This window comes from Cryptomeria japonica, chromosome 5 (genome assembly GCF_030272615.1).
Source record: "Cryptomeria japonica chromosome 5, Sugi_1.0, whole genome shotgun sequence".
NCBI classification, from domain to species: domain Eukaryota; kingdom Viridiplantae; phylum Streptophyta; class Pinopsida; order Cupressales; family Cupressaceae; genus Cryptomeria; species Cryptomeria japonica.
This window is the reverse complement of record NC_081409.1, coordinates 799813374-799885462: the sequence shown is the minus strand read 5'-3', so window position 1 is coordinate 799885462 and position 72089 is coordinate 799813374. Positions and strand designations below refer to the sequence as shown.

General features: G+C 37.8%; 1 protein-coding gene across 1 annotated transcript; it reads left to right on the top strand.

Annotated features, from left to right (window-relative positions):
- Positions 1-55091: 55091 nt before the first annotated feature.
- LOC131075591 (lecithin-cholesterol acyltransferase-like 1) lies at positions 55092-60272 on the top strand. The gene is made up of 2 exons (XM_058012445.2): positions 55092-55697; positions 58903-60272. Exons 1-2 carry the CDS (start codon positions 55213-55215, stop codon positions 59798-59800), a joined length of 1383 nt encoding a protein of 460 aa, XP_057868428.2. The 5' UTR covers positions 55092-55212; the 3' UTR covers positions 59801-60272.
- The last annotated feature ends 11817 nt before the right edge of the window (positions 60273-72089 follow it).

Below are 72089 nucleotides of genomic sequence, written 5' to 3'. Positions count from 1 at the left end.
GTGTTTTTTAGGTGTTTTTCTTTCCAAAGCCCGAAGTCGGCTCAATTTGTACTTGGTCTTGACTAAAATGAAAACACTTCAAACACTTTGTATCCCTAAGGTCAAATGACCAGTTGTGATAAATTCATCCCACATCTTGATATTTCTTCAACTTTGGTACTACATACCTTATGAATCCCGCCGTGGCAGGTAAGGATGTGATTTACTAATTCTTGCACGAGTATAACAAATAGATGATCCCTATGATGGGGGAGTCACCACTTTCATCAAGCCACAAGTGACTTTTCAAAAAGCTATGTTTCTACTCAAGGAAATATGTATGGTGAGTATCTTGGGAGCAAAACCATCTATGCTTTTGCACTGAATTATATCACAAATATCCTCAATCAATAGAACGGGTGGGCTACTACTTAAAGGTGTTTAGTCATTTTCAATGTCCTTGGACATAAGTTCATTCTGCAGTGACTCACTTAAGAGCCTTGTAACTTGTGGTGGGGCCCATTTGTCCTTTCGACAAGTTACACTATAGGAACAACTATACTTAAGGCTACAACTTTCGCTCTCACCTGATTTCTATAGCGGCTCGAAGGATTTACCGCGCGAGGTCGTTCCCAAGAGTGATGTGTCTCTTGGCAGACGTCTCTTAAAAAGATAAAAATTTGAGTGTTACTAACACTTTTCTCTTGCACCTAGGACCACGAAAGCCAAGGGAGAGGATAGTGTGTGTTAGAAGTAGGACCACTCGACCAACTTTTTGCACAAGTGTGCCAATCACGAAAAAACACTGGTTCTTTTTAACTTGTCATTGCAATGATTTTTTTATCTAATTTGGAGATGTTGCTCCAACAACCATGATGTTCTTTTTAACCTCAAAGGCAATATGTTTAAGTAACTAGGAAAATGAAATCCTAGTCAAGTTAATAAAAAACACGTTTGCTTGAAGTAAATAACTTTTGCAAAATTGAGACAAGTTGATTGTGAATTTTATTTGCACCAAAATTTTGAAGTGTGGATTGTAAATTTTAGTTTGATGCAAGAAAAAAAAATTTCTTGTCTTGTTTTAAGCACCAAATAAAATGAACCTAACTTGCAAGGAAGTAAATTTGTGGTGTTCAATTTTTAGAGCACCAAATGCAAATGATCCTAATCTTGCAAGAAAACAAACTTGTTTTGTTCAATTTTTAGAGCACCAAAATGGATTTTTTTTTAACTTTTAGCAACAAAAGGGTTAGTTTCGAACACCTGCACAAGAAACGAACAATTAGCAAAAACCGAATTTATGTTGGGCTTCTACAAGCCTAACAAATTTTAAAATTTTGGTTACAGAGTCTTTTTTTACAAAGTTCTGTTACAATAGCGCCACTCTGTGTTTGAATAGAAGCGCTATTTAACACAAACGCGCTAATACAAACACAACAGTGCTAAAAATAAAATTCTGACAACAAATGCAACAGCGCTAAAACAAGCACAAAAGCACTCAAATAAGCACAAAATTGCTAAAATAAGCACAATAGCGCCAAACTTGAGACAATAGCGCTATTGTAAAGACAATAGCGCTAGAATAACAAGTTGCAATAGCGTTACAACGCGATCAAAAGTGCTAAAGTGCTACCTGTGTGTCAAGTTCAATATTCAAACATGTTTGTTAGTTTTTTTAAAAGATTGTTTTGGGTGCTTAGATTCACGTCAGGTTCACCAAATGATGCTTTGCAAAATACCCAAAGGTTAGACTGGAACCTGCAGTCGTATAACACACAAAAACACACAAGAAATCGTTAGTGTTATTCTACCAAAAACTAATCTAAGCAGACATATCAAAAGAGATACTAAGATCATGCTAACATATTTAACAAATGACACAAATATAAGAAGACATCTCCAAATGGCTCTTAACATGTTCTTAGCTCTTTCTCCTTTGTTCCTCTCCTCTCCAAGTTCCAAAATAGTGTAGCTCTCAGCAGCTTTTTGCACTATGGATGCTTATGGAGATTCAAGATTGTGGATGATCTCAAGCTTATGCTATGCAAGTGTAAAACAAACTAATTAAACATATTATGACAAAAGAACTAAGATTTATTTTAGTCCAAGATAACAATATATTACTGATTTATGCTAAATGCTCTCTAAAATTCATTGTAGATTAAATGCATACAAGTTTTTCAGGATTATGGTTAAGAATACTAAATGCTCGAGGATTTGAAAATGAGGAATGTGAGGTCTGTTTATAGGTAAAATGGAGCAATGGATGGTTGAGATTGAGTAATCTCAACAAGGGTCAGGATTGAATGATTTAAGATCCATGTGAGGGCTTTCAACCAAATCCCTGGTTGACAAGTGTCAATGTGAGATAGGTTGAGAGGAGAGGGAATAAGCATTAAATGCTTGACATGACCTGAGAGTTAACTTGGGGGTTAGGGTCAAGGTTGGGTTGAGTGAATAAATTCTTTATTCAAAGAATAAAGTTTTTATCCAATGGATAAACTCTTGTGCAAAGGCAAAAGGGATAACCATTGTCAAAGCAATAAATGCTTGAGGAGACACATGGTTACAAGTTGAAATAACCATAAATGGTTATGTAAGAGCCATAAATGGTCATGTAAGAGCCATTAGTGGTTTTGGAAGACTTTGGAGATTAAATTGTTGAACACACAAAGCATTAAATGCTTTTCAAAGACTTTGGAGTCTTTGAGAAGTGACTTAAGGTTGCTTAGGAATGTGACAATAATTAGAGGATGGATTAGGCTAATTAGGAAGGGGTTAGAAGAATCTAGAATGGGTTTAGGTTTGCAAGTAGATTTGGTGGGTGAGGGAAAATAGGATTTTTAATTAAATTAAAATACATTTATATCAATAAATGTGTGCAAGTTGCATTTGTAGGAAAATGCAAGTGGGGGGATAAATGATTTAAACAAATGTTTGATTTAATTTATTTAAAAGAGGAATATGGGATTAAATGAAATAAATATGATTTATTCATTGAATTGATTTGTGAATTTGGTATAATGAATTAATTAAAATAAAATAAATAATTTATTTAATTAATAGGAGAATATTTGTAGATGAATTAATTAAATGTTAATTGAATTAACTGATGGCTAGTGGATTTTTAATCAAATTAATATGAAATATTCATTTAATTAAATTGGATAGTTTTATGTGACTACATTTGCCCCTCTTTGAGACGGTGCGGTTTGTCGCATCGTTTCAAAGAAAGAAAAATAGGTGTGAAGAAATGCCCCATAAAATATAGATTTAATGGGTGGTATGCCCCCTCGAGAGATGGGCCAATTTTTTTTCAAAAAATCGAGCGATCTCTCGAAAAAGAATGAAAATTGGCTGGGTGATAGAAGAGAAGAAGTTAGCAATATTGGTGAAAGAATGAGAGAAAATTGGAGGTAAAATAGAGAAATAGGAGGCTCGGGAAATTCACGGGGACCACAACGGTGAACGAGGGAAAGTTACAGTGACGACGAAGGGTTTATATGGGGAGAAAGGGGTGAAAACATGATCATTTGTTACCGCGACCGGTGTGAATTTAGAGCTCTGATAGTGATATTTTGGATGAGTGAGCAGCAGTCAAGATGGCGGTACCTATTGTAGAGCACTGTTTCGAGCGAGTTCGACGATTCCAGTGGCCAAACGACTATAGACTAGTGGTACGCAAATTTGAAAATTTGAATTTTATGCATTTTTGTCATGTTTTTTGCTGAGTCCAAGTTGAGTCAGGAGGTTGAAACTATGTTTTGGCGCTTTTGTCCAATTAACTAGTACTTTTGTGTCACAATGATGCTATTGTGTTGTTGTTTGAGCGCGTTTGTCAAGATGAGCGCTTTTGTATGCATGTTTAAGTGCTATTGTTTGTTTAGCACTATTGAAGGTTCAATTGAGCGGTTTTGTCTTTAAGCAGCGCTATTGCATATGTCTTGTAGCGCTTTTGCAATTTGAACACTTTTGTAGGGTTGATTAAGCGCTTTTGTTAGGGGTTTAGTGCTATTGTGAGGGGTTTAGCACTATTGTTGGCAAGATAGCGATTTTGTTTAGGAAAATAGATGCCCCAGTTTGTGTGAACAAAAATCTCCCGATGCCAATGATGGATGAAAAAGGGATGTAAAGTGAGAGTTGTTTTTGTTAGAATATTTAATCTTTACTTAGCTTAGGTTTATTTTTATTTAGTTTAGGATATTCCTTTGGAATTCCTACATGTAATTTGTCCTCTAGTACATGTGTGAGGACAAGTCATTTCTTTTATTTTCCTTTATTAAGGAATATTAGATTTCCTCCATAAGAGGATGTGGACACATGGCACACACATTTTATGAATGGTGGCATTCATAGATTTGGGAGTTACTTTGTAACTCCTCTCCTCATCTCTATTTAAGAGATGCCTCCTCTCTCATTTCTTCTTAATGACAATATTGTAAAGAGCTTCTTGCTCTCTCTCTCTCTCTCTCTCTCTTTCATTTTTAGGCATTGCCTCATTCATAATATCACAAGGGGTTTTTCTTTGCTTTTCCCCTTTCAAAAGTTCTTGTGCCTCCTTCACATTTGGGTGATGCTCCAAGTTTATTGCTTTTCTCTTGGTAACAATTACTTCATCATAAACTTTCTTGGATTAATTTTCCTTTCCTTGCTCTTTTATTTCCTTTCAATTTTGAACCATAGCAGCCTTGATGAGACTTAGGTCATTAGGATAAATGCCTGTTGAAGTCTAGGTGTGCCATGATTGCTTACCTGTTGAGACCCGAAGATACTTGATCAAAGTATCTGTTGATAGTTTAGGTTTAAACTTAAGAAAGTTTGAAAACAAAACAACTGATGATGATTGATTGATGCCCATGTGTAGGAGGATTTACGCGTGTTACAGTTACGCGAGAGACATCCAGTGACACAGGGGTTACGGGATCGGCTGACAGAGGCCAAGATTGACTGCATTGCAGCAACTGGGCTGTATGATGTGATGCATATGCCCGTGATTCAGATGAATCACGGTTTGATTACAGCCTTGGCAGAATGCTGGCACAGTGAGACGTGCACATTTCACCTAGCACAGGGGGAGATGATGGTGACATTGGAGGATGTGTGGCGCATCCTGCATATTCCCATTCGGGGTGAGCTAGTTACATATGATAGATAATGGGGGACTCTAGCGGTGCAATGATTCTTCGATGAGGACGTGTTCATTGATGACGGCTCCATAGCTTGGGAGGACATCACGACGTTGTCTGAGTCATTGCCTACAGTTTTGTCTAGGATCGTGGGAGGGCTACTGTGTCCGGATAGATGCTCGCATGGTCTGGCCATTGGATGGGGATAGGTTATAGAGCAGATAATGACAGAGGGGATCTGATTTGCTTGGGGACCGTGCGTGTTAGCGCACATGTATCAGGAGCTGCATGAGGTAGCGTACCATGGGAGAGGCTCTTTGGCAGTGGGAGTGACGTTGCTACACATTTGGGCATGGGAGCACTTATTGGTGACTCGACCAATGAGTCTGAGATTTCAGGCAGATGATCAGCCCTATATGTTCATGTACAACGACATGATGAGTCAGCCCCACTTGGGGAAGTTAGAGTGGTGGCAGCGGGCGCTAGATGATCTTGATGTGGTGATCTGGAGACCTTATCTAGAGTGTGAGCCTTGGGAGGATGATGCGGAGGCCTTGCCGTATGTATTCATGACCCGATTCCTCATTGGGCGGACATCCTACGATGTAGAGAGACAAGTGCTAGGCAGGGTTCTGAGGTAGTTTGGACGACAACAGGGATTACTGAGGGGATCAGGAGAGTATGCCAGAGTGGTCCGAGAGAGATATGCATGGGGGCTAGTACTTCCATATGATCAGGCATTGGCAGAGTTCCAGATGCTTCAGGTAAGGCCATGGGATATACGGCCGAGGGTGGTGGATGTTGGGGTGTTAGATGAGTATACACAGTATAGGGTGGCTCATCTGATACTTCAGATATCAGATCCAACAGAGCCTATTCCTGATTTTGAGGAGGAGAGGGGACAAAGACAGAGGAGGGGAGGAGGTCGAGGACCGATGATAGGTGGACGAGGGAGGGGGGATGGTGGTGACGGAGGAGGAGGAGATGGTGGAGGTGGTGGCTTAGGTGGTCGGGTACAGCAGAGAGGGAGAGGCAGATTGCCACTGTGGATATCACAGGGGCCGTTGGTGCCGGGAGGAGTCAGATTAGGTGGCTGAGGTATGGAGAGGGAGATACCAATGGACAGAGGGGAGGGAGCCACCAGAGAGGCACCTATGGAGACAGGGGAGGGAGCGACAGGGGGTGGTGATCCTTGGGAGCATATGCTAGCACATTTGCATACTCGACTGACAGCAGCTGAGACACGGGTGGAGGATCTGGAGGTGGAGGTTGCAGCGAGAGATGTGCAACTATTTGCACGAGAGTCAAAGCTGACTGTAGTGCTGCGGGAGAGAGATCAGGCTGTTGACAGGGTGGTCTAGTTGCAGGAGAGAGTGAGGGTTCTGGAGGGAGTACAAGGATAGGGGCCGTTTGTGGAGGCATTGGCGAGGGAGGTATAGAGAGTAGGTGGAGAGGTTGATTATTGGCGGGGTCTATATGAGCAGGTGGTGCCAGCTAGTCAGTGAGCACTGAGCTATTCACAGATGCGACAGGCCATATCAGAGCGATCTCAGAGGATGCAAAGTAGTGGGGGTGTGGTGGGTCCTCTACAGAGAGATAGGTCAGGTGGTGCAGGAGCTAGTGGGGGTTTGATGGGGCCTCCACAGAGAGATAGATCAGATGGTGTGAGGACTAGTAGTGGAGCAGGTGGTGATGGTGGTGCAACATCTGGTCAGAGTGGCATCTGAGAGAGCATTTTGCATGCATGTATGTTATCATTGTTATTTTGGACTATGTCTTGGATGGCTCTCGGTAGCCAATTTTTGTAGACTTCATTGTACTCTGATACATGAGATGATATATATGAAGAGATCCCATATTTTGATGATATGCATTTGATATGTATGGATGTTATGCAGGATGGTGATTTTATGAGTTTATGTTTAGATGGATACGTGTATATGTATGCATTTATGAGATGATTCCTATATGCATGTTTTATGATGATTTATGATGTTGGATACTGACATATGAATGCAGGTTTATACATGTGTGCATGTTTTGTTTGATGTATTGCTTTATGTATGTAATGCCATGATGATGATGTATGTTTATGATGATATGGACAAGATCTTGTGCTTCATGTTTGATATAATGATGAGATAATGATGTGCAATGATGTTAATGCAATGTTTTGAAGGAATGATTCTATGTATGTAGATGCATCTAGATGGTGTTTTGGATGAATGAAATATGGATAAACAAATGTAAAGTACAAATGTTTATATGATGGTGTCTAAATGAATGCATACGTATAATGTAAATATAAAATGGTATGAACCAATGTTTGAGACAAATGGTTTTATGATTCTAAATGCCTAAATATGATTAAGTAAAATGATAATGTGATAATAATGCAACTTATGGTTAATAACTGCACCTTAATGCAATTTAAAAAGGGATAATGAATGCAATGTTTAAATGAATCCTAAAATGAGCCTAATAAGACACTTAATAAGGGATGAATGAATACAATTTTTAACTAATGAATAGATAAATGAATGTATGCAACGATAAAAGGATAATAAAGGATGATAATATGATAATGGACAACTGACACTAAATGAATGCATAGTGAATGGCTAATACAATCAAGGATAATTGGTTTATATGAATGAATCTTAAACATTATGCAATGATGAGATGATATAAGAAGACTAATGTTTAATAAATAAATGATAATGAACTATATGCATTTTTAAACAACTAAAATGATATGAAATGTTCTTAATGCAACTAAATGTAATGATGATGATATGATTATGATGAATGCAAGGTATTTGAGACTTTGCATGATGCATTGATGATGTATCAGAGTACTCGATCGCGATTGTATCCAAGACAAGCTCAATTGTCACATAACTGCTCATTTTAACTTTGTTTACATTTGCATACAAATCATACATATGAATGAGTGAATGAGTGAATGGATGGGCGATATGCAACGAAATGAAACATATAAACAGATGAGATGAAATGACGATTCATAGTGCTTTATTTTTCATCATCAAGCTTTAAAATGTTGTAAGAAAATACAAACATCTTGACATAATGATTCAAGATGACCAGAGTATTTCTTACATGGATTTGATATAGAAAGTTAATACAAACAACTTGATATAATGGGTCAAGTTGACCAAAGTATTGCTTGCGGAACAGACAAGGATCATCTTCATTCATGCATGACTTGGATCGTCCTCCTTGATCTTGGGCTGGTCATATCCTGAGACAAGTGAATACCTTAATAAGAGACAAAAACCTTTATCCAAATTGGATGAGGAGGAACCAAAGAAGGAGCATTGTTCTTGTAAGCAAACAGTATGTACATAAAGAATAAAGAATATGGATCCTTGGTAATGGTTCATGCTCATATGGTCGAGGTATACATTGTATTCAGCAAGCCGTAGTGATCTATGATTGCATTTTGCATAAAATCATGTAGCTTAGTGAAATTCCAACGTAGACACCATTAGTACATGCCCCAGAACTTCATCGGAATAATGCACCGAAGATACACAAACAATGCTGTAGGAACCTGATACATATAAACGAATGAATTACTCACAAATCAACCAAGTATTTGATAGCTTAACACATAATTTTCTCGTCAAAGAAAACGTCATTTTGTCTTTGTTTTGGTAAGGAAGGATGCATCCTTGTTGAAGACAGTTTTTTGTGTTTGATGTTGATTGTTTGGTTGATGTGATCAGTGGTCATCGTTTGATTATTTCACACTCTTTTGTTTGGTATCTGTTTTGAAAAAAACGTATGTATAGTGTGTTGCCATGTTTTTGTTTGTCTTGATGTTTTATCATGTTTTTGGATTTTGTGATTGTTTTCAAATGTTTTTGGTATTTTGGAGAGACAGTTTTGAGTGTTTTTGGATTTTGTGAGATGGTTTTGAATGAAGAACTAATGAATCACAAGTAATGCAGAATCCACTTCCATCAAAAGGTTAAGGGAATTGCCCCCAGTTTAGACATGACTATGAAAAAGCGGGACGCAAGATGCATGAAGTACTATCTCATGATTGCAGATCAATAATAAGCCATGGTTTGGGCGGATGGATGTGTGTATGTAGTGAATGTGATCGCAACAAGCCTGAAAGACAATGGAGCCATAGCCTTTATGAGTGGCGCCTGTTTGCCAGGTTTTCACCGTCACACTTACCCAAGGTGCCACCAGAGTGGTTGTTCACCGTTTGGATGCATGATTTTTCTTTACTCTTTTGATGTTTTTTTGTATTTTCTTTAGGACATTTTTCTGGATGTTTTTGGTATTTTTGCCAGTATATACGGGATCTTAACACTCTGTGCAACTTATGTATAAAACCTTTTGAGGTGCCTGCTGTTGATTGGATCTGCTGGCGGTTCTCCTTCTGAAGTAGCCAACTGATATGCCCCGGACCCAAATACAGCAGTGATAATATATGGACCCAGCCAATTTGATTCAAACTTTCTTTGATGTTATCGGTTGGGTTTGTTATGAGGATTTTCTCGAAGAACAAGATCACCTACCTTGAATGTACGAGGTCTAACTCGATGATTATAGCTTCTGCTCATGCGCTGCTGATAGGCCTTGAGGTGATTGTATGCAGCTTGTTGCTTCTCATAAAGTAGATCTATGTCCTGAAGACGGGATACTCTGTATGCTTCATCATCGATGAGATTGTGCAAGGAAACCCGTAGTGATGGTATCTCGACCTCAATAGGTAAAATAGCTTCTGCACCATAGACCAATGAGTAGGGAGTTGTGCCTGTAGGGGTTTGAATGCTAGTTCGATATGCCCATAGTGCTAGATTCAATTGAATGTGCCAATCATGATCGACATCATTGACTATCTTCTTTAGGATCCTGAATATGTTCTTGTTTGATGCTTCGACCTGACCATTGCCTTGTGGGTAATAGGGAGTGGAAAAGCGGCGTTGGATGTGAAATTTCTCACAGAGTTCACAGACATCCTGATTTTTGAAAGGAAGACCGTTATCTATGATGATGGACATGGGCACACCATACCGACAGATGATGTAATTAAGGGTGAATGAGGCGATCTATTTGGTGGTAACTTGGGTAAGTGGAACAACTTCAATCCACTTTGTGAAATATTCGGTGGCGGTAATAATGAATTTGTGACCATTGGATGAAGATGGATGGATTTTACCCACAAGGTCAAGACCCCATTGATAAAAGGGCCATGGTGTTGTGATTGGTTGCAATTCCTATGCTGGTGCATGTATTAGGTCTCCATGAACTTGGGATTTCTTGCACTTCCTGACAAAGTAGTAGAAGTCTTTTTCCATGGATGGTCAATAGTATCCAGTGCGTAGGAGTTTCTTGGCTAGTGACGGACCGCTTGCATGAGTTCCACAAATTCCTTCATGTACCTCTTCCAAGGCCTTTGTTATCTCATCTTGTTCTACACATCGAAGGAGAGTACCATCAAGACTGCATCGGTATAGGGTTTCGGCAATAATGGTATATCGAGCAGTTTGGTGAATAAAGGTTTTACGTTGGTTATTCGATTGGTTAGGAGGAAGGGTGTGATCGCGGAGATAGGTGTAGAACTCACCGTACCATGGGGATTTAGAACCGATTAGGCGATATATCATCTCAGATTCAGAGATATCATAAGCGGGAATCCAAAGTTGTTCGACCAAGAACTCGTAGCGTGTTGAATTCTGTGGAAGATCTAAGAGAGATGCAATGGTAGCCATAGCGTTAGCAGCTCAATTATGATCTCGGGGTATCTGCTCAAAGGTGATAGTAGTAAATGATGCCTTTAATTTTTCCACCATTTGCTTGTATGGCATGAGTTTATCATCCTTGGTCTGATATTCATCTGTTGCTTGTCGAATGACCAGTTGGGAGTCGCCATATACTTGTAGTTCTTGTAATTTCCATTGTATGGCTAGCCTGAGTCCTATGATCAAGGCCTCATACTCTGTTGTGTTGTTTGTGCATGGAAATGTGAGCTTGTAAGACTTCAGGATGCTGTCACCTTGAGGTGTGATAAACAGAATGCCTGCCCTCGAGCCATGCCTAGTGTACGAACCATCAAAGTATAGTTTCCATGGTTGTGCTGTTGTGATCATGAATATCTCTTCATCTGGAAAATTGGAAAGGAGAGGATGATCACCTATGAGTGGCGCATCAACCAACTGATCTGCAATAACTTGACCTTTGATAGCTTTATGGTCCATATATTCAATGTCAAATTCACTGAGAATCATTACCCATTTGGCCAAGTGGCCTGTCAATGCTGCTTTACTGAGTAAGTACTTTAGTGGATCAATCTTTGCAACGAGCTGTACCTTGTGTGTCAAAAGATAGTGCCTTAGTTTAGTTGCTGCCAAGATTACTACTAGGCAAGCTCGCTCAATAGGGGTGTAATTGAGTTCATAGCCAACCAGTGTGCGAGAGATATAGTAAACAACACACTCTTTCCCTTCTGCATTATGTTGTGCCAATAATACACCTAATGCTGTACTTGTTGCTGATATATAGAGTAATAAAGGTCTACTTGGATCTAGTGGGATCAACAATGGTGTATTCATGAGATAATCTTTAAGCATCTGGAATGCTTGCTAGCATCTGGTATCCCACTGAAAGCGGATGTTTTTGTGTAGCAGATGTGTAAAGGGGTGACACTTATCTGCCAGTTGTGCAATGAATCTTCAGATGGATTGTAGCCATCCTTGTAATGTCCTTAGCTGACTGATGTTCTTTGGAGGTGGCATGTCTATGATTTCTTTGACCTTTGCTGGGTCGACCTCAATACCTTTGCTTGAGACAATGTATCCTAGAAGCTTCCCTGAGGTTACTCCAAAGACACATTTTTTTGGGTTGAGTCGAACATGATATTGTTCCAGTCTATCAAAGATTTTATCTAATATGTCGAGATGACCTTCTCTGGTGAGTGATTTTTCTAGTAAGTCATCAACATAATCTTCCATCATAGTATGCATCATGTCATGGAAGATGGTGGTCATTGCTCGTTGATAGGTCGCTCCTGCATTCTTTAAACCAAAAGGCATTACATTCCAGTAGTATGTGCCCCATGGACATGTGAAGGCTGTCTTATGTTGATCTTCTGGTGCTATCTTTATTTGATTGTATCCTGAAAAGCCATCCATGAGTGAAAGCATGGCATGTCCTGCTGTTAGGTCCACTATGATGTCGATGTTTGGTAGGGGGAAGTCATCCTTAGGACATGCCTTATTCAAATCTCTAAAGTCAGTACAAATATGGATGCCCCCATTTGGTTTTCCGACAGGCACAATATTGGATATCCAATCTGCATAATCAATTGGTCTAATGAAACCAACATCTAAGAGTTTCTTGAGTTCTGTTTTGACTAGTACTGCAATCTGAGGATGCATCTTGCGAAGCTTCTGCTTGACAGGCTTGGCTCCTTCTGCTATTGTGAAGTGATGCATGACTAAATTAGGATCAAGCCCAAGCATGTCTGCATATGACCATGCAAAGTTGATCTGACGCTTTTGGAAGAACTCTACAAACTTAGGCTGTTCCTTTGGAGTTAGAAGAGATGCCAGATGTATGTGGTGAGGAGTTTCAGGAGTCCCCACGTTGTATTCTTTTGTTTTCTCGATGAAAATCATTGATCATTCCCATTGTGTGCTATAGGGAAGGATGCCAAACCTTTCATCCTCAGGCGCCTTAGAGAGGTTTTCACCGTTGGATACGCTCTTTCTTTTTTACTTTTGTTGAATCAAATAGTGCCACGGTGTGGTTTTCACTGGAAGATCCATGTTTTATTGTTATATTTTTGCAGCTGAAAGGTTTGGTATCCGCCCCAAAGTATGCTGTGCTATTAAGTTCTATGGCGAATCTAGCTTTGTGATCCCCGCTTGGCATGTTATCCCGTAGTTCCAAAAAGTCAATGAGTGCCTCATCATTTTGGAAATGGTCAAGATATGGGGGATTAGGTGGGTTCCATTCGATGAGTTCAGGATGGATAATGGGCATTACCTCATCAATTAGGTTAAGTTTGTTAGATGTGTCAGTGAGGGTTAAGACGTTGTGGTGAAGGTCATTGATGGTACTCTCCCTGTCAGAATCAGGCGTAGGATGTGACATAGGGTCTGTGGAAGAAGTTTCCAGCTTAGGAACCCAAGAGGTCTTTATCTGTGCTTCTCCGTAAATAGGGATGTCTTTGTGAGGTGGAGGTAATGATGTGTCTTCCTCATCTGAAGTATTAAGTTGGATGGAATCAAATTCCCATTCATGTGAGTCAGTCTTTGAATCACTTTCTAGCATCTGATTACTATACCATACTGGGATGTCCTTTGTGTTAAACACTGCAGGTGTGATCGGTTGATGTACCTTTGTAGATGAAATGATCAGTGCTGCAAGAAGGATGATGGGGATCAATGAATCCGATACGGGGAGTATCGGAAGTGTTGACTCTATTACTTCTGCAGGAACTGCTAATGTTGTAGATGTTGCTGCGGGTTCTGATATAGTTGCTGCTGCTAATGGTGCTATTGATATTATTTCGGCTGCTGATGGGATCACTGGTTTGATTGGTGGGATGATTGGTATTTTAAGCCTCTTTGGGGGAGTTGCGATGGTGTTTGATGTTGCTTTTATGATAAAAGGGGTCCTCTTTGCAATAGGCTGATATAGTGGTTTGCTGGGTTTTCCTTTGAATCTGAGCTTAGGAAGGATCTCCTTTTGAAAGCCTATGCTTGTATTATCTTTGGGCTTTAATTCTAGCAACAGTGGTTCATGTCTTCCTTGTTTACAAGGTCCCAAAGCACTCTGACCATCGTAACCCATTCTTTGCATAATGAGGAGGCCTTTGCCATACTGATCCATGGGAAGTGTAGCTTGTGGTATATTGGTGGTAATGGGATCTTTATAGATCCATTCCGCTAAGTCCTCATCTCTGGTTTCTTCTTCTTGACTCTTCCCAAGGATGAAAGGCGTCAAAGTACATGCTGGCATAATCAGTGGTGTTTGAAGTAACTGCTGAGGTTTTCCATGTGTTCTAGGAGAAGTGGGCATTTATCCCACACGAAAGAGTTGACTCAAATTGTATTCCCTAGGACCTTCCTTTGCTATTTTCATTTTGAGCTTTTCTTGCTTAGGTATAGTGGTGTTTGAACTGGCAAGAGAGGCTGGACTTATGTATGATGTGGATGAGATGGATTCTCTATTGTTGGGAATGGTAATTTCTAGTTGATGACTGATATTATGACAATATGCAAAGGGGTTTGCATCGCCCAGGATTGTGATCTCTACACCGTTATGTGGGAACTTGATACATTGATGGTAAGTGGATGGAACGGCTTGCATGGCGTGTATCCAAGGTCTTCCTAATAAGAGATTATATGGCAGAGGAAGGTCCAGAACTTGACATATGATGTGCTTCACCACAGGTCCCACTTGGATTGGTAGTACCACAGCTCCTTTGGATGAACGCTCTGCATCATCATAGGCTTTGATTGTGATCTTCTTATGGGGATCCACTGATTCTATGGCATATCCCAACGCTATGACCAACTGCAGTGTACAAATATTCAGGCCTGCTCCATTATCGATCAAGACTCGCTTGATCCTATGCTGGTTGATAAATCCTTCAATGTGTAGCGAAGCATTATGAGGTTGCTGGAAGGAAGAGTTGTCACTTTCAACAAAAGTGAGACAAGGTGATGATCTTAGATTTCCAATCATGGCTTGGAACTGATCTGTATTTAAGTTAGCTGGGACTGATGCCTCTTGGAGATCTTGATCCAAGATTGTTTTATGAGACAGAGATAGACACAGTAGCTCTAAGATAGATATCTGTGCGGGCGTTTTGTCTAACTGTTCCACAAGGTTATACTGCTTTGGGATAGATGGGGTGCCTTGTGGAGCTGCCTTTATAGTAATCTTGCTGCGACGTGTAACAACATTGCAAGTGGATCTAGGATTTTTGATGGTTATAGTTGCAATTTGTTCACTGGCATCGTAGAGGTGATTTACAGTATAATTATACTCGACTTGCATATAATCAGTGGTATCAGTGCCTCTCCTAGAAGTGGAAGGACCCCTTTGATCTGGTGATGGAAGTGGATTTTTGAACATAAGATGATCATTGTTTGTTGTCTTTGGGTCATGTCCTTCGATTTCGATTTCACCTTGGTCAATAAGATCCTGAATAAGATCTTTCAATCTATGACAATTTCTTGTCTTGTGTCCTCTCCCTTGATGGAAATCACAATGTTCAGTATCCCTCCACCATGCAAGTTTGACTTGAGGTTCATAGTTTGATGTTTTGGGTAGAGTTACTAGATTTTGAGAAACCAGTTGTCGTAATACTGTTTCGATGGGTTCCCCTAAGGGAGTGTATGTTCACTTTTGTTTTTGTTGATGAGGTATGGGTTCATCATGAGATGTAATGCGGCCTTGATTTGGAGGAGCAACTGCGTTAGTTTGAGGTGGGGGATTCTGTCTTGCAAATCGAACTACATGTTGCACACTTTTGATAGTTCTTGCATCCACAACCCCATCGTTGACAACATTTTTGTTTTTGTTCCAGAAGCTTGGTTTGTCACTATTGAAGCGTGGGCGAGGACCATCCTTTGGTTCATTATAGATTTTGATAAGTCCTTTCTTGATGAGAGCCCGCTCACATTTTAAACCTTTTGTGATCATGTCATTAAAAGAGTCCGTGTCTTTGACATCTAGGTGAAATTTCATTTCTTCGTTTAAGTTGGAAATAAATATTTCTACTAGTTCTTGTTCAGGCAACTGAAGGGAACGTCTGTTAGACATTTGACGCCATCATTGCAGGAATACTGAGAATAGTTCACCTGGTTTTTGTTTAGTGTTACATAGATCAGCCATGGTGATATCACGTTCAATGTAATGAGAGTAATGTGCCAAGAACTTCTGAACTAGCTCTTCAAAGGTCCTAATGCCACCTCGTAGTCGGGAAAACCATGATGTGGTTGTTCCTCCCAAGCTTTGGGGAAAAAGGCGCATGAGGTACGTATCTTTGTATGCCACTTTGAGGCAAGCTGAGTGGAATCCCCTGACATGATCGCGAGGATCTCCCTTTCCTCAATTACTACTTATCAGGTTGCAATTAGTTTTATATTCAAAGTCATACTATACATTCTAGTCAGTTAGTACTACCAAATCATGCAGTTGGTATACACACAGAGAAGTCGGTATGCACAGTCTAGTCGGTTACAGAAGAAAGCAGTTACAGAACATAGTATACACTGAGCTGTCTACTAAGTATCTTTTTGAGACTACAGAGCAGTAAAGATGACACATCGAGTTGATATTCACCGAGTGAAATGTGTTACCAGATACATTGAACCTGGACATGCATATGAAAACGTGTTACAAGATCGACGCACATCTAACCGTTATTACATTGGAAATTGCACCAGAAGATTTTGTATGATTACAAGGACAATCTAACCAATGAAATATTTTGTTTAGTTATTCATTCGAGGAATCTTGTTTGTAAGATCGAAGCAATGAATTGGATCACTGTTTTAAGAGATCTATTTATACAACATGAGTTAAGAGCAAGGTGTGTGCATGTATGTGTGAAGGAAGACTATTACAGAGACACAGAGGTCACTGAGAAGGTTTTCAGAGAACAGTCAAAGAACATAGTAAACAGAAGGGTTTACCGAGTTACTATATGGGTTACTAAGGTTTGCTATAAGCAAGGTAATCTTATTCTGAGCACATAGAATCTGCTATAACATTTCAGATGTAAAGTTGCAGATATTTGTAATGATTTTATTGTAATATTGTGAAGTTGAAAGAGAAACCTTTAACAGGGTAAAAGAATCTAACCAAGTCTATAAATTGTAAAGCCTCTAACATTCAAAATAAATGTTGTAAAATACTTTAGCAAGGTAGATCTAACAGATCTTGTTACTCCTAATAGGGTAAGCTATCAGAAATAGCTAAATGTAGCTCTATCCGAGCATTCTTTATTATTGCAGTAGTGAAGTTGTGGGTGCCATCCCCACCGCAGTTTTTCTCTCTAACCAAGAGTTTCTGCGTAACCAAAATATATGTGTTATGGAGTGAATCATGTATGATTGTTACCTATTTCTTTTAACTTTATTTTATGTTATTGCACTATTCAGTTTATGCATAACAGTAAAGTTATTATTCAAGAAATTTTTTTAAGTACTGATTCACCCCTCCCCTCTCAGTACATTAGCTTTCCATATTGGGCCTAATAATTGGTATCAGAGCTTCAATCTTGGAAAAGGGTTTAACTACCTAAAGAGAAAGATCTTATCAATGGAAGGCTATAAACAATCTCGGAGGATTGTGTATCTACAAGAAGAGCTGGATCATGCAAATCAAGTGATTGCAGACATGCAAAGGCAAATGCAAAAATCTCTGAAAGTAAGAAGAAGATTATCTGATGACTTGCAGGATTCTCAAGAGTTAGTGGAACAAATTGAGACATCATCTGAGAACAGTATATCTGAAGAAACTGAAGAAATGATTGGAGTATTGAAAGAAAAGAACAAAGCATTAGCTGATCAACTAAAAGCAATGAAAAGAGAACATGAACATTTTAGTACACAGATGAGTGAAAATCTAGATGCATTAAGGTCAGTTGAGGATAAAACAAGAGATCTACAAAGAGAGAAACAACAACTTGAAGTCTTGGTATCTGATAAGAATGATGAAATCATAAGGTTGATTGGGATTCAACAAAATATGACAGATCAACTAGGCTATGCACATCATGAAGCAATTCTAAAAAATGATGAGAATCAAGCATTGAAACTTGAAGTATCAAGATTGATCAATGAACTTGAAACATAGAAGAAATCCAAAGAAACATTGAAGAAGAGTTATGAAGCATCAAAGATGTTGGATGAGCAACTGAATACAAGAAGACCCAACAAAGATGCAGGACTCGGTTACAAAGGAAAAGACTCTACCGAGAAAGGAATTCATACTACTGAGAGAGGAGAATCATCAAAGCAAGTTGGAAACAGGAATAAAATCAAAAGGAAGAAGCCTATTTGCTACTACTGTGGAAATCAAGGTCATACTGCCAACATATGCTAGATTAGAAAAGGTAAGCAACCAAATATCACTAAGTCAAATGAGTATTGTTACAATTGCAATAAATATGGTCACACATTTAATCAATGTAGGACAAAGTCTGTTAACAACTATCATAAGGCAAAATTCAAAGGGTTTTGTAAAAACTGCAATAGATATGGACATAGTACCGAGAAGTGTTGGTTTAAGCAAAAGAATCACATGTGGTCTGCACACCGAGCAAACACTAGAGGTTACCAAACTCACACAAATCCTTACTGACAATATGCAGTAGTACCATGGGATTACAATACAAGGATATGGTGTGAATGTTGTGGAAGATATGGACATATAAGTGCCAACTATTTTATAAGGTTTGGAATGAACAACCGAAGATCATGGAGAAATCCTGGTATGGCATGTTTTCATTGTCACAAAGTTGGACATTTAGCTGGAGATTGCAGAGATCAACCTAGAGGAGACACTGAAGAGATAAAAGAAAAATTCAAGATGATTTGGAAAAAGAAGGAAATCATGTTAGATGAAGAAAGCACCTTACCTACCGAGTTAGGTGCACCTATTCCAAATTAATCAGAAAAGGTATGAAGGGACTGCATTTTCTGAAGGTTAAAATCATAACAGTTCCTATTCTATTATATACTAAATTCAAAATATGCATAGTTAAGATGCATTAGTAAGTTTGAAATTCTATCAAAAGTACTTTACAAAAAACCTATCAAGTCGGTAAACAAGGAAATTTGGTTACTCAGTTAAAACGAAAGAAAAGAGAGTAAATCGGTTAAAGGTAAACCGAGTGCAATTAATGTTTTGACCTAACCCGCATGGAGCTCGATAAGGTATTTTGTGTACTTAAAGGTATTTTCGCGGTCATTTTCATTCACCAAAGTTTTCAAGAGAGCAGAGCAGAGCGAATCAAGGCAATCAAAACTTCATTCAAAGCGAATCCAAGTGGGTTAAGTTTGTTTTAAGCAGAGTTCATGATGATTTTATGTGGCTAGAGGAGCAACCATTCAAAATCACTAAGGAAATCATTCATGTGATCACCAAATATCCTATCTATGACCATGCACGAGTACAAAAAATGATATCACAGAAGGAGTTAATCAGTTTAACTGGAGTAGAATCTGATTATCGAGGACTGAAACTGAATAATGTCACTAATGCAGAACTTAAATTTGCAATTAGAGTAATTGGTTACTGTTTCTTCCAATCAGCAAGGGAAAACAGTGTACCATGTGCCGCAGTTGACTTAGCCTACAAAATAGTGAAAAAGGGAATGAAAGTAGATTTATGTGAAGTGTTATTGAAGAACTTGTTTGAGAACTTGAACACAATAAGGAAGCCGAAAAAGAACAACTCGACAAACACACTGAAGTTTGGATCACTTCTTGTATGCATGTTTTTCTACTTTGAGAAGTTCTTTCCCTCAGTCGGTAAAGTAGTTTGGGAGCTACACCGACCTATCACCCATCAAATTAATGACTTTATCAAGAAATTGGGAGATAATTTTAATGACATCATGGATGACTACTTCAACAAATTTCAAGAAAAGATGCACAATAGGTACCGGATTCCACCACACCTGGTAGAGAAATATAAGGATGATATATGCTTTGAGGTAGACACTGATTACTGCTATGTGAATGCTGTAGAACCTAGGACTCAATCTTTGCCACCAATGGGTTACAAGATTGACTATGATATCACACAACAACAAATTGATGCATATCTTACACTGCCGAGGCATGCTATTGAACTAAGATATGGAACTTATGAAGAAGTTAAGGAAAAGGTGAAAATGAGCATTGTAGTACCTAAAGCTACAAGAAAGGCTACAAAGATGATAAAGGTTTTATCTGAGAAATTTGGAGAAGAATCCTCCTCTACACCTGTCAAAGGCAATCTTGCCATTACCAAAGAGGAATCAGAAGCTCAAGAGGTAGCAATAACATTGAGTACCGAGTTGCCTAAAGGAAAAGTTTTGAAAAGAAAGAAACTGGACACTACAAAGGCCCTACCGACTCCACCAACAAAGAGACCCAACACTAGAGCATCAGCTGCATCACTGAGTAAGAAACAAAAGAGTGTTACTATTCCCAAGGTAACCAAAACCTACAAGAAATCTACTCGAAGACTCATTTTGGCAAAAGAGTCTAGTGATACAGAATTTGATGATGCAAACAAATTCCAAATTGTAAAAAGCAAGAAGGTAAATATTCATAGTGTTGAAAATTTTTGTGCCAATCTTAAAGAATATGGTGGATTTGTAGGCTTTAGATATGTTAAGTATGAGACTAGGAATAATGATGAGAAATGACAAATTGAAGAAGCTGTCATTTGCACACTTCTAAAGTTTCGGCTAGCTCCATTAGAACTAGTAAAGTCACTTCCAAGTGAACTATACTTACATATTGATAACAGTTGGAAATATGCAATGGACTCAGAGAAACAAATTAGAGAAAGAATTCTAGTCCATCTATTTCCTGATATGTTTGTAGCAGAAATAAAGGAGCATTTGACAACCTACAATTCTAAATTTCTTGTCAAACAAAGAGCCTTGAAATTGATGAATGGGCTATACATTGATGTAGAAAATGAGACAAAAGCCAAATGGCAGGAAATCTTCAAACTAAAAGATGTCGGTAAATAATTTCAAGTTGAAATTGTTGATGTCACCGAGCAAGATCCTGATGTCACTGAGCAAGGTCCTGATGCTACCAAGCAAGACCCGACTGACACTATTCAAATTGATGAAGATGTCATGGATGCAGAAGCACCAGAGCAGGAAATGATAGAAGGCACTACCTATGCAAAACTTGTATCTAGTGAATCTATGATAGTACAAGTTCAGCCTTATTCGCCGGTCAAGCCACCTATCTCTACCGAAGCTCCTAAAGATACAACACAAGGCACCGAAGGTCACAAGTTTGAAGCAGCAGAAGGTACAACTAAAGATCAGACCTCTCAAGCATTGTCAAGCACTGAAAATGTTACAGCTAAGACCCCCAGTACCGAGACACCCAAGGACACCACAACGACTATAGGAATAGACCAAAGTGTTGCCTCTATCGAGCAACCTACTGAGGGTCAGCAAGCCTCACAAGCAATTGTCTTGGTACAACCAACCAAAGGTAAAGAGAAGAAAGTGAAAAAGCATAGTTTTAAAGTTGATTTAACTAAACCAATAGTGTTGCCTATTTCAAAATTAAAGGGGCAAGCACTTATTGATTTCGGTGAACTATGCAAAGCAAAGGCCGAACAAGAAAAACAAATGGCCATTCTGTAGCGTCGTAAATTGTACGCACTTGCTAAAGTGGTACAATTTCACACCTAGTTTAGCACCCGCCTTGGCGCATTTTGCATTTTGCATTGCATTTCCCCTTTAGCACTTAATTAATTAAATTAATTAGGTCTAAGGTTCTATTTTATCATCTCCCATATCATAAAGTTGGGCCCTTTTCATTAAAGTGTGCCCCTTTCATTTTATTCCTCTAATACATCATTTAATCAAAAACCCTAATTAGGTCCTATTTTGAACTTGGGGGCTTGATTTCGGGGGTCAAAACATCTCGAAATCAGCTGTAACTTCGGGATTCTCTCTAAAATCATCATATCTGACGGCCCTGAAAATTTGGTGAAAAGTTGTCGGGACCATGGTGCCCGACGTGCACATGGTCCTGGACATTTTTCCCGAAATTTTAGGAGCGCGATCCAATCATAAAATAAAGCTTAACCCCAAGAAATTGGCAGGATATTCAATCTCTAGGTCGGCCAAAAGTTGAAATTAAGACCTAGGGTTTCATATATAAAAGCTCTCTTTCTTCATTTGAAAGGATCTGAGATTTTTTGGTTTCAGGGACCTTCTATGCAACGAAAGAGAAGATCTTTGAAGACTCCAACAACATTCAACATCCATCCATCAAGCATCTATCAATTTCATTCATCCATTTAGGGCTTTGAAGGCATTGAAGAACAATAAGGGATCATCGACTGAAGATTGGCTTGTACCCCTCCCTTGGGGTTGGGTATGATTTCATGTTGTTTTCATGTCTTTGCATAAGCTTCATCATATCATTTGTATTCATGCTTTAGATCACTTTGCATCTTGATTTGGAGCATTTACATTATCATTTACAAACAATTAGGGTTTACTTTCTAGGTTGCTCTAGTTTGCTTACTTGCATTTTAGGATCTTGCACACACACAAGGTCTGCACACACTACTTTTACAATACAACTTGGCTATTCGTGGAGGTGGAAGCCACCAAAATGGGGGTTTGACTAAGGCAAAACCCTATATAGCCGCCCAACACACCTTTTCAGATATAAGTGCAGATTTCGGGATTCGGACGACGCCACAAGTTGCAGATCCGACGGAAGCGGACTGAGACAGAACAACACACCAAATTGCAGAGCAAAAGACCAGGACAGGGGCGTGGGGTGCCCTGGTCCTACCAGGATAGGGGCGCTGGGCGCCCTGGTCCTTCTGTCAGACAGCAAGTTTCAACATTTTTGACAGCTTTTCAGGTTGCAAAACAACAGTTTCAGGGGCAGAATCAGGACAGTGGCACCCGCGCCCCCGTCCTGAACATTTTCACTCAGAATTTAACTCTGGGTATGCATTTGCATTCTTGTCTTGTCCTTGTGTTTACAGCTTTCCATTGTTTAAGCTCAATCCTGCAATCTTGTTATTAGTTCGTACTTGCACTTTGGGGTTAGGAATTGAACTTGCATCATTTTATCTTTCAATTACAACAAAGGAATAGAAATCCTAATAGGTAGCCCGTGGCTCTCTCTTCCACAAAAAGAAGTAGCCAATTGTGTGATACCTCTAGGCTCTTTCGTATTCCACAAGTGTGTGGTTGAAAGTGAGATTAGGGCCTGTTTGCTTAGTGACACTTTTTCTCCTACACATTTTGGTGAACCCGACGTGAACTCCAATCTTCTCCAATTCTGATTTATGTTTTCAAATTTGAGTGTTTATGCTATTTCTAATTCAAATTTGTACTTACAAGTTTTAATTTCTTGCAAGATTCAAAAATTTAGAGGAAATTTTTGCTAAAACCCTAATTTTGTTGAACTTGTGGATAGCTTAATTGGGATCACTAATTTCAAATCTGATTTAGGAACTCATTTGAATCATAAATTTCATTTTCTAAATCTACATTCTAAGTGCTTGCATTGGTTAAAATTAAACATTTCCTTCTATTTTGCATGTGTTATCATTTGAAAGAGAAAAATTGTTGTCATGATGCATTCATTTCATAGATGTGATAATGGGTTAGCTTCCCTTGTTTCAATTTTTCCTTCTCCTAAAGAACCTCCCCCCATCTATAACAACATTTTAGTGCCTAAAAGAGTTTCTACCAATCCCTTTGAGACTCTCCCATTCTCTAAGGATGAAGACTTTAAGAGTGATCTTGACAATTCTTCTAAAATGTGCCCTTCCTATTTAGCTATCCTAGAGGAAGAGAATGATATCATAAGCACCTTTCTTAATGTTAATTCACCTTCCCTACATGATGCCTCTCTAAGTGAAAAGGCATTGATGGACATTGACTTATTTTCTCCTAAAGTTGGTCTTTCCAATGGGGGCATGTTAGTACAACAAGAGGTTATGAACACTTCTTTCAAAGATCTCCTTCCTAAGCATGAATCTTTGGAGAAATATGTTCATGTTCCTCCTAAAAAACACTCCCTTCATGAGGATCCTTTTGTGCAAGAAGATGACATTATCCCTACATTTCCTAGTGATGACATTTCCTTTTCCAACAAAATTCCTACTAGAGATGATGAATTAATGATAAATGCTTACCCTTCTCCTAAAGTTTGTCTTACCCATAAGCATCCCTTAGAGAAAGAAGATGAAATAAAAAGCAATTTCCTTAATTATCTCTCCCCTAAAGATCATATTGAACATATTTTGAGGAAAGAGGATGAGTTTAACACATCTATTGATGCTCTCCCTCCTAAGGATGAGGAATTAATAAACAATGTTATCTCCTCTCCCAAAATTGACAATATTTCAAACATTCCTTTCAACCACCTCACTATTTGGGATGAACCATTAGGAGAAGGTGTAGATTATTCTCTACCTCATGAGAGAACCCTAGCCAAAGGGGATGAAATCAAGATTGAAAACTCCCTTGATAGTTTCTCACCTTCCTTGAATCTCAATTGTTCTCCCTCTAAAAATAAAGCGTCTCCCTCTCATCAACTTGGTTCTACTCAGAAGGATACCCTAGTTCAAAGCAAGATCGTTAACATCTCTTTCAAAGATCTCCCTCTCAAAAGTGAGACTTTAGAGAGTAATGTTGATCCTTCTCCTAGAGAGTGTATTCCCCATGTAGATCCTTTGATGATAGAGGATGATATGACTTTTCCTAGTATTACTCTTCCTACTAGAACATCAATGCCTACCCCTTGTCTCTCTCCTAAAATTGATTTAATCCGTGATAAGATTTTAGTGCAAGAGAAGACTGTCAATAATTCTTCTAACACCTTTGTTCATTCCTCTAAACCATCCTCAATCAATTTGATACATGTGAATGAAACACCTAACAAACCTCTCTTCACTGTCCAAGGTGCTTGTCCTTCTCAAAATTCTCAACCTTTAAATAAGCCTATCTTAGTGGTTCAAGGCGGTTATGCTAATGATTCTTTTTACACTCCTAAGAAACCTATTATTACTGTGCAAGGAGGTTATTCTACTAAGAGCCCTTATGAGTATGCTAAGCAACTGACTAGAGAGAGTTATAATGCAGTTGCTCATACCTATAACACAAGAAACAATAGGCAACCTAATCCTCCTCCAGTTATCCCAACTTCACTTCCTCCTTCCCAACCTATTCTTCCTCAAGCTCCGCATATTTCACAAGTTCTTGGTAAGGAATATGATCTCATAGAACAACTTAAAACTACTCTTGCTAAGATATCCCTTTGGGATTTGATCCAAACTTCTTGCGCTCATCATGGAATGTTACAAGATGCCTTGAAAGATTTGAATGTTCCTCCACCTAATACACCTAGTAATATAGTGTCTTTGGTTAACTCTGTGATGAATCCTAAAGCTCAAATTGTGTTTACTCAAGATGAGTTGCCTACTAGTGAAATTCAACATCAATATGATCCCTTGATGATTGTGGTTATCGTAAATGACACTGCTATAAGACGAACACTGGTAGATAATGGTTCTGGCCTTAATGTGTGTAGCATTAATCTATTGCATAAGATGAATGTGGATACATCCCTTATTGAGCCTGACTCTCGTCCCATTCGAGGCTTTGATAATGTGGCTAAGTCTTCATTAGGTATTATCACCTTACCCATCATAGTGGGACCTATTACTTTGCCTACTCCTATCCATGTTATGTTGGGAAATCTAACATACAACTTGTTATTAGGGAGACCTTGAATTCACAGTATGCAAGCTGTCCCCTCTACATTGCATAGACAAGTTAAATTTATTTATAATAATAAGACATATACCTTGATAGGTGATACTAATTTTCAAGCTTGTTTGCAAACATCTACTTCCAAAGGGAGTTCTTCTAAGCCTTCCTCTTCTAGTGATGACTTGTTAAACAAGATACCTATGGATGAATCATCACCCTCTGATAATCAAAATTCTTTGGATGAGTTTGAAGTTCCTGAAGAAGATTCTTCTCAACTTGAATCTACACATGAAAAGGCTTTTGATCCTGAGAAGGTTCTCTCAGAAGACGATTGGGGATCTCTTGATTTTAATCCCACCTTTGTAGGTGAGTATAGGGTTCCTCCTAGAGAGCTTAAAGTTAAAAAGAAGGAAGAAACTAGAGATCAATTAGTCTTACCTGAACCTATGAGCAATAATTTTGTGGCCGCTTCTCAAACTTCTTCTCCTCACACCTCTAATTCTGAAGAATTTGATTCTTTGTCTTATGAAAAACATCCTTCTCTTTCTGAAATGGCTAATCGTTATGGTCGTGGTTTTCATATTTTGGCTAAGAGTGGCTATAGTGGAAATGGTTGTGGCGCAAATGAACAAGGAATTAAAGTTCCTTTAGAACATAACATGCATGAATATTCATTTGGACTTGGATATAATCTTTCTAAGCCCACCAAAGCATCTAAAAGACCATCTCTCAGTGTGAATGCTATATTTAGTAGTAATGATGATCTCACTTCAACTAAATCATCTTCTACTTCTATCAACTCTCATTCCCCTCATAAGGAAATCTTGGCGATGAACAAATCTCTTTATGACTCCCCTCAAATTTCTAAACCCACTTATGAATCTTTATCTCCTATTCATCATAAAGTCCTTTCCTCTAGGGATAAGGCTCTAATAAATTACACTCATCTCTCTTCTAAGATTTCTTGTGACTTTCCTTCTTCAAATTTTATTATTTTATACATGTTTTTGATCTCACTTATATTTGAGCATTTAGCATGTCATATTCAAATACCTCATTTAGTCTATCATGTCTTTAAATAACATTAACGGCTATTATGTTGCTCATCATTATGTGACATTGGTAGCTCATTTACTGGGGGCTCATTGTCATTCATGATGGTACAATTTCAAGTGCAATCATATTTTTGGAAGCAACATAATAGCCTAATTTTCTATGTTATCTCTTGTTCCTATGGGGACAAGAGTGATTTCATACATCTCTTCTTTTTATGGTTAAAATTTCCCTTTGGGGTAATAGTGTGGAAATATTGATCATCTTTTCTTTAGAATCCTCTTTTCCTAGATATGGGAGAAGATGTGTATTCTCTTTCTTATCCTACCCACTTCTTGTGAGGAGCATTTTACATACACTAATGTCTTGCTTGCATGAACTCATGTGAGTATGCAGTATATTTTTCTTATGTCTAAATCTCTCCCTAGAAGATTGTGTAAGTCCTTCTCATTGTCCTTATCCTTGGGAGGCAATGATCTTTCCTTATTTTTATCTAAGGATCCACTTTTTCCTATTTCATGGATGGTGTGAACTTTATTACTTGATGTTATTCCTTGTATGCATTTGTTGTTGTTTGTTCAAGGATTCTCTCTTACAAGAGGTGTAAGTCCTTGACTACAACCTCTTTTGCACTTGGTAAAATACATCCATAATGAATTCACTCTCCCAATTGGGTTAAAAAGAGCGTCATCCTTCATTAAGATTCACTTTCACCTCACAAAAGATGTTATGTTTGTCTAAGACAATTTCTCTCAGGGATAGGTGTCTTTTGTACAAAGATCTCTTCTCCTCTAAGGATCTCCTTTACACATACTACAAGATATCCCTTTTTCAACTATCTTATCCATGCTTAAAGAGTGCAAAACTCTCTTCCTTGGATCTATGACATTGTTGCATTTTTGGGGTATCTTCTTTTGTGATGAAGGTAGGTATCCTTGTTCTACTTTACTTATGACATAAACATTACACCTTTTGAGCAATGAGTCATTCTCGGAACCAGAGCACAGACTCTTAGAGCGAGATGTCTCCATTTTTCTTTTATGCAAGGTGACCATTCTTGGAACCAGAGCATAGACTCTTAGAGCGAGATGTCACGCTTTTGTACTATACATATACAGGTTGTAGCATACTCGGGCATAGACTCCTATGAGGTGCTTCTAACCTCACTTACACACACATGCACGAGGTTGAGTGGAACTAGCGGCATAAGGCTAGACTTTCTCACTCTCCTCCCTTACATGGATCACCTAGATAGACTCTAGGGGCTAGTTTTCCATGTCCTTTGTCCCATGGATCACCTAGACAAGATCTAGGGGCGAGAAGTCCATGTTTTCTCTCTCACTATTCTTCTCATGGATCACCAATGTGTGTATTCATGCTTTTTTCCTTTCTTTTCTTTTCTTTGCATTTTGTTTCCATTTACATCCTTCATCTTGTGTTAGAGAACTCTCAAATCCTCACACTCTTTGTTGTGTTGGAATTGAGATTTAGTCCTCTTTCTTACCAAATGATTCTCCATTAGTTTTTGATCTCATATCAAATCTTCTTGTGAGCATTTGTCATCAATATTCTTTAACAATTCGAAGTGGTAAACATGATACCCTGTTTCAACTCACTAAAATTAGCAAGCCGAAACAGGGGGGCATATAGCTACCCTCGAATTTTCATCACCTTCCTTAGTAAGCATTAGGTGATTTTGTGATCTAACGTGTGTTTTGTAGGGTGCGGTTCCTAACTGTGTATTGCAGATACCGCTGGGGGCTTCGTTCGACAGACTTATGGATATATCCTTTTTCAAATAATGTTTACTTTTCTGTACTTTAGCTTGCATATGCACGTAGTGTTCATATGACCGCTAAAGTGGGGGCTAAATGTAGCGTCATAAATTGTACGCACTTGCTAAAGTGGTACAATTTCACACCTAGTTTAGCACCCGCCTTGGCGCATTTTGCATTTTGCATTGCATTTCCCCTTTAGCACTTATTTAATTAAATTAATTAGGTCTAAGGTTCTATTTTATCATCTCCCATATCATAAAGTTGGGCCCTTTTCATTAAAGTGTGCCCCTTTCATTTTATTCCTCTAATACATCATTTAATCAAAAACCCTAATTAGGTCCTATTTTGAACTTGGGGGCTTGATTTCGGGGGTCAAAACATCTTGAAATCAGCTGTAACTTTGGGATTCTCTCTAAAATCATCATATCCGACGGCCCTGAAAATTTGGTGAAAAGTTGTCTGGACCATGGCGCCCGGCGTGCACATGGTCCCGGACATTTTTCCCGAAATTTTAGGAGCGCGATCCAATCATAAAATAAAGCTTAACCCCAAGAAATTGGCGGGATATTCAATCTCTAGGTCGGCCAAAAGTTGAAATTAAGACCTAGGGTTTCATATATAAAAGCTCTCTTTCTTCATTTGAAAGGATCCGAGATTTTTTGGTTTCAGGGACCTTCTATGCAGCGAAAGAGCAGATCTTTGAAGACTCCAACAACATTCAACATCCATCCATCAAGCATCTATCAATTTCATTCATCCATTTAGGGCTTTGAAGGCATTGAAGAACAATAAGGGATCACCGACTGAAGATTGGCTTATACCCCTCCCTTGGGGTTGGGTATAATTTCATGTTGTTTTCATGTCTTTGCATAAGCTTCATCATATCATTTGTATTCATGCTTTAGATCACTTTGCATCTTGATTTGAAGCATTTACATTATCATTTACAAGCAATTAGGGTTTACTTTCTAGGTTGCTCTAGTTTGCTTACTTGCATTTTAGGATCTTGCACACACACAAGGTCTGCACACACTACTTTTACAATACAACTTGGCTATTCATGGAGGTGGAAACCACCAAAGCGGGGGTTTGACTAAGGCAAAACCTTATATAGCCGCCCAACACACCTTTTCAGATATAAGTGCAGATTTCGAGATTCGGACGACACTGCAAGTTGCAGATTCGACGGAAGCGGACCGAGACAGAACAACACACCAAATTGCAGAGAAAAAGACCAGGAAAGGGGCGTGGGGTGCCCTGGTCCTGCCAGGACAGGGGCGCTAGGCACCCTGGTCCCTGGGATAGGGGTGCTGGGTGCCCTGGTCCTTCTGTCAGACAACAAGTTTCAGCATTTTTGACAGCTTTTCAGGTTGCAAAACAACAGTTTCAGGGGCAGAATCAGGACAGTGGCACCCGCACCCCCGTCCCGAACATTTTCACTCAGATTTTAACTCTAGGTATGCATTTGCATTCTTGTCTTGTCCTTGTGTTTACAGCTTTCCATTGTTTAAGTTCAATTCTGCAATCTTGTTATTAGTTTGTACTTGCACTTTGGGGTTAGGAATTGAACTTGCATCATTTTATCTTTCAATTACAACAAAGGAATAGAAATCCTAATAGGTAGCCCGTGGCTCTCTCTTCCACAAAAAGAAGTAGCCAATTGTGTGATACCTCTAGGCTCTTTCGTATTCCACAAGTGTGTGGTTGAAAGTGAGATTAGGGCCTGTTTGCTTAGTGTCACTTTTTCTCCTACACACATTCAAAAGAAGAATAAAGTACTACAGAAGGTGAAGATACTGCTAACAAAAATGCCACCATCAGCTACAGTGTCAACCGATGCAGCCATCCACATTCAACTAGATGAACTCCTTAATCAAATAGAAACATTTGGAGTCGATGCATCTGAGTACTTGAGCAAGCTAAAAGATAAAGAGCTTACTGCAAAAATGATAAAAGAGGTACAAAAAGCTCTAGCTATAGGAAAAGTCAAGCTTGTCAAATTCATTGCGAAGTTGTCCCCTCAACTCAAGCATATTCTTTATTTATTTCAGAAACTTTGTACATTTTCCTTATTCATTAAAGATATCAAGAATAAAACTGATGCAATTGAGAAAGAGATCACCGATCTCTCAACTAAGTTGACCACAAAGCCTAATTCAGTTAAGAACTTTTATACCAAGCTTCAACAGCTCATGGCTCAATAGTTAGAGCTCAGAAATGAAGAGCATAAGATCAGGATGGATATAATGACCCTCCAGACATTATTCCTTCCTCATCTCTCATCAGTTCAAGAACAGATCAACCGAGCTACATGCCTATCAACTACACAAAAGGGAAGCACTCTTGATGGCTTAATATCACTATTGGCTGATATTCAAGCATAAAATTCTTTAATGGAAAGTGTAAAGGATGCACTCTGAGTCGCACTCACCGATGCCCGAAAGAAATATAAATCTATTTTTGATCAGTTACTGCCCTCAGATGGAAATTAAGTTTTTGATGTTTGTCAAAAAAGGGGAGTAATACTACATAAGGGGAGTAATATACTATATTTAGGGAGTGACACAGTTTTGAGTATTGTATAAAGGGGAGTATACCGAGCAGAGTATACATAGTATGTAGAGCAAGCAGAGAGCACACAAGCATAGAACCGAGCATGCAAAATCAAAGTTATGTACAGGATAATGATAAGGGGAGTATATCTGATTATACTATTTCATTGACTAATGTATATTTTGTCATTTATAGTCATTTTGCAAAGTATATAGATTTTTGAGTTATAACTTTGAAAGTAGTTTTTGTCAAACATCTCAACTAATGTCAAAAGGGGAGATTGTTACTACTTATCAAGTTGCCATTAGTTTTATATTCAAAGTCATACTATACATTCTAGTCGGTTAGTACTACCGAATCATGCAATTGGTATACACACAGAGAAGTCGGTATGCATAGTCTAGTCGGTTACAGAAGAAAGCAGTTACAGAACACAGTATACACCGAGCTGTCTATCGAGTATCTTTTTGAGACTACTGAGCAATAAAGATGACACACCGAGTTGATATTCACCAAGTGGAACATGTTACTAGATACATTGAACCTGGACATGCATATGAAAACGTGTTACAAGATCGAGGCACATCTAATCGTTATTACATTGGAAATTGCACCAGAAGATTGTGTATGATTACAAGGACAATCTAACCAATGAAATATTTTGTTTAGTTATTCATTCGAGGAATCTTGTTTGTAAGATCGAAGCAATGAATTGGATCACCATTTTAAGAGATCTATTTATACAGCATGAGTTAAGAGCAAGGTGTGTGCATGTATGTATGAAGGAAGACTGTTACAGAGACATAGAGATCACCGAGAAGGTTTTCAGAGAATAGTCAAAGAACAGAGTAAACAGAAGGGTTTACCGAGTTACTATATGGGTTACTGAGGTATGCTATAAGCAAGGTAATCTTATTTTGAGCACATAGAATCTGCTATAACATTTCAGATGTAAAGTTGCAAATATTTGTAATGATTTTATTATAATATTGTGAAGTTGAAAGAGAAACCTTTAACAGGGTAAAAGACTCTAACCAAGTCTATAAATTGTAAAGCCTCTAACATTAAGAATAAATGTTGTAAAATCCTTTAGCAAGGTAAATCTAACAGATCTTGTTACTCCTAATAGGGTAAGCTATCAGAAATAGCTAAATGTAGCTCTAACCGAGCATTCTTTATTATTGCAGTAGTGAAGTTGTGGGTGCCATCTCCATCGCAGTTTTTCTCTCTAACCAAGAGTTTTTGCGTAACCAAAATATATGTGTTATGGAGTGAATCATGTATGATTGTTACCTATTTCTTTTTGTAGACACCTAAAGTTGTCATGTCTAATTAAATAAATATTTTATTTATTTAATTATCTAAGCTTAATTCTTCTATTAATTAAATAAATCTTTATTTATTTAATTAATTCATTTATCCTCTTCTAGCCTTATTTCTCATTTAAATAAATACATTTATTTATTTAAATTATCCTTTTCCTAAATTAAATAAATATCTTATTTATTTAATTATCCCACTTCTTCTATTAATTAAATAAATCTTTATTTATTTAATTAATTCATTAGCCTTTTCTACCCATGACACATGTCATTCATCTCTTAATTCATACACTACCTACCCCTTTCATTATTTTATTATTTCTTTTACCTACCCTCTAATCATAGCCGACCTCCTTTTACACCTCTCAATCTTATCCCTCCATTTCATATAGTGTCTTCTATATAAGGAGATGCTTCCTTCATTATCAACCCTAATCAAGCATTCTAATGACCTAATCGACAATTTGGAGGACATGACTACACTACGATCCTACTTGCAACCACATTCCATTCTTTGTTGAGCTCTTGTGCATATAAAATCTGAGAGCAAATATATCAAGCAAGATCAATGGAGATAGGAAGAATGGAGATCAAAACCCTATTGGACATGTGATGGTATAATCTTTGTGATTTCATTTGATTTGCATTGTCTTAGGTAATCTTCATATGTCATGGTGGATCTTTGTTGATTGTTAGGCTAGGGTTTTGTGGTTGGATTCATTTAGCCTTTCAATATTGTTATTGTTGTTATCCATTTTCACCGTACATATTTTGGCACGCCCGGTGGGACCCTTGTCCCTTTGCATTTAACCTCCTTGTTGCAGATCTTGTGTTTTTGAAGTTGCAGATCGAACATTTTCGGCAGCATTTTTGGTATTTTCGCGTCTGCGCACTTTCGGATCGCGTTTTTGATTTTCAGGCGCGTCTGCGACAACTTTATCCGTGTCTATGTTTTGTCAATATTTCATTTTGCAGGTTCCAGGGAGGCGCGTCTATGTTTCTTAAACGCGTCTGTGTCATTTTCACCCGCGTCTGCGTGCAGAAAGCGCATATGTGGTTTTTAATCATGTCTGTGTCTCACAGAACCACGTTTCTGTTGCGGAGTCGCGTCTGCATAGGAGGTAATCACGTCTGTGTATTGCCTATTCCAAAATTTTGAAATTTTAGTGATTCAGTTTTCGGATTTTGAATTTAGGATTTCAGATCTGGTTTAGTTTTGGACTAACATTTTCAGATCTAGCTAACACAATTGATGCAGCTTGCCTTGGAAGCTAAATCGTTTGGTTGAAGGCCCCTATTTTCACAAAGTCTTTTGGGTTTTAAAATTTACCTAACTTGTGTGCTTGCAGGAAGGGGTGATTATTTCAAACAACCCAAACTACTAACAACTCTTTGTGGCAGGTCCTTGGCAAGAGTTTTTGATTTTTATTGTGTGCCTTGTTTTCATAGACTAGCAAACACTTCCATTGGTGCACTAAAATTGAATCATTGTCTTTGGTGTCTTGAGCAATAGGCTCTTTTTGTTTAATCTTTAGAGGGCTTGTCTTCCCGTGTGGTCATTAGGACTACTAGTGAGAAGAGGACGACCCAAGTGGTAGCAAAAGAAAAGCCATCTTCTTCCGAACCACTATAAATAAATGTATTCATGGTGAAAACTATGAATAACGTGTGCTGATTAGTTCATACTGACACTATGTCTCCCCATAAACCCGTTTGATCAAATTTATTTGATTAGTTGTAGGGCGTAACCCCTACCGGCTGGGAGCCTTCTGTATTTACAGAGCTGAAAGTGTCGCATGTATGGCCACACGAGCGGATGCCCTTACTAGCACCATTTTGTTTTAGAGGCCCAAATCCTTCTAGTTGTTGGGGCAGGAGGTCGGACCTCTGGTATCGGCCCACACACATACGGTTCTTAGTAGAGATACAAAGTTTGCCATGGGGACTGATGCTTGGCTGACCTGAGAAGTGAGTGCCGAGGGTGGAGCCAGTGAGGTCAAGCATCTAAGTATCCGCTCTGAGTAGCGTAGCCTCGGGGGTAAAACCCCATGTGGGATCAACAACTATTGTCTTGGCCAGCCATAAGAATTGTGCTTGACTTATGTTAAACATTCAAAACATTCAAGACCAAACAGCAAAACATTGTGTCTTTTGTGTTTTCAAGTGTATGCAAAACATTTTTACATCAAACAACACACTTTTTTTTGGAGTCATTTTGGAGTCTAAACACTTGCAAACATTGAGTCCTCATCAGCATTGTATCCTCTTGTCACGAAAAACAATCAAACAGTCAGATTTGGTCACAACAAAGCAACTTCACAGATTGCAAAAAATTGCACAAATTTTATAGAAACGCGTCTGTGTCTGTTTTAACCGCGTCTGAGTCATATAAATGCGTCTATGAAGGGCAGAATAGCATCTGTGTTTATAACAGCGTCTGTGTTGAATATAAACCCGTCTGTGTCGGATAACAACGTCTGTGCAATATATAGTTGCGTCTGTGTCCAGAATTGCAAAAATCTTTACAGTCCAGCAAACATAAACAAGAAAGTCTCAGAAGCACGTCTGGGTTAAACAGAGTAGCGTCTGTGTCCGGAAACCGCGTCTGTGAAGTATACAGTTGCATCTGTGTTCAAAATTGCAAGAAAATTTCATAGTCCAGCAAACAAAATAAATCAGTTTCGGAATACTTGAGCTTCCTAGGTTGTTTCTTCAGGTTTCATCTAGCATTCAACCTGTCTTTGGGTCTCACATAGTCCATCATTGCTTCACATCTCATTTTACATTCACATTTGTCTAAACTTGAGTCAAAAGGTCACTTGGTTGTCCTCATCATACTTTGTCAACACACTACATACAACAACACTTTGCTAAGTGGTCCCTCATCAAGGTTTCTTACCTTTGGGTCTCATTTGGTTTTACTTAGAGTCAAGGTCAACTTACCTCATCAAGAGAAACTATCCTCTCTTTGGAAGTCACACCTACTCTACTACATACATACTTGGTCTTACACTTTGGACAATTGCAAGTACACCTCAGATTCATTTACACTTCATACAACTCTTGGTCTTCCATACTTTTTCCATTTTCATCTAGTCTTACACATCTTGGTCAATACCTAGTTCATGGTTGAAACCCGTCTTCAAAAATCTAGGAGAAAAACTAAAGAGGCTCAAGAGTCTGCAAACATGAGTTCTTATGAGTATGACAATGAGATCTTTTTCAATACTGATCACACTACATTGCCGGACATGGATAACTATAGAAACATTCCAAATGTTGAAAACACAGGCACTAAAAACAACAATGTTACACACAATGACAATATGGACAATTTTTCAGTACATTCAGCAGATGTGGAAGAATCCATTATGAATCCCCATTTCAATCGATTGGTTGAGGAAATAATGAGGAGGGATAGACAATACTTCTTACACATGATGGCACAAAGTGGAGCCAAGATACCTCATGATTTTGACATGTCTCAAATAATGGAACATAGACCTTTGCAACAACCTCACTCCAACATGGATCAAAGGAGACCTAATAGTGGAGGAAATAGAGGACCACACATGGCACCTGAATCACCATCAGCTTTACTTCAAAAACCAGAGGTCCCACATACACATGGTCAAACATATGATACTTACCTTCGCAAACCATTATGGAGGTCTTACGCAGACAGATATGCTCAATCACATACTCAAGCTAAGGATCAACCACCAAAACAATGGGATATTCCAAGGCATGCTCAAAATTTGGACACAAGGAAACCTCATGTCAAATTTGGGGGCAACACAATGGAACATGACATGCCTGTAGAATATGGTATACATGCGCAAAATAGATATGGTGTTCCTCAACATGAATCTATACCAAGTGCTCCATATATGCAGCATCACTATAGACCTCCTCCATATGAACATGTGTATGATCAATATCATCCATATATGCAACAAGCTCCTCCTAAAATTGGTGTCTCAAACATAGGATATGGTCCAAGAAGTCGATCTCCACCTAAGAGCAGTTTGGAACAACAAATCAGGGACTTACAAAAGAAAATGGAGGACATAAATGCACCAAAACCAACATACACAATGAGGGACATATGTCCTTATCCATTTGACAAGAGCATTCCAATGCCTCCTTTTCCTACACACTTTGTGACGCCTAAATTTGATAAGTATAGAGGAAAAGGGGATCCTAAGGCACACATAAGACAGTTTTTCACAGTTTGCATTGAAGTAGCAGCAGAAGAGACATATTTGATGAGATTATTCCCACAAAGCTTAGGCGATCAAGCTATGGAATGGTTCTCCCAACTCCCACCTGGTATTAAGTCATGGGGTGACTTAGCAGAGGAATTTATTCAACATTTCTCCTACAACATAGAGACAGACATATCAGTCACTACTTTGTGCAACACCAAGCAAAAAGAGGGAGAATCTTTTGCATCATTTTTACAAAGATGGAGAAATCTAGCTAGCAGATGCTCTTGCGAAATTCCACAAAAATAGATGGTAGAGATGTTCACACAAAATGTTAACAAAGACATTGGCTATGATCTAAGGAAAGCTTGTTTGTCTACCTTCAAGGATGTCATTGAAAAGGGCTTAGCAACAGAAAAGGTCCTAATTGAACAAGGAGTCATTAAGATATTCAAGGAAAACAAAGATGACTTTAAAGGAAAAGACAAGCCAAGATTTTGGAATAAAAACAAGAACACAGTCAATGATGGTGTTGTTGATGCCAACATGGTGCGACCCAAATTCATCTTTTCAGGATCAAGTTCTACAAACAATCAAGTGAATACTCAAACAACTTCTAGATCACGAAGGAAGTACACTCCATTGGGAGAACCACTTGAGTCAGTCTTCAAAAAGATGGTGGCAAACGAGGTAATCACAGTCCCAGATTTTCCTCCATATGAACCAAAGGTTAAACCAAATTGGTGGAATGATGATGAGTATTGTGAATTTCATAAAAGAAAGGGTCATAAAACAGGTAATTGTCATCGACTGAAGAATATTGTGCAGGATCTCATTGATAGAGGTGACATTCAGATTGAGGGACACTCATCCAATCAAGAACATGAGATGTTTAAGGATCCATTCCCAAAGCACGACAAGGGAAAAGCTAAAGTCACAGATGATCAAGCCAACTATACTAGAGCACCTTACAACTATGATTCAACTATCAATCATATCTCAATGGACAATCATATCTCTACTATTACCATCAAGAACAAAAACCCTGAGAATCCTCCTCAGCAACCCAAGGTTGTCCTAAGAGGTGTTGGATCTTCTTCCAAACCTACTTCTGAATGTCATGTTACAACTCATCGAGGTAAAATTACTTTGCTAGGTGCTTCAACTAAAAACACTGCTTCTTCATCTACCAAACCTGAGTATGACCTTGTAGAACAGTTAGGGAAAACACCCGCGCTCATCTCCATCCTTGAGCTCCTACGCATATCCCTTTCTCATAAAGCTATTCTTGACAAAATCTTGAGAGACACCGCCGTTCCTACTGATCTGAACATGGACCAGTTTCAAGCCATGGTGGTATACCTTTCCATTCCACATTCCCTTACATTCACAGAAGCCGATGACGCCTCTGTAAGTCAGCCACATAATGCACCATTACATATTGAAGCCTTCATACACAAACATCGAATAAAGCGAGTCCTGATAGATGGAGGAGCTGGTCTAAACATTTGTACATTGAGCACCATTAAACAATTGGGATATTCCGATAAAGCTGTGAATTCAAAAAATCAAATCACCATCAAGGCATATGATGATGAAGAACGCTCATCCAAGGGCACGATCACCTTACCTCTAAGAATTGGGCCAGTTACAAAGGATGTGGTTTGTCAAGTCCTGGATTTAGATCTCACTTATAATATATTGCTAGGACGTCCTTGGATTCATGAAATGAGGGCAGTCCCATCCACATATCACCAATGCATTAAGTTTCCTCATAACGGAGTGGAAGTAACAGTTAATGGCGATCCTAATCCGTTCATATATTGCAATAACCTGAGATCACATACAGAAACCATCATTCCCAGTAATCGTGAAGCTGTTCCTTCTTCGACATACATTGACCCTGAGTCATTGAAACCTTTGACATCAAAACAGGGTGAACTTAAAGGCAGATTTCAGGACAAAGGCATGGGAGAATACACTTTAAATCAGACCATGTATTTACGACAAGTCATGAGCTCTCCAAAAGAATATGGAAGGCCACATCCTAACAAGCAAATATCTATCATAGTATTCAAATGGGATCCTACTACCTTTCAAAGATGGGGCGAACTGGAAGAGGAAGGTTTATACAAAATGCTCTACAAAGACATTGAAGATGACACACAAGATCAAATCAATATACCCTGTGAGAAATATGGCAAAGGCTTCAAGATTCTACAAAAATTCGGGTATGATGGAAAAAGCCCTCTTGGGTTACGAAAAGAAGGCGTTATGGAGCCCTTACAACCTGAATTGACTATAAAAAGGGAATGCTCGAAGGGACTTGGTTTTATGACTTCCAAGATCCACACTAAAAGGACAGAAGAGGCATCACGAATCAAAATTGCCAAAATTCAACAAGAGGATCGCTATTCCACAGACTCCAACGAATGGGAATGGGGTTCAGACAAATCCTCCAGTGACTATGAGCTCACCGAGACATTCAAAGAGCCAGATGAACCCACAGAAGAGGAGGAGTTTTATAACAAATTCAGATTTGGTCAAGAAACAACCCATGAGGAGTCTACATAGTCCTCGTCTCAAGGTTCTAGGTTGAAATCACATAGGATGAGAACACCTATTCCGGAATGCGCTACTAGTGATGATAATTTGGATTCGTTCGCGATCGAGACTAATGAGGAGAGTGCCATCGATGACCTCGATAATTACCTCGACATACCCGAATATAACCACATCTTCACTCTTAAACCCGCAAACTCCGAAAACATTAAAGGCCTTCCCCTTGTTCACCACCAACTCATTGACTGGGATTATGAAGGGCTAGCACAGTTTGACACATTCGAAAATGATGAAGCTGTTATTGACTATCTTGGCATACGAGATGATCTTCCCCTTGGGGACCATAAAGAAGTATATACTATAGAACTCAACAACATGGCATATTTTGGTGAGGGTGTCGGACCTTCCAGTCGCAAAAATGTGAAAATAAGAACAAATCAAGGGTCTTATGGCGAAAACCACACTGTGGCGCTATCTGATCCCAAAAAAGTAAAAAGAAAGGACGTATCTGAGGGTGAAAACCTCTCTGAGGCACCCGAAGATGGAAGGCTCGAAATTCTCCTAGCCTCGTATGAGGAAAAGTCATCCATGCTGGTAGAGGAGACTATCAAAACAAACATTGGTACGGAAGAGGTTCCACACAACATATTCCTGGCTAAATCATTGACAGAGTCCGAAAGGTCACAGTTCATAAGTTTCTTCAAGGAATGACAAATCAACTTTGCATGGTCATACGCTGATATGCCTGGACTGGATCCGGATTTGGTAATGCATCATTTGAAAGTCAAACCAGGGGCAAAGCCAGCAAAACAGAAATTAAGAAAAATGCATCCACAAGTGGCATTACTAGTCAAAGCAGAGCTGGAGAAGTTATTGGATGTCCGATTCATACGCCCAATTGATTATCCTGAATGGATCTCCAATTTAGTACCTGTCAGTAAACCAGATCGTAGTATCAGAATATGTACAGATTTCAGAGACATCAACAAAGCTTGTCCAAAAGATGACTTCCCATTACCAAATATTGACTTGATCGTTGATCTCACAGCAGGTCACGAAATGTTATCATTGATGGATGGATTTTCTGGTTATAATCAAATAAGGATCGCACCCGAAGATCAACACAAAACATCATTCACTTGTCCTTGGGGAACTTTCTGCTGGAACGTCATGCCCTTTGGGCTGAAAAATGCAGGTGCTACATATCAAAGAGCAATGACCACTATCTTTCATGATCTCATGCACACAACTGTTGAAGATTATGTTGATGATCTCTTGGGTAAATCAGTAGACAGAAATACACGTTTGGACATACTTTCAGTCGTCTTTGATCGGTTGGAAAAATACAAAGTAAGATTAAATCCCAAGAAATGTGTCTTTGGAGTAACCTCCGGGAAGCTCCTGGGATTCATTGTGTCCAAAAGAGGAATCGAAGCCGATCTAGCAAAAGTCAAAGCTATCTTGGAAATGCAACCACCAAGAAATATCAGTCAACTTCGATCCTTACAAGGCAGACTCCAATCTATACGAAGATTCATAGCACAACTTGCAGATAAGTGTAATCCTTTTCAACACCTGCTACATAAAAATATCAAATTCAAATGGGATGATAACTTTCAACAAGCTTTCCAGATGCTCAAAGATTATCTTCTAAATCCGCCAGTTCTGATGCCACCAGTTCCAGATCAACCACTGTTATTATACATTTCAGCTACTCCAACAGCACTGGGGGCACTCTTAGCGCAACAAATCGCTGAAGGCAAGGAAAAAGAAGTATACTATATCAGTCGCACATTGGTGGGATACGAGCTAAACTACACACCAATTGAGCGCGCATGTCTTGCTGTGGTCTTTGCTTCACAGAAATTACGACATTACATGCTCACTCATAAGACTAAGTTGGTTGCAAGAATTGATCGATTAAAATACCTTCTCAATAAAGCAACACTTACTGGGCGACTGGCCAAATGGGTAATGATACTGAGTGAATTCAACATCGAGTATGTGGACAGAAAAGCAATAAAAGGACAAGCCATCACAGATCAATTAGCAGATGCTCCCATGATAGATGATGTTCCTCTAAGTTCAGAATTTCCAGATGAATCCATTTTAACAATATCACATGCAAAGCCATGGCAATTGTACTTCGATGGCTCATACACACAACATGGGGCAGGAGCTGGTATTCTCTTTATAACTCCTCAAGGGGATTCTATACCAAAATCATACCGCTTATCATTTCCTTGCACTAACAATATAGCGGAATATGAGGCATTAACAACTGGATTACGAATTGCAGTTCAGTGGAAGATCCAGGAACTTCGTGTTTTTGGGGATTCTCAACTTGTCATCCGTCAAGCAACTGATGATTACCAAACAAAAGATGAAAAGTTAATGCCTTACAAACAAATGGTGGATGATCTGAAACAATACTTCACAAGAATAGATTTTGAGCAGATACCAAGAGAGTAGAATCGCGCCGCAGATGCCATGGCTACAATTGCTTCATTGATCGATTTACCTCCAAATGAGACCCGCTATGAGTTCTTGGTGGATAACCTTTTGGTTCCATCATATGAGATCACTCCTACTGAAATGATATGTGTTGTTGGTCCTGAATCCCAGTTATATGGTTCCATTTTCACATACCTGCGAGACAATACTTTACCTCCTGATCTATCAAATAACCAACGTCGCACTTTCATTCGCCAATCCTCTCGATATGTCATTTTAGCTGATATCCTATACCGGCGAGGTCTAGATGGCACTCTTTTTAGATGTTTAGAAAGTGACGAAGCTCAGATTGCGTTACGTGAAGTGCATGAAGGGATATGTGGTCCACATGCTAGTGGTCCTACCTTGGCCAAGAAACTTATCAGGATTGGATATTACTGGCCCAATATGGAAAAAGACTCATATCAGTTTGTCAAGAAATGTAAGCAATGTCAAATTCATGGAGACCTCATACATGCGCCAGCACAAGAACTACAACCTCTTGCGTCTCCTTGGCCCTTTTGTCACTGGGGACTCGATCTCATAGGCAAGATTCACCCTCGTTCCTCTAATGGTCATAAATTCATTATCACAGCCACAAAGTATTTCACAAAATGGATTGAAGTTGTGCCTCTCACACAAGTCACTGGAAAACAGATTGCTACCTTCATCCTTAACTATATCATATGCCGATATGGTATTCCTGTTTCCATTATTACTAATAACGGGCGTTCCTTCAAAAATCAAGATGTTCGTGAACTCTGTGACCGCTTCCATATTTCACATCGTTTCTCCACATCGTATTACCCCCAAGGTAATGGCCAAGCTGAGGCGTCTAATAAAACAATCCTTAAAATCCTCAAGAAGACAGTCGACGACGCTGGCCGTAATTGGCATATCCAACTCAATCCTGCACTTTGGGCCTACCGCACAAGTGTCCGCACACCTACAGGAGCTACACCCTATTCACTAGTCTATGGTTCTGAAGCCATCTTGCCTATTGAGGTTGAATTACCCTCTTTAGGGGTCTCTTTGCAAAACATCATCACTGATGAAGATTACAGGGTCTCTCGCTTACAAGAACTAGAACTGCTGGATGAACGGAGACAAATTGCTTTTAATCATCTCAAGGCTTACCAACAACGAATGAGTCGCAGCTACAATCACAAGGTCAAGCCTCGCACATTTGAGGTAGGTGACATGGTTCTCAGAGAAAACCCCAAGAATCAGCAAGATAGAGAGAAGAAGGGCAAGTTCGAACCAAACTGGCTTGGTCCTTACATCATCACAACAGTATATGGCTCTGGGGCATATCAGCTCTCAACTACAGAAGGTGAACCTTTGGAGGATCCTATCAACAGCATGCACCTTCGCAGGTTCTACACATAGCTCTTCGGAATATCCTAATTCAAAAAATACAAAAAAAAAAAATTTCAAAAAATTCAAAAATACAAAAAAAATTATAAAACAAAAAAAAAAAATCGTTACTTGGTGAAAACTTGGCAAACAGGTGCCTTGTGACACAAAAAACATTGAAAAATCGAAAAAAGTAAAGAGAAATAATTTCGTCCAACGGTGAAAACCACTTCGGTGGCACCCTGGGCAAGCACCATGGTGAAAACTGGGTCACTAGCACCATGCGTAGAGACATTGCTCCTCCCTCCTTCAGGATTCACTTTCATCCTTTCACTTTGCACACACTCACAACCTGTTCGTTCATAATAAACTTACCCATTCCCATCATGGCTTGTTATTGATCTACCCAAGATTGGTTAGCCATTCATAATAACATTCCTTTTCACCTTTTTCCATTCATAATAAATCAGATCCTATCTGTGGCTAAGGCAAATCCTACGTCTAGTGATGGGTGTGGAACTGAGAACATCACATTTTTCGAGGAGTACAGTTTCTTCCAGCTTCCTTTAGTCTATCCGTGCATAATCTGCAATAAAGCAACATTTGCATCATAGATCCGCAATAAAGTTTCATCTTCTCCACAATAAAGTATCAGTTTCATGGATTCAGTCAGTTTTAGATGAGACATAGCAGCAACAATGGGCTTCAACAAATCAAATCTTTCAACAGACTCAGACAACATTATGGTTCAATGCTATCTATCCTTTCTGTGAAAGTAAACATTGTGACCACAATCAAATAAGACTTATACAAGTGACAAGAGACACTAAACTTGAGGACTACAGTGGATGTTGGTGTCGAGTCTTGGTTTTCTTTTGATTTCATCTTTTTTGGTGACATGTCTTTTAGCTTTTTCGGGATGTCTTTGACTAGAGATTCTATCTCCAGGATATCTTTGACTAGAAAGGCGAGGATGGGGTATCGTCACCTATTTGTATTTGTTGTCTCTGGATTGTCTCTTAGTAATGCTATGACTTGTCCAAGGATATGAGGACACTGTGAGTCTAGTGTGAACTGGGGCATTCCTTGTTTGTGACTGTCTTATCTCCATGCAAACAGGTACAATGACTTTCTGGGTCGAACATATGCCTCGATTGTCATAACCTATTTTGCCATAATAAAGCTCAATGATGATAACGCACAAGAAGCTCTTTCACTTTCATATCTTTTGTCTTTCATCCCCCCTTTCTTGATTGAGTTCCATCATCCTTCTCGAGTCCACGTAGCCTGCTATCACATGACTGAGTATAATGACACACCAAAAGCATTTGCATTTCATGTAGCTGCACCTACATTACCACATATAAACATTTCATACATACATATAGATATCACAACTGCATCACATCCTACACACAACACCCGTTAGCACAATTTACATTTGCATTATCATATTCATCTGCATTACATACATTCACATTTGCATCATGCATACACATATAAAACATAAATGAACAAAAAAAATAAATATTGCATTGCATCATATACATATTTGCATCCATATCATAAGCATCACATAAGAACATCTCATCACATAGGTACACATGCATATAGCTGCCGCAAAGATGAATCATCTCATATATATATATATATAAAGTGTCATGATACAATGATGTCAAAATCATATGGCTACAATCACCCGCAGGTGTCTACATCATTATACGAAATGGTATAAAACTGATATAGAGGAACTCACTGATCACTCCTGCCAACACTATTGGTAGTGCTAATCCTATCCATGTCATGGTATCCCATGCCACGTGTCCCACCCTCATCTCCAGTCTTGGATCCTAGAACACTCGTCTAAGGGCATCCCTATCTCTGTCTCGATCGTACGGAATCAGCTCCCTATCAATCGGTATCCGCATAATCCTATATACATCCTCCAGGGTGACTGTCATCTCACCCATCGACAGATGAAACGTACATGTCTCGGAGTGCCATCTCTCCGCCAGCGCAGTCAGCAGTCCCATGTTCGCTTGAAACTCAGGCACATACAACACATGTCTCAAACCCATCTCCTCGATAGCGGCTCTATCCTCGGATGTCAACTCAGGTCGCAACCTCTGAGTAGATGGGAATCTCTCCCGTGACTCTAGCATTGACAAATACTCCTGTAGTCAAACAACTCAATCATGTCAGTCATAGTGGCATTCACTGTTCATCACAAAATGCTACTTTTTATCTAAATGCATCTAGCTATCTATCCTAGTGACACTCACTGTTCATCACAAAGTGTTGCTATTTATCCTAGTGGTACTCCTTGTTCATCACAAAGTACTACGTGTGTGACACTCCCTGTTCATCACAAAGTGTTACTCACATTTGCACTCCCTGTTCATCACAAAGTGTTGCTCATATTTCAGTACTCCCTGTTCATCACAAAGTACTCTATCTTGGTACTCACTGTTCATCACAAAGTGCCTTGATCTATCCTAGTCTTCCTAGAGGACCTGCTTGAGTGTATCCCCTCAGCAGCTTATCCAATCGACAACATATGTTCATCACAGAACTGCTGATTTGACCTAGAAGATGCAAATTCATACTTTTCAAACGCAAACGCGCTTACATGACATAAACGCGCTCAAAGACTGCATAGATGCGCCTGAAAAACACAGACGCGCCTTCTTGACATAGACGTGCCTATGCTCTGCACAGACGCGCCTGGACGTTTTTTGACACTTTTTGGACCCTAGTCTAAGCGCATTTATTACCCTATTCGACATGCATTAATGAAAAAATTAAATGCGTCAAAGTACGAGGAGGTTTGGTGGTAGTTACCGGCTCTCCTGCCTCTGCTGGCCTCTGAAATTGGCGAACGCGATCGAATCTGTGAGCGAAAGCCATCGTTGCTGATTGCTCCTGCTCTATTTTCGCTCTGCAATATGCTCTTGTGAATGTGTAGATGACAATGAGGATGTATTTTCCCCTGTGGTCTATCTTATAGACTACCCTAGCCCTCGTCTCCCGAGTCAATCTTCATTATCCCGTGACTGTCACTTTATCCGGTCAGTCCATTCTATCCCGTCTTTCTTATCGAGAGATTGTCTGCAATCTTTTCAGACATTTTCATCCAATCTCTCGAGGGGGCATATCATTCCCATCCTGGGGCAACTCTGTATCAGTTCATCTTATCTTCTTTGAAACAACGCGACAAGCCGCATTGTCTCAAAGAGGGGCAAAATGTAGACACCTAAAGTTGTCATGTCTAATTAAATAAATATTTTATTTATTTAATTATCTAAGCTTAATTCTTCTATTAATTAAATAAATCTTTATTTATTTAATTAATTCATTTATCCTCTTCTAGCCTTATTTCTCATTTAAATAAATACATTTATTTATTTAAATTATCCTTTTCTTAAATTAAATAAATATCTTATTTATTTAATTATCCCACTTCTTCTATTAATTAAATAAATCTTTATTTATTTAATTAATTCATTAGCCTTTTCTACCCATGACACATGTCATTCATCTCTTAATTCATACACTACCTACCCCTTTCATTATTTTATTATTTCTTTTACCTACCCTCTAATCATAGCCGACCTCCTTTTACACCTCTCAATCTTATCCCTCCATTTCATATAGTGTCTTCTATATAAGGAGATGCTTCCTTCATTATCAACCCTAATCAAGCATTCTAATGACCTAATCGACAATTTGGAGGACATGACTACACTACGATCCTACTTGCAACCACATTCCATTCTTTGTTGAGCTCTTGTGCATATAAAATCTGAGAGCAAATATATCAAGCAAGATCAATGGAGATAGGAAGAATGAAGATCAAAACCCTATTGGACATGTGATTGTATAATCTTTGTGATTTCATTTGATTTGCATTGTCTTAGGTAATCTTCATATGTCATGGTGGATCTTTGTTGATTGTTAGGCTAGGGTTTTGTGGTTGGATTCATTTAGCCTTTCAATATTGTTATTGTTGTTATCCATTTTCACTATACACAGTTTTAACTTTATTTTATGTTACTGCACTATTTGGTTTATGCATAACAGTAAAGTTATTATTCAAGAATTTTTTTGAAGTACTGATTCACCCCTCCCCTCTCAGTACATTAGCTTTCCATATTGGGCCTAACATCCTCTATACTTTTCGAATTTGGGTGTTGCGAACCCTCGTGGAAAAGGTGGCATATAAAGATTCCTATCAAAGGGATAGGGACAAATGTCATTGAGTGAAAATTGATTAGTCTTTACGCCACTAGGAAGTTGTTGGGCGAGATTTTCCACTTGTTGCCGCAACATCTCTATGTCATTCGGGGGAGGAGGAGGTGGGTTGCCTCGAGGAATGTTATATCTGATGGGATCTCTACCTCTTTCCTCTTCATGGTGACTTTGTCATTCTGATGCTTGTCTTAGTTGTGCAAGATCAAAGTCAGAGGGGAGTTTGGCTCCTTGAGCAAGCTTTAAAAAGTGAGCATCTGCATTGCTTCTGAGTATTTCGTCAAAAAGTCTGTTAAAGAGAGGGTTGTGCTGAGCCCTTTCTATTGTTGCAGGAGTAGGAGTACTTGGGTTTTCGTCATTAGCATTTCCTCCAAGTGCTTCTTGAAATTCATTGATATTTTCCTCCTCTTCTTCTTCAATTTTTATTTCTCGCTGCCTTGACTGTGATTGGGTTTGAGCCATTTTTGTATGAGTTTTTGTTGAAGTTGGGTGAAAATGATGATGAGTTTTTGATGAAATGAAAGATCGATGGTTGGTGTGTTGTTTTGCATGTGGATCTCTAGCACTTAAAGGTAGATATTACCAAAGTTTTCTTCTTTGAATTGCTTGTTGTGTTTGATAAGGTTTGATGTGACAAGGTTTAGAGAAATCTGAGATGTGTTACAGACTTAACTACCTAGTAATGAGAGGATTCACTCATAAACTAGTTTTAACCTACGTAGATATGTCTCTTAGGATGAGCTTATTCTAGATGTAGAAACAATATAAAAGTGATGGTTTGTTGTTTGATTCAAGCAATATCCAAAAGAGAACTTAGGACAAGAACCTCTTTAATGTTTTGAGAGTTGAAACAGATTGATGATGAAGTGAATGTGAGAATTGATGAGATGTTTTAACTTCAATAAAAGCTTTGTGTCACAAATGAAACAAATTCTATCTCTTCCCTTTCGGGCGTTGGTGGCATTTCTCGAGCTACGTTGTATGTGATACAAATGTTTGGGAAGAAGTTGGGATTGATCTTGCCTCCTTGGTTTTTGTGATAACTCAAAGCTCTATATTGCATAAAAGCTCTGCGGTTTAATGACTCTGAATCAAATTCGTTTGATTTGCCTTGAAGGTAGAGACGCATGTGACATAGAAAAAATCTATGAGAGACAAAGATTTGTCTATTTAGATAGAAGAATTTCCTCCTTTTGATCAAAGCCTTTGAGCTCAATGGTCTTCTTTTCAAGTTGATGTTTTGATGAAGATTCTTTTTTCTCAAGATGTGAAGAATGGTCATAAAGTTTTGATACTTTGTTCTCTGTTTTTGATCTTTTTGGATTGTTTTGAAAAATGTTTGGTTGGATTTGAAAAATGTTTGGTTGGATGAATACTTGTTTTGATTTTTGGATTCTATGATGTTTCTTTGACAAGAAAACAAAGCAAGCACACAAACACAAGAATGTTGCCTAAAAAGGCACAAATGAATATGGGTCTAGATCAACCCAAGCCTTGGACTTTTTATGACCTTTTCCTTTAAGTGTTTTTTAGGTGTTTTTCTTTCCAAAGCCCGAAGTCGGCTCAATTTTTACTTGGTCTTGACTAAAACGAAAACACTTCAAACACTTTGTATCCCTAAGGTCAAATGGCCAGTTGTGATAAATTCATCCCACATCTTGATATTTCTTCGACTTTGGTACTACATACCTTATGAATCTTGTCGTGGCAGGTAAGGATGTGATATACTAAGTCTTGCACGAGCATAACAAATAGATGATCCCTATGATGGGGGAGTCACCACTTTCATCAAGCCACAAGTGACTTTTCAAAAAGCTATGTTTCTACTCAAGGAAATATGTATGGTGAGTATCTTGGGAGAAAAACCATCTATTCTCTTGCACTGAATTATATCACAAATATCCTCAATCAATAGAACGGGTGGGCTACTACTTAAAGGTGTTTAGTCATTTTCGATGTCTTTGGACATAAGTTCATTCTGCAGTGACTCACTTAAGAGCCTTGTAACTTGTGGTGGGGCCCATTTTTCCTTTCGGCAAGTTACACTATAGGAACAACTATACCCAAGGCTACAGCTTTCGCTCTCACCTGATTTCTATAGTGGCTCGAAGGATTTACCGCACGAGGTCATTCCCAAGAGTGATGTGTCTCTTGGCAAGCCTCTCTTAAAAAGATAAAAATTTGAGTGTTACTAACACTTTTCTCTTGCACCTAGGACCAGGAAAGCCAAGGGAGAGGATAGTGTGTGTTAGAAGTAGGACCACTCGACCAACTTTTTGCACAAGTGTGCCATTCACGAAAAAGCACTGGTTCTTTTTAAATTGTCATTGCAATGATTTTTTATCTAATTTGGAGATGTTGCTCCAACAACCATGATTTTTTTTTAACCTCAAAGGCAATATGTTTAAGTAACTAGGAAAATGAAATCCTGGTCAACTTAATAAAAAACACGTTTGCTTGAAGTAAATAGCTTTTGCAAAATTGAGACAAGTTGATTGTGAATTTTATTTGCACCAAAATTTGAAGTGTGGATTGTAAATTTTAGTTTGATGCAAGAAAGAAATTTGTCTTGTCTTGTTTTAAGCACCAAATAAAATGAACCTAACTTGCAAGGAAATAAATTTGTTGTGTTCAATTTTTAGAGCACCAAATGCAAATGATCCTAATCTTGCAAGAAAACAAACTTGTTTTGTTCAATTTTTAGAACACCAAAATGGAAATTTTTTTAACTTTTGCCAACAAAAGGGTTAGTTTCGAACACCTGCACAAGAAACGAACAATTAGGAAAAACCGAATTTATGGTGGGCTTCTACAAGCCTAACAAATTTCAAATTTTTGGTTACAGGGTCTTTTTTTACAACGTTCTATTACAATAGCGCCACTCTGTGTTTGAACAAAAGTGCTATTTAACACAAACGCGCTAATACAAACACAACAACGCTAAAAGTAAAATTTTGATAGCAAACGCAACAGCGCTAAAACAAGCACAAAAGTGCTCAAATAAGCACAAAAGCGCTAAAATAAGCACAATATCGCCAAACTTGAGACAATAAGTTGCAATAGCACTACAACGCGATCAAAAGTGCTAAAGTGCGACCTGTGTGTCAAGTTCAACATTCAAACATGTTTGTTAGTTTTAAAAAAAGATTGTTTTGGGTGCTTGGATTCATGTCAGGTTCACCAAATGATGCTCTGCAAAATACCTAAAGGTTAGACTAGAACCTGTGGTCGTATAACACACAAAAACATACAAGAAATCGTTAGTGTTATTCAACCAAGAACTAATCTAAGCAGACATATCAAAAGAGATACTAAGATCATGCTAACATATTTAACAAATGACACAAATATAAGAAGACATCTCCAAATACCTCTTAACATGTTCTTAGCTCCTCCTTTGTTCCTCTCCTCTCCAAGTTCCAAAATAGTGTAGCTCTCAACAACTTTTTGCACTATGGATGCTTATGGAGATTCAAAATTGTGGATGATCTCAAGCTTATGCTATGCAAGTGTAAAACAAACTAATTAAACTTATTATGACAAAAGAACTAAGATTTATTTTAGTCCATGATAATAATATATTAGTGATTTATGTTAAATGCTCTCTAAAATTCACTATAGATTAAATGCATACAAGTTTTTCAGGATTATGGCTAAGAATGCTAAATGCTTGAGGATTTGAAAATGAGGAATGTGAGGTCTATTTATAGATAAAATGGAGCAATGGATGGTTGAGATTGAGTAATCTCAACAAGGGTCAGGATTGAATGATTTGAGATCCATGTGAGGGCTTTCAACCCAATCCCTGGTTGACAAGTGTCAATGTGAGATAGGTTGAGAGGAGAGGGAATAAGCATTAAATGTTTGACATGACCTAAGAGTTAACTTGGGGGTTAGGGTCAAGGTTGGGTTGAGTGAATAAATTCTTTATTCAAAGAATAAAGCTTTTATCCAATGGATAAACTCTTGTGCAAAGGCAAAAGGGATAACCATTGTCAAAGCAATAAATGCTTGAGGAGACACATGAGTGCAAGTTGAAATAACCATAAATGGTTATGTAAGTGCCATAAATGGTCATGTAAGAGTCATTAGTGGTTTTGGAAGACTTTGGAGGTTAAATTGTTGAACACACAAAACATTAAATGCTTTTCAAAGACTTTGGAGTCTTTGAGAAGTGACTTAAGGTTGCTTAAGAATGTGACAATAACTAGGGGATGGATTAGGCTAATTAGGAAGGGGTTAGAAGAATCTAGAAGGGGTTTAGGTTTGCAAGTGGATTTGGTGGGTGAGGGAAAATAGAATTTTTAATTAAAATAAAATTCATTTATTTCAATAAATGTGTGCAAGTTGCATTTGTAGGAAAATGCAAGTGGGGGGATAAATGATTTAAATAAATGTTTGATTTAATTTATTTAAAAGAGGAATAGGGGATTAAATGAAATAAATATGATTTATTCATTTAATTGATTTGTGAATTTGGTATAATGAATTAATTAAAATAAATTGAATAATTTATTTAATTAATAGGAGAATATTTGAAGATGAATTAATTAAATGTTAATTGAATTAACTGATGGCTAGTGGATTTTTAATCAAATAAATAGGTAATATTCATTTAATTAAATTGGATAGATTTATGTGACTACACTATTTATTTGATTAAAAATCCATTAGCCATCAGTTAATTAAATTAATATTTAATTAATTCCTCTTTGAACATTCTTCTATTAATTAAATAAATTATTGAATTTATTTTAATTAATTCATTAAAACCAAATTCAAAATCAATTAAATAAATAAATCTTATTTATTTAATTTAATCCCCTTTCTTCTTTTAAATAAATTAAATAAAACATTTATTTCCTCCCACTTGCATTTTCTTACAAATGCAAGTTGCAACCACAAGTTGAAATAAATAAATTTTATTTTAATTAAAATCCTATTTTCCCTCACCCACCAAACCCACTTGCAATCCTAACCCCCTTCTAGATTCTTCTAAACCCTTCCTAATTGGCCTAATCCATCCCCTAATTATTGTCACATTCTTAAGCAACTTGGAGTCACTTCTCAAAGACTTCAAAGTCTTTGAAAAACATTAAATGCTTTGTGTGTTCAACAAATTAACCTCTAAAGTCTTCCAAACCACTTATGGCTCTTACATGACCATTTATGGTTAACCCCTTACTCAACCCTCATGTGACTCATGTGTCTCCTCAAACATTTATTGATTTGACCATGGTTATCCCTTTAACCTTTGCACAAGAGTACAAGAGTTTATCCATTGGATAAAAACATTATTCTTTGAATAATGAATTTATTCACTCAACCCAACCTTGACCTTAACTCCCAAGTTAACTCTCAGGTCATGTCAAGCATTTAATGCTTATTCCCTCTCCTGTCAACCCATCTCATGTTGACACTTGTCAACATGGGATTGGGTTGAAAACCCTCACATGGCTTTAATATCATTCAATCCTGACCCTTGTTGAGATTACTCAATCTCAACCATCCATTGCTCCATTTTCCCTATAAATAGAGCCCATTTCTTCATAATCCAGATCTTGAAAAGTTATATGCATTTAATCTATAGTGAATTTTAGAGAGAGCATTTAGCATAAATCTAATATATTGTCATTTTGGACTAAAATAAATCTTAGTTCATTTCATAACATCTCATATTTAGCTTATTTTTACACTTGCATAGCATAAGTTTATAAGCATTTTCAATCTTGAATCTCCATAAGACATCCATAGTGCAAAAAGCTACTGAGAGCTACACTAATTTGGAACTTGGAGAGGAGAGGAACAAGGGAGAAGGAGCTAAGAGCATGGTAGAAGACATTTGGAGATGCCCTGTTGTATTTACTTCTATAGTTAAATATTTTGTCATGTTTTTAGTGTCTCTTTTGATATGCCTGCTTAGATATGTCTTTGGTTGATTAACACTAACATCTCTCTTTGTTTCTTGTGTTTTTGTGTGTTATACGACCACAGGCTTTAGTCTAACATCCATTTTGCAGAGCATCACCAATTGTTAGGGTTTTTAAGGCAAATCAAAACAATAATAAATATCAATTATAATACGAAGGTAAAATAACAATTCACAACACATAGATTTAACACAATTCACCCAATGTGGGCTACATCCATAGAGAAATAATCATTCACTTTCTTCTATTATCCAACAAAGAACAAATTACAATCTCATGAATTTTTACATTCCATAGCCACTTATTTATCAAGCCTTTTTGGCGGTTTACAAAGGTCAATTTACGAACCATACTAACAATTGACTCCTTATTTAAATAATGGATAATTTTTGCTTTGAGGTTGCAGTCCCCAACAACCCTCACCGGGGGCATTGCCTCCAACAACCTAGGTTGCATAGGAGGGGCTCTGCCACCTTTGAATTCCCTCATTAATTGATTTTGGAGGAAAAAAGTGGTTCCCAAAGTTCCCAAAATTTAAGCTATGAAACATGACCAATTGCCATATACCAACACTCTCGAAGCTGACTATGATCTTAAAAAAACTTTGGTTGATCTACAAACTCAAATCCAATCATTTAAAGTTATTATGTTGGATATTGATTCAACTCACACGTTAATTACAAGTCTAAGAGCATTCCCAACATATGTGCTGCAAGTACCATCTATGGTACTTCATGATCTAGTGGATAACTCTTTTGGAAGTTAGTGTTGTTCTCATGATTCTAAAGCTCAAGCTATATAGTTCACATGCTTTGTATGATGAAGACTCTCCCTTTGGCACTTCCTTCACTTGATTAGTTCTCCTTGAGGGTTTCTTAATCTTAAACTGAAATGATGGTATGTTGGAGCTATACATTATGGAAGGAGTTGAACTGGAGTTGCCCTACTTAGATGCATACACAATTGATCGATTGGTGAAAGCATATAACAAAAGCTACATAATTATAAAACATAATTTCTAAATGAATTCATTTGACCCCCCCAAAAAGGTAAAGAACAACATTTTGATAGGTGCATAGGAGATTCCATTGTAGATACAATTCAAGACTAGAGGAGTTCTATCCAAGTGGGTTTGATCCAACCTTCTTCAATTAAAATCCTTTATATAGAACCTCTCAAGACTTAAAATCAATATATTTTCTTAAAAATATGCGATTTTAGAAAAAATCAAGATATCTTTGAAGTGGGACACAATATTGTGGGATCACCCTATGGAAGGAGGAGAACTGGAGTTATCCTATTTAGTACCACATTGGTATGCATACACAAATGATTGGTGTTTGGATATTAGCTAGAGTCTAGAGTGTTGCATTGACAGTTTCAAAGATGATGAAGATTCTTAATGGCTTCTTTGTAGAAGTCATTGTTTTCATTGCTTCTTTATTGCCAAGACTTCAATTTGTGATGTATATGACAAAGTTGGTACTTTAGTTTCCCACTACTTCCAATAAAGCTTATGATTGCTTAATGAAGAAGCCTACATCAGATACTAAACTACAACATGAGGTTCCTAATTATTATAGATAACTTTAGGTACCAAAAAGTTGCTTTTGTGTTTGTTATCTCTTTATATTCTACATATAAACTTTTCATGCTATTTCAAATATTATATATTTAGATGGTCATTCGCTCGATCTTGTACAATAGATTGTATGTTGATTGCTTGAATCTTTAAATTTACAATTTTTATTTCTTATTATATTTTTTTCAAATTAGTCTAATAAAAAAAATATACCACTAAATAAACACCTCTCTAAATAACAACAAAAAAAATAATAAATAAAATTAAAATATTCTCTTCTCATCACTCAAAAAGATCTAACCTAACATTATAGCTTATTTTTAATAATTTAAAAGAAAGTCAACTGAATGATTGAATGAATGAATGCTTTTAACAAGACCAACGAAACCTATGAGACCCAGATAAGATGGAAAACCAACTACCAGGTACAGGTCCTTGTCCACATATAATGCCGACCTTACTCGCCGGTCGCACCTTATCAATTTTGCCTCGAATAGTTCCTCATCACAAATTATATGCTCAACAATGCGAATTCCAAGAATCCTTTTCACTTTTAATCGAAGCCCAACTATGCCAAACTTCTTGTGCATCTTACTCCTTGCTTATCTCATGGCTTTTAGCTTGCAATCCAATGCTCATTCTTTGGGCATTCACAATACCCAATCAGCACATGTACATAGCAGCTTATCAGCATATACAACATTACAAGAGCAGCCATACCCAGTAGTCATAGTGCCTGGTACTGGGGGAAACCAGGTAGAAGCAAGGCTGACAGCAGATTACAAACCCAGTGGTCTGTTTTGCAGGAGGTGGCTTTGGGAGAAGGATTGGTTCACTATATGGTTTGACCTCTCTGTGATTGTGCCTCCATTCACAGAATGCTTTGCTGAGAGGATGAGCCTTGTGTATGATAGCCACGAGGATGAGTACATTAATGCCCCTGGAGTGGAGACCAGAGTGCCTTATTTTGGTTCGACCAAAGGAATGCAGTACTTGGATCCAAAATTCAAGTATTCATACCGCTCTCTTCTTCTCAATTTTTTGTTTGACTTTTTACACAGCATTTTTATGATGTTTCAGAGTAAGGATATTAATGCCTTACCATCCTCTAAACAACCTACAAAGGATTGCCCTTGTTAAGTCGGGTTTAAATTTCAGGACAGGCATAGACACGAAAGTATACACATTGAAAGTAGTAGGTGGACCCATCAGAAAACAGAATATGTAACTTAAGTGAAGTAAAGGACAAAGCACTTGATCTTATAACTAGTTTTTATCATTGATTAGAAAGTTTATAGGAGAATACTGTTTGTATTTTTTGAATTATTATTTTGGATCACATTCCTGGTTCTATGAACAGAAGAGAGAATAAGATGCTGATGACAGATTTTTGTTTCTTGTGTGTTTAGGACCTTCTTGTTATGTATCCCTTCCTTTTATTGTTTTTTAACCTAGATTTATAATGCACATCTTATTCTCTTTTTAATAAGATTTGGGAGTATGATCTGATACAAAAATTTGGAGGTTTTCTAATAAATTTCAATTGACTGGGAAAACACTCTTTCTTTAATCTCTACAATGATTTTAAGTACAATGATACATTTAATTATTATTTTTCATTCATAACCTTGCTTATGATTTTTTTTTTTGTCGGGAGAATTCCTCAGCCACACTTTGCGCTCTGCCATGCTTATAAATCTAACCATGTGTTAGAATTTGAGCCCCAAGCCTAACCAGCACAAAATGAAAAAAGCTGGAAACGAACTTGATACCAGCTTGAAATGTGCAACTTTTTGAATTGTGTATTCTGATATTTAGGGCTTGATGCCTAGCTTCAACTTTTTTCCTATATTACTTAGAATGCGGGGTTCCAATATTATATCTTTCTGTTCATAGCTGGGCTTGGAAGTTACCCATATCTTTGGTGTGCAAAATAGCACCTGCAGCTCAAGCAGCCATGTATGTGAGTTTCTGTTCAATCAAGGTCAACTTGGTATTATCAGCACTTGTGATTTCCTCCTAGATTCTGTTGACATTCTCATTTTTTCTCCATGACAAAGTTGTCTACTCCAATTGCTAATCAACAAGCTTGAATATGAGAATAAAGCTGTTGCCAATCATGTGTAGTTTTGATATTATCTGATGCTGACTCATAAGAGAAACAAGTGGCATGATATAAATTGTTTATCTGCCCTATAATCCTGTTTTTGTCTTCGAGCTTCTTTCATTCCTGCTGTGCTATTCCTTTGTATCTATTGTTTAAACAATTTATGCTTACACTGTAGAATTGTTGGAACACCTACAGAGTGTATTTCATCTTTTAAATTTTTGTTCTGCATTTTCAGTTCGTGACATGGCAATGGCTTAGTTGAAGCCCTTCAATTTTATCCCAAAAGTAGAAACGCCTGGCAGCTTCAGTTTATTCTTTCTCACAAGTTTCATAATTCTTTTAGCTATCATGCATAACTCTACAATCTTAGAATATCATATATTGCTCCAGACACATTGTTATTGCAAGTTGTTCAATTGACAGCATTTTTGATAACTTAATGATTTCTTATAGATGGGAAGCAGCAACACTTATCATCAATCAAACCTTGAGTCAGTTCATAGTTCTGGATGGTGATTGACATTGCTGCAATTCTATATTTGCAAGACTCAACATCTAGTTTTTTACATTATCCCCTTGATTTTTTATATATTTTATTTTATATTAACTTTGGGGATTCTGTGTAAGGGGTTCACACTCCTATTATTAATCTGAAGAACTACAGTACCCCACATCTACTACAAACTGCGTTGTGCGGAGGATAAACAAATTATACTTTATCAGATTTACTGTGAGATGCTAGAACCATATAAATTTGAAATTGACTTTTAGCAATTTTCTTATGGTTTTTGACTTACTTCCAACAACCTGTGTCCTCATCCTCCTTGTATTCTGACAAAAACAGCGAAGTGGAAAGGGATTGTTAGCTGACTCTAACACTTACTGACGAGTGCCCCATTCTCTGCCTGAGATAAAACATTAGGCAGCTTGCTAGACTGAGCCACATATTACTAAATTTACAAAAAGCTTTTTTAGCCAATTTCTCTTCTCCATACAACACTTTTTCATCCAGTTGCCGAAGAAGAGCAACATCTGAGCTGGGTATGGGATTAATGAGCCTCATTTGTTTGCCTATGTACTAGGAGATATCTTTATACTTTCATTTATACTAGAGGACTATCTATTCAAGATCCATGGATGTAAGCTTGCTAGACTGGGCCACAGATTGCTAAACTCACAAATCAAAGCATTTTTAGCGAATTTCTCTTTTCCATACAACAATGTTTATACCAGTTGCAGGAGAGGAGCATACTTGAGCTGGGTATGAGATTAATGAGCCATATTTGTTTACACAAACCTATCCAGTGGCTTGGGGCAGCATCGGTTTCAAACAGCTGCTTTCCTTCTGCACTAGGATTCTTTTCTCTGCCGGTTCTCCATCTCCATGCAGCACAGCCTCCAAGCCTAGCTTGCACGTGTTCACAAGGGCCACAGGTGCCTTGAGATTTGATATAGATGGGCCCAAGCATTTCGTTGTAACATCCCCAAAATCTGCTACCACCATCTCATCATCTGCACCTCCCTTCACGTGATTCAGAACATTCTCCGATGGGTTTGCTACAGAAAAATCAGGCCTAGGGTTTGCCATGGGAAGAGCAGTTGTGATTCTGAAACCTTAGAGCCTCTTTTATGGCAGATTATGCCCTTGGATTTTTACACACCACCACTTTTCAGATGTTAGTTTTCTATATTTGTATTGGAGATGCTTGATGAGCTTATTTGATAACGTGTTGTATATTTGTATTTCGGTCATCCATAACTATCAACAGATTTTGTCTCATTTGATATCACCGAGAAGAGAGAAGATCATAAAGTGTTTTGGTGTAATCTCAGTTTATATGCACATAGTTCTCTGTAATGTTAAATCATATTGAATAGGTGACAGTATTACTTTTAGAATGTTTTGGAATCCTGAATCACTACAAATAGTTATAATGCAACAGGTTGCTGCTAACAAACAAAATAACCATGCTCATAGAAGTGAACTTTTCATTATTTTATGGCAAAATGCATTCCATTAACTAGGATATTATTTGATTTATTTGAATTGTTTTCAATCCAAAAGATTATTTCTCTTGCTCATTATCACTATGTTTATAATGTAGGACTATAACTCCCTATATGTCACTCTTAGTGAAATCTCTTGAAGATGCTGGATATATTGATGGAAAGTCTCTTTTAGGTGCACCATATGATTTTCGTTATGGTCCTGGAACAAAACCATCTTCTGTAGGCAGAAAGTATCTGCGTGATCTACAAAAATTGGTCGAAGAAGCCTACACATCTAATGGTGACACGCAAGTTATTCTTGTTTCCCACAGTCTGGGAGGACTATGGGCGTTATATTTGCTAAATCAGCAGCCTTTGTCATGGAGGCAGCAATACATCAAACATTTTGTTGCCATTGCAGCACCATGGGGAGGAACAGTACAAGAAATGAGAACTTTTGCATCTGGCTATTCTCTAGACATTCCTACTGTAAATCCTTTAGTTGTTAGGGCAGAACAAAGGAGTTCTGAGAGTAATCTATGGCTTCTACCTGTTCCTGAAGTATTCGGAAATGATACTCTAGTCACAACAGAACAAAAATCGTATTCAGCTTTGGATATGCCAGAATTCCTCAAGGACATAGGCTTTTCTGAAGGCATTTATCCATATAAATCTCATATTCGTCCTTTGACAGAGCATTTGAAGGCCCCCAAAGTACCAGTAACATTGATTTTTGGAACAGGTATAGACACTCCCGAGACACTGATCTATAACAAGGGGGGTTTTGATAATCAGCCTGAAATTATTATGGGTGATGGCGATGGAACTGTGAATTTGTGCAGCTTGTCAGCAGTTGTATCCAATTGGTCTGCTACAGAAGGTCAAAAACTAATGGTAGTCAAGATACCTCAGTGTACTCATACCACCATTCTTAAAGATGAAGAATCAATTCAAAAAATAGTTGATGTGATTTTGGGTGCCAATTTACAAAGTACACATTCAGCTGTAACATAATTAGTCCAAATTAATGTATTTCTCTCCTATAAATTAATCAACAATGAAAGATCATAGCATCTGCAGTTCACCTTTATAATCCCCAAGAGAGATCAAGATAGCCCAGAAAGTTAACATAATTCAAGTTATAAATCCTTGTAATAAAGGTAATTTGCAGCCTAACATGTGCTATATAGCCATACATTTGTGATATTTACTGGATATTTGATCACTTTTCTCACTATCAGACTTAAACTGACCCTGTATATGCTGCTAAACAAAGAGCTACAATTTCAGAAGAATTTATCTATCTTCCATAACAAATATTGGACTTCTGGTTTGTTCCACCAGCTGTGTCTTGATCATATGTTTAAAAATGTCTTCAACATTCGCTACTATACGGACTATACATTCTCAGTGATTTTTTAAATTATTTCCCTGATTGGAGTAATTAGTTCTCAGCATAAATCATTCATTGGTTTAATTGTTGCAACTCAAGTTTCTGTCATCTTGCAAAGTTATATTGAAATTCATGTATATTGCAGTTTGAATCAATTATATTGAAATTCATGTATATTGCAGTTTGAATCAATTATATTGAAATGGATTGAAAAAGGTGAGAAATCTATTGTTCTTATATGTTTAAGAGTGTAATGTTTGAAATTTATTGAATTCCAATGTTCTTCTCAGATCAACTGTGAAGTTTGATGAGTTTCCAACTACACAGTTGAGTTGAGAATATCATTGTAAATCATATTTTGATCAAGATGTGTTAGAAAATGAATCACATCTGAATCAAAGATGGACTGGTCACTAAGAGAGACAGCAGTTCGATAATAGAGCACCTCAACACCAAATAGAAGATACTAGATTCAACTCCTAACTGATCTATGAAATATTTAACAAAATGGAAACCTCAGCAAAATGCAATACCCATATCACTCTTTAAATTACAAATATTCAAGGCTATGATATTTTTATACAGGAAAATTATGTTGTACCACAATGCATTTTGGTTGCCAGCCTAACCTTTGTTTTCCTTATTGAGAATATTTCAGTTATGTACTGTTCTATTACCCCATTATTGTTTATCTCTATAAAATAGATGGTTTTATTTGCATCTTCATTTTTTATTTTGGTATTGTAGAAGTTTTGAATTCAGTATCATCTGAGTGTCTACAACATAGACTTTGTCATTAAATCAAATGTCTTACACTTTAAATATATATTTTCTTCTTCGTAACTGAATCAACCCTAAAAATATGTGCTTCTGTCAAAATTTAGAATCAGTCACCCACAATATCTTGAATTGTTAGGTTCTTTTGATTTTTTTAATCTGTATTTTATAATTTGAAAGTGAATGTCTTATCCGATTATATTATTACTTCATATTATAAATGTTGTACAGATTTTGTAGCTTATTTCTCTGTTTTTTTATTTTGTGTTTGGTGTGCAAGAAAATATATATTTGAATTTTATTATTATTATTTTTATACAAGTTTTCATGTTGTGACATAAATGCTATTAATAATATTCTTTTTAATAATATATTTTTATATTGAAATAAAGTAAGATTATATGACATAAATGCTATTAATAATATTCTTTTTAATAATATATTTTTATATTGAAATAAAGTAAGATTATAATATTCTTTTTAATAATATATTTTTTATATTGAAATAACATAAGATTAAAACTAATAATATACTTGAATATGTGATGCTTTAGGAGCAGGTTTTGTGGGGCCAGTTAGAATGAGACAATTTTTTTTGAAGTGAGATGGTTCAATTTATAAAATAATATTTATTTTATTTAATTGAATTGTAATATATGTGTTTGAATATTTGAAATTTAAAATGTGATCAATTTAAATAAATAAAAGAAATAAATTAAGAAGATAATTTAATAAAATAAATAAAGAGTATTAAATGAAAGATAATATAAATTTATTTAAATCAAAATTTTAGGACTTCAATTCGGTGTGGATTTGGCAGCCCAAAATAAGATGGAGATTCAGGATTCGAGACTAGGTCAAAAACTTGGTTAGAATTTGGCAAATAATCGCAGTTTCACAAAAAATAAAATAAAAATGAATGTGTAGACACCTAAAATTGTCCAGTCTAATTAAATAAATATTTAATTATCTAAGCTTAATTCTTCTATTAATTAAATAAATCCTTATTTATTTAATTAATTCATTTATCCCCTTCTAGCCTTATTTCTCATTTAAATAAATACATTTATTTATTTAAATTATCCTTTTCCTAAATTAAATAAATATTTTATTTATTTAATTATCCCACTTCTTCTATTAATTAAATAAATCTTTATTTATTTAATTAATTCATTAACCTTTTCTACCTATGACACATGTCATTCATCTCTTAATTCATACACTACTTACCCCTTTCATTATTTTATTATTTCTTTTATCTACCCTCTAATCTTAGTTGACCTCCTTTTACACCTCTCAATCTTATCCCTCCATTTCATATTGTGTCTTCTATATAAGGAGATACTTCCTTCATTATCAAACCCTAATGACCTAATGAATCAATTTATGCGATTGACTACACTACGATCTTACTTGCAACCACATTCCGTTCTTTGTTGAGCTCTTGTGCATATAAAATCTGAGAGCAAATATATCAAGCAAGATCAATGGAGATAGGAAAAATGGAGATCAAAACCCTATTGGACATGTGATGGTATAATCTTTGTGATTTCATTTGATTTGCATTGTTTTAGGCAATCTTCATATGTTATGGTGGATCTTTGTTGTTGTTAGGCTAGGGTTTTTGTGGTTGAATCTATTTAGCCTTTCAATATTGTTATTATTGTTATCCATTTTCACCATATACATTTTGGCACGCCCGGTGGGACTCTTGTCCCTTTTGCATTTAACATTTTGTTGCAGATTTTGTGTTTGAGGTTGCAGATCTGGCATTTTCGACATTTTCGCGTCTGCGCACTTTCGGATCGTGTTTTTGATTTTCTGGAGCGTCTGCGACACCTGGAGCCGCATCTGTGTTCTTGACAATATTTTTATTTTTGCAGGTTCCAGGAAAGCGCGTCTGTGTCATGGAACCGCGTCTGTGTTGTTTTTAGCCGCGTCTGTGACTATAAGACGCGTCTGTGTTTTTCAGTCGCGTCTGTGTCTCAGAGTCGCATCTGTGTAGAGGGTAATCGCGTCTGTGTTTCACCAGTTTCCAATTTTTGAGTTTTTATTGATTCAGTTTTTGGATTTTGCATTTAAGGTTTCAGATCTGGTTTATCTTGAGCTAACATTTTCAGATCTAGCTAACAAAATTGGTGCAGCTTGTCTTGGAAGCTAAATCGTTTGGTTGAAGGCCCCTATTTTCACGAAGTCTTTTGGGTTTTAAAATTTACCTAACTTGTGTGCTTGCAGGAAGGGGTGATCATTTGAAACAATCCAAACTACTAATAACTCTTTGTTGCAGGTCCTTGGCAAGGGTTTCTGGATTTTTATTGGGTGCCTTGTTTTCATAGACTAGCAAACACTTCAATTGGTGCACTAAAATTGAATCATTGTCTTTCGTGTCTTGAGCAATAGACTCTTTTTGTTTAATCTTTAGAGGGTCTGTCTTCCCGTGTGGTCATCAGGACTACTAGTGAGAAGAGAACGACCCAAGTGGTAGCAAAAGAAAAGCCATCTTCTTTCAAACCACTATAAATAACTGTATTCATGGTGAAAACTATGAATAACGTGTGCTGATTAGTTCATACCGACACTGTCTCCCCATAAACCCGTTTGATCAAATTTATTTGATCAGTTGTAGGGCGTAACCCCTACCGGCTGGGAGCCTTCTGTATTTACAGAGCTGAAAGTGCTGCATGTATGGCCACACGAGTGGATGCCCTTACTAGCACCTTTTTGTTTTAGAAGCCCAAATCCTTCTAGTTGTTGGGGCAGGAGGTCGGACCTCTGGTAGCGGCCCACACACATACGGTTCTTAGTAGAGATACAAAGTTCGCCACAGGGAGTTTTCGTGGGGATTGATGCTTGGCTGACCTGAGAAGTGAGTGCCGAGGGTGGAGCTAGTGAGGTCAAGCATCTAAGTATCCGCTCTGAATAGCGTAGCCTCGAGGGTAAAACCCCATGTGGGATCAACAACTATTGTCTTGGCCAGCCATAAGAATTGTGCTTGACTTATTTTAAACATTCAAAACATTTAAGACCAAACAGCAAAACATTGTGTCTTTTGTGTCTTCAAGTGTATGCAAAACATTTTTACATCAAACAACACACTTTTCTTGGAGTCATTTTGAGTCTAGACACTTGCAAACATTGGGTCTTCATCAACACTGTGTCCTCTTGTCACGAAAAACAGTCAAACAGTCAGATTTGGTCACAACAAAAACAATTTCACAGATTGGAAAAAATTGCACAAATTTTACAGAAACACGTCTGTGTCGGACATAATAGCATCTGTGTCAGGAAACCGCGTTTGTGAAGGGCAGAAACGCGTCTGTGTTTACAAAATCAACATTTCACTTTGCAAAATATTACAGAAATGCGTCTGTGTTAAACAGAGTCGTGCCTGCGTCAGGAAACCGCATCTGTGAAGTATACAGACGCGTCTACGTCCAGAATTGAAAAACTGTTACAGTCCAGCAAGCAAACACAGTCAGTTTCAGAATTCTTAAGCTTCCTAGGTCATTTCTCCAGGGTTTCATTTAGCATTCAACCTGTCTTTGGGTCTCATAAAGTCCATCATTGCTTTATATCTCACATTGCATTCACACTTGTCTAAACTTGAGTCAAAAGGTCACTTGCTTGTCCTCACTATACTTTGTCAACATGCTACATACAACAACACTTTGCTAAGTGGTCCCTCATCAAGGTTTCTTACCTTTGGGTCTCATTTGGTCTTACTTAGAGTCAAGGTCAACTTACCTCATCAAGAGAAACTATCCTCTCTTTGGAAGTCACACCTACTCTACTACATACATACTTGGTCTTACACTTTGGACATTGCAAGTAAACCTCAGATTCATTTACATTCCATCCAACTCTTGGTCTTCCATACTTTTTCCATTTTCATGGTTGAAACCCATCTTCAAAAATCTAGAAGAGAAACTAAAGAGGCTCAAGAATCCACAAACATGAGTTCTTATGAGTATGACAATGATATCTTTTTCAATTCTGATCATACTACATTACCTGACATGGATGCCTATAGAAACATTCCAAATGTTGAGAACATGGACACAATAAACAACAATGCTACACACAATGACAATATGGACAACTTTTCAGTACATTCAGCAGATGTGGAAGAATCCATTATGAATCCCCATTTCAATCGATTAGTTGAGGAAATAATGAGGAGGGATAGACAATACTTCTTACAAATAATGGCACAAAGTGGAGCCAAGATACCTCATGATTTTGACATGTCTCAAATAATGGAAAATCGTCCTTTGCAACAAACTCACTCCAACATGGATCAAAGGAGACCTAATAGTGGAGGAAATAGAGGACCACATATGGTACCTGAATCACCATCAGCTTTGCTTCAAAAACCAGAGATCCCACATACACATGGTCAAACATATGATACTCACCTTCGCAGACCATTATGGAAGTCTTATGGAGAAAAATATGCTCAATCACATATCAATGCTAAGGATCAACCACTAAAGCAATGGGATATTCAAAGGCATGCTCAAACTTTGGACACAAGGAAACCCCGTGTCAAATTTGGGGGCAATACAATAGAACATGACATGCCTGTAGAGTATGGTATACATGCACAAAATAGATATGGTGTTCCTCAACATGAATCTATACCAAGTGGTCCATATACGCAGCATCACTATAGACCTCCTCCATATGAACATGTGTATGATCAATATCATCCATATATGCAACATGCTCCTCCTCCAATTGGTGCCTCAAGCATAGGGTATGGTCCAAGAAGTCGATCTCCACCTAAGAGCAATTTGGAGCAACAAATCAAGGACTTACAAAAGAAAATGGAGGACATAAATACACCGAAGCCAACATATACAATGAGAGACATATGTCCTTATCCATTTGACAAGAGCATTCCAATGCCTCCATTTCCTACACACTTTGTGACGCCTAAATTTGATAAGTATAGAGGAAAAGGGGATCCTAAGGCGCACATAAGACAATTTTTCACAGCTTGCATTGAGTTAGCAGCAGAAGAGACATATTTGATGAGATTATTCCCACAAAGCTTAGGTGATCAAGCTATGGAATGGTTCTCCCAACTCCCACCTGGTATTAAGTCATGGGGTGATCTAGCAGAGGCATTTATCCAACATTTCTCCTACAACATAGAAACAGATATATCAGTCACTACTTTGTGCAACACCAAGCAAAAAGAGGGAAAATCTTTTGCATCATTCTTACAAAGATGGAGAAATCTAGCCAACAGATGCTCTTGTGAAATTCCACAAAAACAAATGGTAGAGATGTTCACACAAAATGTTAACAAAGAAATTGGCTATGATCTAAGAAAAACTTGTTTGTCCACCTTCAAGGACGTTATTGAAAAAGGCTTAGCGACAGAAAAGGTCCTAATTGAACAAGGAGTCATCAAGATATTCAAGGAAAACAAAGATGACTTTAAAAGAAAAGACAAGCCAAGATTTTGGAACAAAAACAAGAACACAGTCAATGATGGTGTTGTTGATGCCAACACAATGCGACCCAAATTCATCTTTTCAAGATCAAGTTCTACAAACAATCAAGTGAATATTCAAACAACTTCCAGATCACGAAGGAAGTACACTCCATTGGGAGAACCACTTGAGTCAGTTTTCAAAAAGCTAGTGGCAAACAAGGTAATCATAGTTCCAGATTTTCCTCCATATGAACCAAAGGTTAAACCAAATTGGTGGAATGATGATGAGTATTGTGAATTTCATAAGAGCAAGGGTCATAAGACAGGAAATTGCCATCGACTGAAGAACATCATACAAGATCTCATTGATAGAGGTGACATTGAGATTGAGGGATATTCGTCTAATCAAGAACATGAGATGTTTAAGGAACCATTCCCAAAACATGACAAGGGAAAAGCTAAAGCCACAGATGACCAGACCAACTATACCAGAGCATCTTACAACTATGATTCAACTATCAATCACATCTCAATGGACAATTACGTCTCTACTATCATCATCAAGGACAAAAACCCTGAGAATTCTACCTAGAGACCCAAGATTGTCCTAAAAGGTGTTGGATCTTCTTCCGACTCTACCTCTGAATGTAATGTCACAACTCGTCGAGGTAAAATCACTTTGCAAGGTGCTCCAACTAAAAACACTGCTTCTTCATCAACCAAACCTGAGTATGACCTTGTAGAATAGTTAGGGAAAACACCCGCACTTATCTCAATTCTTGAGCTCTTACGCATATCCCCCGCACATAAAGCTATTCTGGACGAAATCTTGAGAGACACTGCCGTTCCTACTGATCTGAATGTGGACCAGTTTCAAGCCATGGTGGGATACCTTTCCATTCCACACTCCCTTACCTTCACAGAAGCCGATGACGCCTCCGTAAGTCAGCCACATAATGCACCATTACACATTGAAGCCTTCATACACAAACATCGAATAAAAAGAGTCCTGATAGATGGAGGAGTAGGTCTAAATATTTGCACATTAAGCACTATTACACAATTGGGATATTTTGATAAAGCTGTGAATTCTACAAACAAAATTACTATCAAGGCATATGACGATGAAGAGCGTTCATCCAAGGGCACAGTCACCTTACCCCTCAGAGTTGGGCCAATCACAAAGGATGTGGTTTGTCAAGTCCTGGATTTAAATCTCACTTATAACATATTGCTAGGACGTCCTTGGATCCATGAAATGAGGGTAGTCCCATCCACATATCACCAATGCATTAAGTTTCCTCATAATGGCATGGAAGTAACAGTTAATGGTGATCCAAATCCATTCATATACTGCAATAACCTGAAATCAAATACTGAGACCATTATTCCCAGTAATCGTGAGGCTGTTCCTTCCTCGACATACATTGATCCTGAGTCATTAAGACCTTCGACATCAAAACAAGGCGAGCTTAAAGGCAAGTTTCAAGACAAGGGCATGGGGGAATATACTTTAAATCAGACCATGTACTTACGACAAGTCATGAGTTCCCCAAAAGAATATGGAAGACCACATCCTAACAAGCAAATCTCCATCATGATGCTCAAATGGGACCCTACTACCTTTCAAAGATGGGGTGAACTAGAAGAGGAAGATTTATACCAAATGCTTTTCAGAGACAATGAAGAGGAAACACAAGATCACATCAATATACCATGTGAGAAATATGGCAAAGGCTTCAAAATTCTAAAAAATTCGGGTATGATGGAAAAAGCCCTCTAGGGTTACGAAAAGAAGGCATCATGGAACCTTTACAACCTGAATTGACTTTCAAGAAGGAACGCTCGAAAGGACTTGGTTTCTTAACTCCTAAGGTCCACACCCAAAGGACTGAAGAAGCCTTGCAAATCGAAGCTTCCAAAATGCAACAAGAGGATCGCTATTCCACAGATTCTAACGAATGGGAATGGGGTTCAAACAAGTCTTCCAGTGACTACGAGCTCACCGAGATATTCAGAGAGCCAGATGAACCCACAGAAGAAGAGGAATTTTATAACAAGTTCAGAGTTGGTCAAGAAACAACCTATGAGGAATCTACACAGTCCTTGTCTCAAGGTTCTAGGTTGAAATCACATAGGATGAAAACACCTGTCCCAGAGTGCGCTACTAGTGATGATAATTTGGATTCGCTCACGATCGAGACTGATGAGGAGAGTTCCATTGATGACCTTGATAATTACCTTGACATACCCGAATATAACCACATCTTTACTCTTAGCTCCGCTAACTTCGAAGACATTAACGACCTTCCCCTTATTCACCACCAACTCATTGACTGGGATCATGAAGCACCTGCACAGCTTGACACATTCCAAAACGATGAAGCTTTTATTGACTACCTGGACATACGAGATGATATTCCCCCTGGAGACCATAAAGCGGGATACACTATAGAACTCAATAGCGCGGCATATTTTGGTGAGAATGTTGGACCTTCCAGTCGCAAAAATGTGAAAATAAGAACAAATCAAGGGTCTTATGGCGAAAACCACACTGTGGCACTGTCTGACCCCAAAAAAGTAAAAAGAAAGGACGTATCTGAGGGTGAAAACCTCTCCGAGGCACCCGAGGATGGAAGGCTCAACATTCTCCTAGCATCATATGAGGAAAAGTCATCCATGTTGGTAGAGGAGACTATCAAAACGAACATTGGTACAGAAGAGGTTCCACACAACATATTCCTAGCTCAATCACTGACAGAGTCTGAAAGGTCAAAATTCATAAGTTTCTTCAAAGAATGACAAATCAACTTTGCCTGGTCATACGCCGATATGCCTGGATTAGATTTGGATTTGGTAATGCATCATTTGACAGTCAAGCCGGGGGCAAAACCAGTAAAATAGAAATTAAGAAAAATGCATCCACAAGTGGCATTACTAGTCAAAGCAGAACTTGAGAAGTTATTGGATGTCAGATTCATACGCCCAATCGATTATCCTGAATGGATCTCCAACTTAGTGCCTGTCAGTAAACCAGATCATAGCATCAGAATTTGCACAGATTTCAGAGACATCAACAAAGCTTGTCCAAAGGATGACTTCCCATTACCAAATATTGACTTGATTGTCGATCTCACAACAGGTCATGAAATGTTATCATTGATGGATGGATTCTCTGGTTATAATCAAATAAGAATCGCACCCGAGGATCAACATAAAACAACATTTACTTGTCCATGGGGAACTTTCTGCTGGAATGTCATGCCTTTCGGACTAAAGAATGCAGGTGCTACATATCAAAGAGCCATGACTACTATCTTTCATGATCTCATGCATGTAACCGTGGAAGATTATGTTGACGACCTCTTGGGCAAATCAATAGATAGAAATACACATTTGGACATACTTTCAGTTGTCTTTGATCGGTTGGAAAAATACAAAGTAAGATTAAACCCCAAGAAATGTGTCTTTGGAGTAACTTCCGGGAAGCTCCTAGGATTCATTGTAGCCAAAAGGGGAATTGAAGCTGATCCAGCACAAGTCAAGGCCATCTTGGAGATGCAACCACCAAGAAATATCAGTCAACTTCGATCCTTACAAGGCAGACTCTAGTCCATCTGAAGATTCATAGCACAACTGGCAGATAAGTGTAATCCTTTTCAACACCTACTACATAAAAACATCAAATTCAAATGGGATGATAACTGTCAACAGGCTTTCCAGACGCTCAAAGATTATCTTCTAAATCCGCCAGTTCTGATGCCACCAGTTCCAGATCAACCACTGTTATTATACATTTCCGCTACTCCAACAGCACTGGGGGCACTCTTAGCACAACAAATTGCTGAGGGCAAGGAAAAATCAGTATATAATATCAGTCGCACATTGGTGGGATATGAGCTGAACTACACACCAATTGAGCGTGCATGTCTCGCTGTGGTCTTTGCTTCGCAGAAATTATGACATTACATGCTTACTCATAAGACTAAGTTACTTGCAAGGATAGATCCATTGAAATATCTTCTCAATAAGGCAACACTTACTGGGCGACTGGCCAAATGGGTAATGATCCTGAGTGAATTCGACATCGAGTATATAGATAGAAAAACAATAAAAGGACAAGCCATCGCAAATCAATTAGCAGATGCTCCCATGATAGATGATGTTCCTCTAAGTTCAGAATTTCCAGATGAATCCATTTTAACAATGTCACATGCAAAGCCATGGCAACTATACTTCGACGGCTCATACACACAGCATGGGGCAGGAGCTGGCATCCTCTTTATAACTCCTCAAGGGGATTCTATACCAAAATCATACCGCTTATCATTTCCTTGCACTAACAATATAGCAGAATATGAGGCATTAACAACAGGATTATGAATTGCAGTTCAATGGAAGATCTAGGAACTTCGTGTTTTCGGGGACTCCCAACTTGTCATCCGTCAAGCAACTGATAATTACCAAACAAAAGATGAAAAATTAATGCCTTATAAACAAATGGTGGATGACCTGAAACAACACTTTACAAAGATAGACTTTGAGCAGATACCAAGAGAGCAGAATCGCGCCGCAGATGCCATGGCTACAATTGCTTCACTGATTGATTTACCTCCCAACGAGACCCGCTATGAGTTCTTGGTGGATAACCTTTTGGTCCCTTCATATGAGATCATGCATATCGAGATGATAGGCATTGTCGGTCCTGAATCCCAGTTATATGGTTCCATTTTCACATACCTACATGACAATACTCTACCTCCTGATCTATCAAATAACCAACGTCGCACTTTCATTTGCCAATCCTCTCGATATGTCATTTTAGCTGATATCCTATACAGGCGAGGTCTAGATGGTGTGTGTGTGAAAAGTGGTATGAGAATCTGTATCTGCAAGACACAACACTTCAATTAAGTCATTACATGCATGGTTAATCAGATATAATCAATGAATAAATAAACCATAACAAATCAACCCATTGCCTTCTAAAAGATGCGAGTATAAGATTGCTCTCAGATTATAAGCAATATCAGTGACTAGACAACATCAAGACGAAGGATTTTATCTATATGAACATGATGAATGCTAGATGGATGCAATATTAATCTAACAATATTTTTGCAATATTAAACTAAATGATTTAATCAATATGAAATAATTAATATGCAATATTCAATGAAATCCTAGAGCAAAAACAGTATAATAACAATATATTCTCCAGCCTCCTTTTGAATGAGAGATGAGTTTGAATTTATAGAAAATTCAGAAAGAAACCAACGGTTGAGATCAAATGATGATGAGCGATCAAGATTTTCCAAGAGGAAGCACAATCTAGGTGAATTGATGTGATTGGATGCTTTTCTCAGTTTTAAAGGAAATTGAACTAAAAATAAGATTAAATCAAGAAAAAACTGATTTAAAGGAAATTGAACTAAAATTAAGATTAAAATCAGGAAAAAAACTGATTTATTCTTTATTTCATTCAATTTTAATATTTAATTGTTTTAATTCTTTTCTTTGAGATTATCTATCAATTTTTAATTTGTTTTTTTCAAGATTATCTCCAATTGATTTCTTTTCTCAAATTTTAATTCTTTTTTGTCAATTAATTCCTTTTTTGATTTATTTCCATTTTTGAAGATTTGTGCTCAATTGATTTATTTAATTGAATTAATTCCTCTTTCTTAATT

What these genes read in the sequence shown, in the direction of transcription:
- LOC131075591 (XM_058012445.2), top strand. Translation starts at nt 55,213, where the DNA reads ATGCGAATTCCAAGAATCCTTTTCACTTTTAATCGAAGCCCAACTATG. An exon ending in TACTTGGATCCAAAATTCAA is followed by an intron (nt 55,698 to 58,902) that starts GTATTCATACCG and finishes TTTATAATGTAG; the next exon opens with GACTATAACTCCCTATATGT.